A 72089-nucleotide genomic window follows, 5' to 3' on the forward strand; every position below is an offset into this window, starting at 1 on the left:
TACTGCACTGAAATAGATTTGATCGATACGCTCTGACAACTTGTCAAAAATCAAATTTAGAGAAATAACTTCTAAATTTCCCCAATCTCCTGCCATCGACAAGAAAATTTTAATATGAGAAAAAAAGAAGGTTTTTTTCTTTAAAGAGGAAGAGACAGAAGAAGATTAAAGCAATGAGAAATTAAGTGTAGAGAGTTGTTGCAATTTGGTATATTTATATTAAGGATTTTAATTTAAAGCCAAATCTTTTTTGCTACAATTTAAATGTTGTTTTATTTGTATAAATAAAAAGATTTTGGAATTGAAATACGTTGGATTAGTGATTTAACAAATAAATTAGGAATGACATAATCAATTACTATTTAAAATTATTTATGAATTGATTGATTGCTTTTGTTTTTAAATTAGTCATAATGAATTGCATCTTTCTATGAAATCCAGTGAATATATTTTTCAATTGGTATTATTGGCTTAATAAATTTAGTAATGTTTTATTGACTAAATTTTTTTATATAAATTAACACACACTTTAATTTGAAATGATGCAATTAGATTGACGTTATTTTCTTTAATTAATAGATTACTAAATTGAAGTTCATAAATTGCGATTGTTATTTGCCATGATTGTGTGTGTTAATATTAATAAATATACTAATATATTTTGAGAATATATTTTATTTTGTGAAACTTTAATTTAGTTTAGACAATTAATTGATTTGTCATCAGATAATTAGATAAATGATTTAGATTTTATATCTAAATTTAACAATTTGGAATTTTTTGTATATGAAATAAAATCTAAAATTTCATTTATACCGAAACTTTCCTTATATAGTTGATTCAATTTTTTAATATTTTTAAATTATATTCTTGATATTTGATATATGAGATTTGAGTTATTTTATGAAGTCTATGTGTATTTGTTTTAATAAAATATGGGAATCATATACTATTTTGAATATGTATTCATAAGATTGAAGCTTAAAATATTTATTTTTGCAAAAATCTATTTTATTGTAATACATCAAGTTTGGTAAGGGTTGAGCGTGTGATAATCTGAGAGTGAAGCTTGACCTAGTGCCATAAGTGTATTTCTGTGACGAGGCTTTGGCATAAAGAGGGTGGTTTTTGGTAATTTTACTTCCAGGATCATTGCAAATAAACAATCATTAATTTTGATGTCTATAATTTAGTGATTGATTTCTTCACAATAAACAATGTGATTTCAAATGCTAACTCTAACAATGTGGTGCTTCTTCCTAAAACATCCAAGGCTGATAATTTGAACCAATTTAGACCAATTGCTATGGGTGATTCCAAATTTAAGATTATATCTAAAGTTTCTAGTAGATAGAATAACTCATCTGCTTTCTATAACACCCTAAATTTCTCCGCATATAAAATAAAAAACAAATCAAGGGTATAACATTTAGTCACATTAGGATGTCACTCATATTATTTCAAAATCTGTTCAGTAACACATAAAATTTAAAATAAAACGTTCAACACGTGTCATCGCATGTTCACCTTCACATAGGGTATCATCACAACGAAATTTATCAATAAGCATGCATCATAAATCAAATAAGTCTCTTAAAAATGCTTTTATCAAACTGAAAAAAACAAGTGCGGTAAAAGTCTCCGCGAAATCAACATAAGCAATCAACCATCGAGAGTATAACCTCCAACTCTCTAGTTAACATAAACAGAAATAAAATTATCGTTCGTCCTGCCTTGTGTTAGAGACAAGAGCACATAATCTAAAAATGCAAAACCAAAAAAAAAAAAAAAGAACAAACTCACGCCATCCTTCACCTCTAACCAGCTACTCAGTTACCTGCTTATTTGTACTCCAAAGAGGAGCATAGACCACAACAATAACAAAGAGGTGAGAATACATTCAAACAATAAATGGTGCATAAACAATCAAAGTAGATTTTACCACATATCAATTAACACATATGTCAACTATGCATCACAATAACAAGTACATAATTCACTCACATCACGATCATATGCATTTATTTATGCAATGCGGCTCACAATACATCAAAAACTCATATGCATGCGGTACCGACTCAACTTTTGATTCTCCATACGAACCAAGTTCCAATCAACTGCGAATCTAGAGCCCCTCACCAAGCTCCAAGCCCTAACACTGAGCTTGGGACAAGTCACAAAATCTTACACCGAACCTGTGAACTCGCCTCTTTCACAATAACAATGACATATGATGCATGTCATACTAGTCAATGCAACTCAACAACAAATTACAACGTTTAAGGTCCACACCGGCCGAAAACAACATGCATTAATAACAAATAATTGATTTGTTGACATAAAAGCTTAGTTATTCTTCGTCTGAGACAGAAACATGAGTCCTTCTTCAAGGCGTAACAACCTTTCTTCAAATACATGCGAGTTTTATTGTTGAACAGTATTGGACATATTGTTCAAGAGCTCGTTGACACCTTGAAATCAAAGCTTTGCTTGCAACAGATGGAGACCATACAAGACTTCTAATTGTGCGACTAGTGGTGGAATCTAATAACGAATCAGAGGCAAATGGACAAATCCATCTATTTGAGGAGATTGGACCAGATCTGGATGCAATAAAATCATCATTTTTGGATTTGTGACATTTTGCTGAGGAGGTGGATGCAGAGGTGGGTGATTGGTTGCTGCTAGAGCAGTAGCGGTAGCTTCACATGCACTAGTGGATCGAGTTGCTTTGGATCTAATAGTCACTTGGAATTATAAGAACTATAGATATATAGAACTGAGAAATCAAAGTCGAAATGAGGCTCAATTAGATCGAACGAGATAGATCTTTGAGTTTGATTTTGAATGTTTTTGACTAGATGATTTGACAAGATTACGAATTGAGGAATTAGAGAGCGAACGAGAAATTATGGAAAACACATGAGTTAAAAGTTGATTCCCACTTGCGGCACCGGTGTTCTGGAACCAAAAATGGAGTAAGAATCAAAAGTGATGGTTGATTTGAACTTCTGATGCGATGGAAAGAGAGGCCTACAAGGTATGGACTCCAACGCTCAAATTAGTATGTGAGGAAGAAGAGTGAATCAAAATTGTGTTTGAAACTTGATGCCTCAATTTAGCGCCTACTCTCTCTTTATATATATATATATATATATATATATATATATATATATATATATATATATATATATATATATATATATATATATATATATATATATATATATATATATATATATATATCAAAATTATGTGAAGGGTCGTTGAATGCACTTGCAATTCTGATCTTTGTTATCGTCATGAGGAGAATTCTCATGTACTAAGAAGATTCTAAAAGGGTTATTGTTCCATCATAGTGGTCAGCCAGGGTCGATATAACCGACCCAAAACAAAATTAGAAATTTTTTTAGTACATCATAATGTTGTGCTTATACCAACAATGTGAATCATCTTCATCTTAATTCAACAGCTGACAAGGAGTTGTAATGGGAAAATGAATTGTAATGGAAGTTAAACAAAAATCGTGTCACATTAACATCATCTTCATTCAACATTAAAATGTTACAACCTCTCATAATTCTTCAACAATGGACAAAGAATTATTCTAATTAACTACTTCATTATATTACACATAACTAATCCAATTAACAGCAAAAGCGTGATGGACAAGCTAAATTTTATTTTAATTTTCATTTCCTCCTCTTTGATCTTAGCATCATTCAATTCCAGTCTTTCTTCATTTAATTTTCGGTGCACGGAAGAAATTACATCCTTCGCTATTGGAGACATTTCTTCATCATACTAGAATAAATAGTTACACCTCTTATGATCCTGTAGCTGAGATTCCAGAACAAAATGAGGGACTTGAAGAAAGATGGAAAAACATAGAATACGGAAAAATCTATCCAAACAGTACCTTAAACATCCCACAACCATAGAATCGGTGACTTGGATTCAAATCGGTCCATGATGTCATCAATGGAGATTCCAATCCACATTTGCACTCATCTTGAAAAGAATGCGAAGGCTTTCGATAACTTAATTTGAAGTATTGAAACATGATGACTTGCTACTGTGTAGTATAAATAAGAAAAAAATGATAAGGATTATTACAACAACAAATATAATCTTTTTAAAATTTCGGAAAGAGGAAGAAGAAGATGACCTACGATGATGAAAAAGATGGAAGAGTACTATTTCACATTCTAATTATATTAATAAATTAATTAATTAATTTGACATCATATTTAAAATAAATAAATAAATGTTTTTTTATCTTATGACATGACAACATTAAAAACACATAAATAAAAATAACTAAAAAACTTTTTTTTCTGGTTACAAAATTATCAAAAAATCAATATAGGTAGAGTGGCTTTTTAAATAAATTTGTTCACGGACATCAACTTGTTTGTTTTTACCACCCTTTGTAAATAAAAGTAGCAGATGACCCGACAAGCTTACCTGTCTCTATCTGCAGCATACCGCCCCCTCTTCCTCAATTCTTTTTCTGTGCCTTTTCATTTTCAAACAAAACAAACTTAACAAACTCTGCACGAATAGCATCGCCAAAAACAAACAATCCCAACCAAGACAACACCAACGTCGATGTTCCGACCCCACATTCTTCTCGCCCAAACCCAACTAAGGTTTTTCTTTCTCCTTTCACAATTCGTCTTCTCACTTTTTTTCTCTTTCTCTTCCTCCGTTATTATCTATCATCACGTCTCACACGTGAACCCTGAATCCCTGATTAACAATAAAAAATAATTAACGATCTGAAACGATATCGTTTGGATCCATGCAGGTGGTGGAGGAGATGAATGATTGAATGATTGAAGGAATAATGGCGTCGAATGAGAATGTGCCGGTTCGCGAGTTTTGCGCAAATGGAAGCTGCATGAACACAAAGGAAGTTGAAGCCAAGCTTGATGAAGGAAATATTCAAGACGCAGAAACTGCATTGCAAGAAGGTTTATCTCTTAGTTCCGAGGTATTTATTTATTTATTCTACCTTTTCTCAATTCCATTATTTATCTTCCTCCAAAAAAAATAATCTCAAATATTCTTGTATGGTTTCTTAATTGAGGTTCTGGTTGCATTATGATGCTTGATAATATTGTATACAAATGCGGTTGTGTGAATTTGATGCGGTACAGTGCAGTTTGTTGTCCGTTTGTCTTCTGTTTCATTCTGTATAAACTTTTTGGAATTGATTTGAAGAACCACTTTTGGTGATATCAATCAACCATGTCATGAGGTTATATTCATGTTTACTAATGAATTATAACAGGAAGCAAGAGCTCTACTCGGAAAATTTGAGTATCAAAGAGGTAATGTCGAGGGCGCGCTTCGTGTGTTTGAAGGGATCGATCTTACAGAAGCCATACAGCGACTGCAAACTACCCTTTCGGAAAAGCCACCTATCAAGAAAGGTTCTTCTCGCGCGGAGTCACCTTCTTCGGTATCTCAGCATGCTGCTAGTATGGTGCTTGAAGCCATCTACTTAAAAGCCAAGTCTCTACAAAAACTAGGGAAATTTAATGGTATTGAATATTGTATTATTAACTATTGAAACTTGAAAGTTGTTTCTTTGTCTCTGAATGAAATCAACGCTGAAATACGTATTTCGTGGGCTTATGCAGAAGCTGCTAATGAATGCAAAGAAGTTCTAGATGCTGTTGAGAAGATATTCGGTCAGGGTATACCCGATACTCAAGTGGACAATAGATTGCAGGAGATTGTAAGCTGTGCTGTAGAGCTTCTTCCAGAGCTTTGGAAACAGGCCGGTTGCTATCACGAGGCGATAACAGCTTACAGGCACGCCCTTCTCAGTCAATGGAATCTTGATAATGATTGCTGTGCGAGAATTCAGAAAGCGTTTGCAGTATTTTTGCTTTACAGTGGGGTGGAGGCAAGTCCGCCTAGTTTTTCCGTTCAGATTGAAGGGTCTTTTGTGCCAAAAAATAATCTGGAAGAGGCGATTCTTCTTCTTATGATTCTTTTAAGGAAGTTTAGCCTAGGCAAGATAAAATGGGATCCTTCGATTATGGAACACCTAACTTTCGCACTTTCAGCATGTGGCGAGACATCTATTTTGGCGAAACAATATGAAGATTTGATGCCTGGTGTATATCATCGTATTGACCGTTGGAATTCTTTAGCTCTATGTTTTAGTGCGGATGGACAAAATAAAAGTGCTTTGAATCTGCTAAGGAAGTCTTTGCATAAACATGAGCGACCGAACGATGTGATATCGTTATTATTGGCTGCAAGGATTTGCAGTGAGGGTTCTCATCTTGCTGCAGAGGGAGCAGGGTATGCACAGAGGGCAATCGAGAATGCTCGGGGCTTAAACGAGCATTTGAAAGGCGTTGGTCTTCGGATGCTTGGACTTTGCCTTGGAAAGCAAGCTAAGGTTGCTGCATCCGATTTCGAGAGGTCTATGCTTCAGTCAAAAGCTTTGCAGTCATTAGAAGAGGCACTTATATTAGAGCAAAACAATTTCGATCTAATCTTTGAATTGGCTATTCAATATGCCGTGCACCGAAACTTGGCTGTTGCTTTACGTTATGCCAAGGAGTTCTTCGACAAAACTGGTGGCTCCAAATTGAAAGGTTGGAGATTACTTTCTCTGGTTTTGTCTGCACAGAAAAGATTTTCAGAGGCTGAAATGGTGACTGATGCTGCTATAGATGAGACCGCAAAATGGGAGCAGGGGCCTCTACTCAGGTTAAAAGCCAAGCTGAAGATCGCTGAACTACGACCAATGGATGCTATTGAGATTTACCGGTACCTTCTCGCATTGGTTCAAGCCCAGAAGAAATCCGCTGGAGCTCAAAAACTTAGTTCACAGGTAAGATTCCCCTATCTTCTGTTCTTCCTGCAATTATCATGTTTTATATTTCGTAGTAATTTGCGATGATATTGCCAATTTCAAAACAAACATTACTTTTAATAACTCTTTGTAGGATGCGGAGGATCAAATAAACGAGTTTGATGTTTGGCACGGTCTAGCAAATTTATATGTAAGCCTTTCGCATTGGAAGGATGCTGAAATCTGTTTGCAAAAGGCTAGAGAGTTGAAGCAATACTCTGCGGCAACAATACAAACCGAAGGCAAGAACGGAACCTTTATGCTTTTATATGTGTTATACTTTAGCATGTTCGATATACATTTACCAATATCAATATGATTGTAGCAGGTGTCGTGTTTGACGGCCGTGGACAATACAACGAAGCCCTTGCGGCTGCTGCTAATTCTGTCCCAATTGAACCAAACCATGTTCCAAGCAAGATCTTGATGGCTTCTTTGATACTTAAAAATGGTTCCAAAGCATTACCTGTTTGTAGGAGCTTACTTTCTGATGCACTAAGAGTAGAACCAACTAACCGCAGTGCTTGGTATTACCTCGGATTAACTCACAGGGATGATGGTCGAATAGGTGATGCTGCTGATTGCTTCCAAGCAGCTTCAATGCTTGAAGAATCTGATCCCGTTGAAAGCTTTAGCTCTATGCTTTGAATGGAATCATTCATCCTAAATTCTTAACTCCTCGGTTACATTTAGTGTATGTTTGGATTGACGTTGTCAGCATGATTTTGTGAAACTTAATGTGATTCCAAACATGAACTAAGTGTATCATTTACTTTGTATCAGAAACTAGACTATAAGTAAAAAAATTGAATTAAAATAGTATTTAGGAAATAAAAATATGAGAAAGAGGTTTGGCTTGTTCATGTGGTAGGGTGGATGAATTGTAAAGAAATTCATTTGTTTTTTGACCTGGTTCAGATCCTTCTCAGCCTTGTAAATATAGTATGATCCTTTGTAGAAAGAGAGTAAAATGTAAAGATTCATTTTTCTTTTTCTTATTTACCTAGATCTATGACAGTTTGAATATACTAATACCTCATAATAATACTTTGGTCATTTCAATACCTTTAATGATAGATATACCATTTTCTCATAAATTACTCTCTTTTCTCTTTCAACTCGTTGTTTCTCCAAGTTTTAAAAAGATTTATGTGGGTGATTGTTTTGGTACTTCATAACTTACTCTTAATCATTCTCAAAGTTTGAAAAATGTTTTGAATATACTAATACCTCATAATACACTTTAGTCATTTCAATACATTTAAGGATAGGTATACCATTTTCTCATTAATTACTCTCTTTGATCTTTCATTTCATTATTTCTCAAGGTTTGAAAATAATTTTTATGTATGAAATTGCTTCAGTACTTCAAGACTCACTCTTGATCTTTTACATATAAATCGATTGTTGAAAATGGGTTAAGATCCTCTCCATTTTTCTCTCTCTCCATTTACTCCATTATTATAGTTTTATGTATAAACAACACGCATATCGAAGACATGTGACATATATTTAATGATTATTTAATTTTATACACCTAAAACTATAGTAATGGAATTTTCCATTTCTTTTAGGAAATGGAGAGGATCCATACCCGTTGAAAATATAACAAGTGTGAGTGTGGGGAAATAGTCTCACATTATGGTGACTTTAACATTTATAAGTAGGAGAACCTATTCACCTATCACCTATCACCTTAAGGTTTTAGGTAGACATGTAGTGTGTCTCTCATAAAGGTGTGTTGCTCAAAGGAAAGTCTCACAAAGTAAGAATGCTCCTCGCTCAACCCTCCCTCGATTGTCGCGCTAACAAATGGTATCACGAGCCTGGTTTCGAGAAAGGGACCAGCTTACTTGTCTCGAAAGTATCTCCACATGGTCTCGTGGGTAAGAACGTCCTGTTGAAGAGAGACAACGGTAGTTCAAGTGTATGTGGACGAGCTTCAACGGTTGTACAACATGGTGGACTCACACTTGAGGAGGAGTGTTGAGAATATAACAAGTGCGAGTGAGGGGAAATAGTCTCATATTGGATATCATTTTGTGGTGACTATTTCCACATTAAATAAGAATGTGGTGACTTGAGCATTTATAAGTGGGAGAACCCACTCACCTATTATCTTAAGATTTTGGTTGAATAAGTAGTGAGTCTCTCACAAAGGTGTGTTGCTCAAAGGAAAGTCCCACAAAATAAAAAACTAAAGGCTTAATTACACTTTTGGTCCCCCTATTTTCAACTCTCTGAAGTATTAGTCCCTCCATTTTAAAAGTCAGGTTTCTGGTCCCCAAACTTTGCTTCACTTGGGATTTTCAAGGTCTCCCTCCACTTGGTTGCCTCATTAATGATGTGGCACATACCAAACGCAACCAGGTCACCTTTTTACATTTTTTTCTTCCAAAAATCTATTTTTTTATTAAGTTTTAATTTTCTTATTTATTTACAATTCATTTAATTACATAATTGGTTGATTTGTTATTAATTAAAATAGAAATTGGGAATAGGTTACGAACCCTAATCATTCTTCACAAATTTGTTCATTCTCTTCTCCACTGCTAGGGCACAAAGATGAAGACGAAGTTGTACTGAAGAAATCGCCTCACACGAGTTTGAAGATGATGAACGGTCAAGTCAAGTATTGTTTGAGGTTCGTAACCTATTCTGTAATACGCTAATGCATTCCAATCATGTTTCTATTTGTCTGTTTAGGGTTTTACCATGTTTACGAGTGTTGTGTATGGTCCACCATGTTTTTATGTGTTTGTTTATGGTTTTACCATGATTATGAGTGTTGTGTATGGTCCACCATGTTTTTATGTGTTTGTTTATGATTTTACCATGTTTGTGAGTGTTGTGTGTGGTCCACAAAGTTTATTTTTGTCTGTTTGAGGACCACAATTCGTTTAAATAGAAATTCTTTATTCCTTCTCAGGCCAAGTCAGGACATTAAAGTTAGGTTAAGACTCCACCATGGGGGTAGATTTGTAACTGAACCTGTAAAGTTGTACGTTGGTGGGGAGGTAACTGAAATGGACTGGAGGTGGGATGTAGACTTTATGTCTTACATGGATTTGGAGGCACTGATTAAAAGCCATGTTTATGTGGATATAAATAGTCTGTGGTATAGAAATCCTGTATTAAGCTTTACTCGTGGTCTCAAGCCATTAAACAATGACAATGACGTGCTTCAGTTTGCCCAAGATGTTGTAGGACACGAAGTGATTGATGTTTATGTTGACCACAAAGTGTCTTCACCCCCTGAGATTGTTGATCCAAGTGAAGTATATGTTGATGATGATGTAGAGATAATTGGTGGGAATGATTTCAATGAGAAGGAGAAAGAATGTGAAGCTGAACAAGTCCATCCTGATCAGAATGAGAATGAATGTGAAGCTGAACAAGTCCACCCTGAAGGGACACAATAAGAGGACATGTAAGGGAAAAAGAGCAGGTGATAGGGCAATACCAAAAGGAGGTAACAAGGCTAAGAAAGCAAAGACTACCAAGCAATCAAAGACTACAAAGAAAGCAAAAAATACCAAGAAGGCAAAGGAAACTCCAGTTGAAATTGGGCAGGGGTCTCAGGCACCACAAGCAACATAAGATTAAACTAACTTTGGAATGACTTTTTGTAATATGGTCATCTTTTGAACCATTATATTTTGGTCTGTTTAGATATTTAGGTCTGTTTAGATATGTTTGGTCAACTTTTGAACCATATAACTATTTTGGTATGTTTAGTTCTGTTTGGTCAACTTATGAACCATTATGAACAAGTTCTATTATGTAAAATGCTTATGGTTATGAACAAGTTCTATTTGGTATGTTTAGATCTATTATGAACAAGTTATGAACAATTTCTGTCATGACCAAGTTATGTAACAAATTCTGTGAACTAGTTATTGTTAAAATTAATATGTTGTAACCACCACTGGCTTTAGTAAGAATTATGAGAGAATTGCAACCATCAAATTCTAATTATTGTCTTTATTTAGAGTTATGTTAGAGTTGTAACATTAAGATTGGGAGAACCAAGAGTCCTCATCTTAATTATCATCTTATTGTATTCTATGTCAGTTTTGATTCAAGCCTATATAAAGTCTTTGTAATGTTAAGAAAGATATAGCAGTTGGTGGTGAATTCAATAAAATAGTATTTTTAAAGCATATCTTCCACCAGTGGAAGTATAGTGAGAAAAGTGTCCTGTGCAGTTTTAAAACATATCTTCCACCAGTGGAAGTATAGTGCAAAAAGTGACTAAATCCAGTTTTCCTCTGCAGAATCCTGCAACACCATAATTTATCACATACCACCTCTAGAATACCACCAACACTTATATTATGGTTTTGTAACAAATTCTGTGATCAATAGGGGTGTGCATGGATCAATAACCAAACCAAATTGAACCATATATATGGTTTGGTTTGGATCTTAAAACTATTTTACTAAAACCGGTTTAATTTTTTAAAACCGGTTTACATATGGTTTGGTTTGGTTCTAAACCGGTTTTTCACAAAAACCAGTTTTAACAAAAAAACCGGTTTTAAACCGGTTCTCTCAAAACCAGTTTTTTTTTCTTTTAAAAAACCAGTTTTAAAACCAGTTTTATAAAAAAACCAGTTTTAAAACCAGTTTTTAAAAATAACCAATTTAAAAACTAGTTTTTAAAAATAACCAGTTTAAAAACCAGTTTTTAAAAATAACCAATTTAAAAACCAGTTTTTAAAAATAACCAATTTAAAAACCAGTTTTTAAAAATAACCAGTTTAAAAACCAATTTTATATCATTTTCAAATAGCATTAAAACTAAACATAAAAAGACCATTATAAGAGCAAATACTTGTGACTTATAAGAGCAAATTCTGTTTAACATGTAAAGAGACATAAGTTCTACAAAATTAAGATTAAAACTAGTATTATTCTAATCCTAATATGGTTCACAAAAGATCTAGTAGTTACATGAAGTTTAATTAAACCGACACACCAAATATTATATAGCAAAAAAAAAAAAAAAAGACACTCCAAAATGGACATGTTAAGTCCTCTTGTTTGTTGGTTGTCTTGGTCTCAAGAAGCTCTGAGCACTTTCTTCTTCCACGCTAATGCCAAATTCTTCCTCAACTCTCATCACAATCTCAACCTGCACAAAATTTAAAATGGCAATATACATTCATAATCTTGATTACTCGTATACATTCTAGGAAACATAGCAATCTAGCTTTATTTAAAGTTGGGGACAGCCACACATGTTTCACCTAAAGTTTAGATACTTCATAAAGATTTCAAGTTATCCAATATAAGGAAGAAGTTTTGTTCATACAATAAATTTTCAAGCAAACATTCAAATGAGAGAGTGCATGTAATTTATTTTATATTGGACAATCATTTAGTCATAACTTGAGACATAAGTCACCGAAAAAATCATTATGATCATTCCAAATCAAATAAAATATTTACTACTTTTGCTACTTTCTTTTCCCTCCTTTCTTTTCCCTTCTTTTCCCTCACTTAACTTAGAAATAAGAAGCAATAAAAGATTATCAGAACCACATAAATAAATATTAAACACTTCCTAAACCTCCACTTAACATAAAATCCAAAATGATAAACACAGCTTAACAATTGGACCCACCAAAAAGCCATTGTCTGGTTATAATCATGTGAATTTAACTAGTTCCAAGTAGAGTCAAATATGTAATGAAAGGCCAATTCATACTGTATTAGACTTTACTATATTTGTTAGAAAAGTTTTACAGATTTGAAATTAAGAATTCAATAGGCTATTGAAGCTACCACCTAATCTACATCTACAATTTCGTTCATTTTCAAATTCATACCAGTGTCTAAGTTGGTGCTAAGTTTGTATTCCAAAGAAATCTAACATGGTTTTCAAATTTGTACCACATAGATACAAAATTCTTGCGACTGTAATGATTATAACAACAAAATCAACAACAAAAACGCAAAAATCAACAGAAAATAAGACGTTCTGGCTATTCTACAACCGTGACTTCTGGCTATTCATTTCAGGATTCAGACAGAACTTTCAGGTAATGCTATACAAGAACACTATGCTTAGTTTTATAATATCAATCTAGTTTTCATATATTCACCAAACAGGATCAACCAATTTTACAACACGACCAGTTCAACACACAACTCATATTTGGAGTTTATAATATGTTTACCTCAGTATCAATGAAAGATGTAGAGTGAAAATGTTGGTAGAGCTTTCTTTTGAACCTGAAATTTCATCGATTTTGCGGTTAATTAGATAAACCCATAACTAAAAAGCTTCTACTTTGTGAAAACCAAAACTTCTAAGTAGAATTTAATTTGAACCTGATTGTGAGAAGAAAGCTTGTGGAGACGTTGTTGAAGGAGGAATTCGTTGGATTCGAAGAACGATTTTGCCGATATCACAACTATTTTGACTAACCCATGGTTGTGATTTGGAGAAGAGACGAAGAATGATGAAGAAGAGACGAAGAAGAGACGAAGAAGATTGGGATTAGGGTTTGGAATAGACGTTCTTGCTGCGTATGTTTCTGCGTATGTTTCTGAAAGTTGGGATGTGGAAACCATTACTTGAACCGGTTTGGAATAATGGGTACCGGTTTTTTTTTTTAATTTGATAAATGGGCCCCCAGTTTATAAACATAACTTTGGGTTGGGTTTTTAAATTTGGATTTATTTGGATTGTAATTCGGTTCATGGTTACCGGTTATTTTGCACACCCCTAGTGATCAAGTTATGTAACAAATTCTGTGATACAGTTATATTATGGTTTTTATTATGTTTAGTTCTAAAATGCTTTTGGTTCAATTACAAAGATTCACCTGTTGAGAATAATTTCAAACCAATTACAAAGATTCAAATTGAGAATAATTTCAAACCAACTTCATTCCAACAACAACTACAATTACATTATAACATCAACATCATGAAGATAAAGTTACATTTTTACTCTAAACAACAACTGAAGCAACAACATAACATAGACCAACAACATGAAGATAAAGTTACAGTACATCACTTCATTATTATTGCAATTACTAAAGCAACTAAAACTAAAATGGTTATTGACCAATTGAACTTCAATTGTTTCTTCATTAATTTCATCTTCGTCCTCATTTCTTCTTCCTTCATGCTTGCATTTTTGGCCCTCTGCTTCTCTTCCTCCAAATTGTGAATTAATGACGAAATCACTTCCTTTTCTCTTGTGTTCATTTCTTCATCCAACCAGATAAAATTATTGCACTTTTTGAACCCTTGAAGCTGAATCAATGGAGAATACATAAGCTTCACTGCTAATATTCAAGACTGAGCACTACAAAGATTAAAAATTGATAAATTCCATACCTTGTACATACCACAACCATAGAAGCGACGACCCGGGTTGGTATCAATCCACGACGTCATCAACGGCACATCGAGCCCACAATGGCACTTATCCCTCAAAGACCGGATCTTGTAGCTTCCATGAGACACCGAATTCTGAGACATTTTGAGAGGCGGAGATGAGGCTGCAGAGATATTGGAAGAAGAATGAGTAGAAGGAGAGTGAAGAGAGACGATGAGAGTGAAGAGAGACGAAGTTGGGACGAAGCTTCAGAGATTTGAAGAAGACTGGGTGAATTCGGGATGAACATGTGCCCTAGCTTTTTAATTAATAACAAATCAACCAATAATGTAATTAATTGGATTGTAAATAAATAAGAAAATTAAAACTTAATAAAAAAATAGAATTCTGGAAAAAAATGTAAAATGGTGACCTGGCTGCGTTTGGTATGTGCCACATCATAAATGAGGCAGCCAAGTGGAGGGGGCCTTGAAAATCCCGAGCAAAGTTTGGGGACTAGAAACCTGGCTTTTAAAATGGAGGGACTAATACTTCAGAAAGTTGAAAATAGGGGGACCAAAAGTGTAATTAAGCCAAAACTAAAAAATAAAGGGGGTTACTAAAGTACTTCAATCATGGTTATATTTGCAATCACTATTCGAGGATCACTGTTAATGCCCAATAAACATATCTAAAAGGAATGAAACTCCATAGAATCCAAAGCTCGAGGTAGAAAATCGTTTATGCATGGGGAAATATACTTTTGTAGGCCCATTCCCACCCTCTTACAACAAGAATTATATATTGGCAACCATTGATTATGAATTCTAAATGAGTACAGGCAGTTTCCAGTCATATGAATGATGCACAAACAATGATATAATTCTTAAAGAAAAAATATCTTCTCACGTGGATTCTTAGAGTTTGAGGGTCCATTTTTTAAAGTGGCCTTGTAGAGGAATGGCTTAGTTATCATCTCATGCTATCAACCATTGCAAGGCTTGAGCCTTTGGACATTGACTTTAATTATATAACCTTCTTTCTCATTCACTAACTCTATAGCTCCATGTTGAAAAACCTTTACATTTTGAATGATCTTTAGCATCTGGACATCATCTTTCCATGAAACAATTTTAATCTAAACTTAAACAAAATAATCCACTGCCTTTCTTAAAAATCTCTTTTAAGTTTTTTGATTATGTAATTTTTTTTTTGTTTTTTATATATTTAAATTTTGGCATTTTCATATGCAAAAATTCTAAATTCATTCAACTCATGAAGTGGAAGAATTCGAGACTTTTCTATTTGTGAAAGATCAAAATTAAGAGGATTTGTGGCCCATAGAGCTTTGTGCTCAAGCCAAGGGGGTAAATGTCGTGCTTTATAATAAAATATTTGACACAGAAACATACTTAGTGACGTTTTGATAGCAATGTAATATACCCACAAAACATCATCCTATTTAGTTTCCCAATATCTCCTTGAAGCATTGTATGTCTTATTTAGGAACTGGAAATTTGTCTGTTCGAAATTTTCACTTGGCCAATTGTCCGAGGGTGATAAGGTGTGGAAACCTTATGGTTGATGTGATACTTCCTCAGCAATTCATCCATCTTGCAATTGAGAAAATACATACCTTCGTTACTAATCAAAGCTATGAGCACACCAAAACGTGATAAAAAGTTTTTCTTTAAGAACTTCTTTCTTTGCTAATAGTTAAAATCAAGTGCTATAGCTCCACCAATCATATAGTTTGCAAATTCTTCGAACCGTGGTGCAATTCTAATAGCCAGACTGTGTTCAACAGAAAAGAGATCTCATATCGGCAGAATCTTATTAGTTTCTTATATTTGGTCATGTATGAAAAAGTGATATACATCAGTGTTTTTAAACCCCTTAAAGTCTAAAAGTGAATGATCGATAAAGAAGTTTAGTTGGCGCAAGAAAACAATGCGCCTTATTTGAACACATTGTGTTTTAGTAACGAGGAAACATAATGCGCATTGTTGAAACAAAATGCATTTTCAAGAAGTAATATGTTTCATTGGGGTGTGATGGGTTCGTTTGAATTGGGCCAAGCGAGCTTTGAATTTTTCATTTTTTATTTTGAGGACAAAATTCTCTAATGTCTAAGCTCTATTTCTTAGTTGTACCTAACTTATGATTTTTTTTAATTTTCGTCATCACAATTTATTTTTTTAATTTTTTTTCGAAAACTTGTATTTTGTTACGAAGATATGCAATAGTTATTCTAAAAATTTGAACAAGTGTGAATTAGAAATAAAACTAATGAGGAAATAAAAATAATAAACAACAATAAAGTACATTAGAGATTTTAATAAAATGTGGGGTAATAAGAGAATGAAGTGGGTATGAAAAAAATCACTCCAATCCAAGAAAATAAGCAAAATCCAACGCATATTTAAGAAAAGGCCTTGGTCAAAAAAAAAAAGCCCAGTAGTAACTAGGGTTTTGTAAAAAGATGCAACTACATTCACTATATATACATTGGCAAACCTGGAGAATTATATCACAAACCATTCAAAAAAACTATCAATCCATTCCTCTTGCACCGTCGGTGGCTTATTTTCTTTCTGTTCTTTATTTCAGTTTTTCCGTTCTTCATTTTACTTTTTGTTATTTATTTGAATTTATGCTTTTTGTGTAGTTTAGTGAATCTTGATTTTATGAATGACAGTAATTAATAGCGGAAATTGCAGTATTGAAAATCTTAAACAAGTTTTCCCTTGAATTTTCTCTGAATCTAGTAAACAATATTTACGAAATGTGCACGCTGAATCATAGGTCTCTCTTATTAAATAGAGCGATCTTGATCTACAGTGCATAGATTGAGAGCTGTTTAATCAGCAAGCAGCCAGACAACTGCTGAGATGGATCCACAGATTAACGGCCTACTAATGCTGTTTGTCTACTAATTCCGTCTTACATTTTGGGATGCTAATGTTATTTTGATAAAACTTTAGTTTAAAGAATTTTGCTGTAGAAAAGGTATCGTTTATTGTTATTTTTTGTTTTTTTTAAAATATATTCTAAATAAATATTAATTTGTTTTAAATATTAATTTGTTTTATTTCTTTTATTAATTACTTATAAATGTTTAATTGACCTAAAAATTGCAATTTATTTTATTTGCCATTTGTTGTTATTTTTTGTTATATATTGTAAATAAATATAAATTTGTTTTATTTCTTTTATTAATTAATTATAAATGTTTAATTGTTTAAATTTATTTCATTATATAAAAACTGTCAGTTGTTTTCACTTTTCTATTTATTATGAGGTTGATGTGATGTATATTTAATTAAAATTTTACAATTATTTAACTTAAATTGTAAAATAAATTATTTTTGTCTATTAATTTATTTTATTTAAAAAATTGAAAATTTGTTAAAGCCCAAAACATCTAACGGGTTAAAGCTAACGTGTTAAAGCCCAAAACATCTAACCGGTTAAAGTTCAAATCTAATGGGTTAAAGCCCAAAATAACATCTCATCTAATGGGTTAAAGTCCAAATCTAATGGGTTAAAGCCCAAAATAACATCTCATCTAATGGGTTAAAGTCCAAATCTAATGGGTTAAAGTCCAAAATACTTGTTAAAGTTCTTGAATTAACTTTTACCCTTTCTATATTATTGTATTAAAATTTATTATCATAATTTTATAATTCAAAATTAAATTTTGCTAAAACTATATCCAAACAACGTTAATAGAAAACAATTATTTCCATATCATTGTATGAAATCATGAATCAATTCTTCAAAACTCATTTTTATTAAAATCAGTTATATTAAATTCAATATCAATTCTGTCTACCGTCAATCTAAACACAAACTTAACATAATTCAATTTGTCTAAATTCAATTTTTTTCATTTTTTATTAAAATTTATTCTACGAAACTCTATTCTCTCAAAATCAATTCTATTAACCGCTAATCCAAACACAACCCAAAGACATCAATCATAAATTTCCATCATTTTAACAATTCTTCATTTTTGTATTAAAACAATAAGTTTTGTGCAAATCATTTTAAATTTTCTCTAAATATTACATTATCTCATTAAAATGACTAATCTAAAACACACTCTTGGAGACTTCATTAATAGATTGACGAAGGTAGCTATTGAAGCAGGAGATACAAATTATGGTTGGACTCTATGTTCTAGAAGAAGTTTTGTTTGGACAACGTGGTAAGCTTGAGTTTGAGTGACATTCTCACTTGAGAACCTCAAGAAATGGTGCACCTGGAAGTTAGGGAGAATCAACGTTGCGAGGATGAAGATAAAGACAATCACAAGGGACCGTGTGGTAAATTTAATGAGTTAACCCCACTGAATACTTTGAGAGTAAGAATTCTACAAAAATCCTCTAACCCTAAGTTTGAAGAGGCCTGAGTGAAGCATCCTTATATGGTGAAAGAGTTGACATAGATTGATAAATCTAAATTCTGTAGATTTCAAAAGAGTCACAAGCACAACAATGACAAATGTCTTCATCTGAAGGATGAAATATAAGAGTTGATTAAAATGTGAAGGGTTGCTAGACACGTAAAGGATGACGGACAAAAAGATGACTACATGATACACAAAAATGTTCCTTAAAAATCTAGGAGGCAGCACGAGTCCTAAAAAAAGAAAACACTTTCCTTGTCAAGATGAGACACATCCCAGAAAAACAATTGAGACCGCTGAAGGCACAGATAAAGGGAAAGATATTCGCGAAGAAGGAGACGAGGTTCGGAGGGGGAAAATAACTATTTATAACATATGTCATTTAGGGAGATTGCTGAAGGTACATGAAGAAGAAGACGAGGATCGCAGGGGAAAACAACAATTTATAACATCTGTCATTTAAGGCTATCACTACATTGCTTCCTTTACTGTAGGCTTCCTGCGCCTGAAGGGACCTTCCAAAGGTGAACCATGAAAAGAGAGATTGCATAATTAATGGTGGCAGATGAGAAGGGGGACACACCGACAAATGAGAAGCCCAATCGACACATTTTGGGGATCAAAGATAATGAGAACGTTGGTTACATTTGCAATGAGATCTCTCTACCGGTGATTATGGCCACCATGGCCAATTTCGATGTCTCTAGGATTCTTATTGATGGATGAAGTTCATGTGACTCATGTATGTCCATTTTTTTGAAACGTCGGGCTCAAAGAAGGAGAAGTTATCATCCTACACATATATTGATTTGCAAGCATTCAACAGTTCTGTGACGCACCTTTGGAGTTCCATAGAGCTTATGGTGACTTTTGATAAAGGAAGAGATGTCACTACATTGGACGTTCAATTCTTGTTGGTCTCTTGCAAAAATGTCTTCAATTGAATCATGAGGAGACCTTTCTAAGCAACCATTGACATCGTTGCTTCTATGTGTTTTGCAAGTTAATGTCTTTTAAAGGTTTTGATGATGATAACTGAAAAAGAATTAAAATATGACAAGCCTCATCAATCAAGAATCTAGCACAAGACAAAGTGTTCATAGTTCTATTTGAAAGAGTTAAACAAAGTTACATCAAGTAATGTAAAGAAAGTAGAGTTGTGAAGTTGTGAAAGTTCACTTGATCTCGGGCTTAGTGTTTTACCTTGTAGTTTGATCAGTTAAATGTAAATGAAGCAAGAGTAAGTCTTGAAGTTGTGAAAATATTTACTGCTTCATCATGAATGCTATGATACTTCATATTCAAGTTGAAGGTAGATGTGATATCGCCCAAAGGTGCTATGAAAGGTCTCCCTAGGATGCAATTGTAAACACTTTTGTATGAAACTATAAGGAATTGAATATACACTGTTCTGGCATCTCTCCCTTCTCTAAAGGTAACCATAAGTTCAACCAAGCCCCAATGGAGATTTATTGATTCGTTGAAGCCTTGCAATCAGTACCCATGAAGGGTGATAGCCTTGCAACCACTGGAACTTCCTCCATCATTAAGGATCCTTAAAACATCAAATTTGACAATGATGGACGTTATCACTAAAGAGAATATTTTATTGGAGATACGCTCTACATTTTCATTGTCTCTAAAACCAAGTAGTCATTAAAGATTTTCTCCTAGAAACAAATCCACATTTGTATCCACCAACAATAATTTTGCAATCTTTTCTTTCAAGGTTCCCTTGGGCGAATTCTTTGGGTATGAGAATCCTTTGGTGGTGGACGCAATGAAATGATAACCTCCAAAGATGAAGGCTATGATGGGTTGACTTTCTTTCCTATTGTTATCTTCTTTGTTGTTTATCTCCCTTTACTAATGCCTTCAGTGACTTCAACTATCTTCTTGAGAGAAGTTTCAGCCCATCGGAGAGAACACTTTTTACGTAGAGATTCACTCTGTACAATAGGTTTCTATGGAGAATCCATCTATCTTTTATAGTCCCCCTTCCATGCATCTTTATTGGTGTATCTACCAAGACTTCGCTTATTAATCAAGTCTTATATTGCTTCCTTCAGTTGAATGCACTCATCACTTTTGTGCCAATTCCTTTTTTATGAAACTTATATAATTTTGATTTATCACCCATCACTTATATAATTTTAATTTTGAATGCACTCATCACTTTTCTTCTAAGTCCTTGAAACAGATCATGGCAACTCTATTAAAGTTTAGCACAATTTTTTTGCATTTCATCACACTTTTAGCTTGGTGGTAATCAAGTATATCTACATGCTCGACATGCTAATCAGAATCCTCATTACTATCTTAGGTTTCCAGCTTTGGAGGCTTCGCCAAAGACTTAAGGATTTTTGGATCCCAAAGACGTGTAGCGGATGCGGTGGTCGGCAAATACCCATCTTCACTCTTGAACTCTTGCCGATTCTGAGATCTAAGGATATCATAACTGACAAAAATGGAGAACAGACGTGAAATCGCAGAAAACTTAGGAATCAGAAGTCGGTTTCCTCTTAATTCAGTGACCCGAGGAAGTAAGAACTAGTCAACCAGAGATCTGAATTTGAATCGCAAGAATCAAGATTTGGAACTTTTGAGTTTGCTTGATGATGTTCGTGAAGAAAATACGATTTTTGTAGAAATCGTAATAATCAGAAGTCGATTCCTACATACAACGCTACTGTTCCATTCGAGAAATGAAGAGAGTTTGATAACTATTGATCTTGAATGATGGCTTTGATCTCCGTTATGATGATGCAGGATGGACCTTCATGGTTAGCACTCCAACGCTCAAGTCAGTTCAAGATTCAATATGAGTATAATGAAATTAGAGATCGGAGATTGTTTACCTTCTCATAGTGTGTAAGTTGTTTCTATATTTAGGGGCAAGTATAGTGGGCTTGAGATGAATTGGACCTCGGTCAGTTGAGTTTTTGGCCGGTCCAGAACAATACTCATAAACAATCAATTGACGCATTACGATCAAAGCTTGAAGGTCTTGAATTTGTGGAGACTCTTCGGACGCAAGAGTGAATTGGTGATGTGTTATTTGAGGGATGTGAATCATTGAATAGATATCAGTCTCAATGTTGATTTAGAACCGACCATTGAAGAATACAACATGAACAACATTTACGAGATGGTTAAGGTGATTGGAACAGTAATAAAAAATGGTTATGGTGGCACATTAGAAAAGAGTGAAGAAATAATGAGAATCAGAAGACGATTCCCAGAAACGGGGTCACTATTCCGTAATGGAACAGAACATGGGTGAAAGGTTAAATATGGCTGTCATGGAAATGCTTCTAGTACGGTTGTTGCGCTCTTCAATGATCAAAAGGGGGTACTTGCAAAGTTAGAAACTCAGTGTTTAAATGTTTAAGTAAGTATTTAAAATAGATGGAACTATTGTAAATATGAGTGAGGAAACACCTAAGTCACACTTATATAAGGGAGACAGTTAGAACAATTCCTAGTTGATCTGACGTGGAGTGTGTAGAACCATCATATTTGATCAACGGTTGAGATAGAGAGGGAGGTTATGCTCTTGTATGGTGATCCAAAGTGAAGGTTTTATTTGACCTTTGGCCAACTCTAAATACTTATATTCACAAAAAATAGTAATGGTAGATAGTTGACACTGGCTCAATAGAGCCTAAAAACAATTGATTAAGTAAAGGACTTAGTAAAAATTAGTAAATAAAACTTTAGACTTTAAGTTTTTTTACATCTATCTTTTTTTTTGGTTGGAATGGAGGGCTAAAGGCCCAACAAAATAAAATTACAACGGGTTAACCTCGGAATCGAAACACCTAAAGTGTCTCTAAAACTCAAATGAGAAATAAACATCGGAAAGTCTTTCTTAAACAAAATTACACCACCACTCGTTGCTCCAAACTTTGCTAATACATCCGAACAGAAGTTGGCTTTCCGATAACAATGCGAAACTCTCACACCTCCAATGCACCGCATTAGAAATTAGAAAGATTATCTCCTTAACTAATGCTATGCTGTCCATATTAGTTGCTATGCTCGTATTGATCATGACTGCAACCATATCTTTATAATAAGAGAAAGAGAAGTAATATTTGAGATAGTAAAATTAAGATTAAATCTAAATAATACTAAAAACACATTTTTTTAATTTTTCTTTCACATAAATTTTAGTACAATGTAAATATCAATTAAAAAGAAAGTGGTGGAACATGTGTTAGACAACGTGTTAAACATTGCATTTAAGTTTAATGATCTTGTGAAAAATTATAAATTCTTAAAAGAAATAGAAATTTACAATTGAACAATTTTTATCTGCCAAAAAATATTTAATTTTGACTGTTATTTACCTACTTGCAAATGTAGTTAATTAATAAACTTCTGTTGAACATATTTTGTATCATTGACAAATCTAATTAAGCATAAAACGTTGACAAATACTGAAAGGCCCTCAAATCTTTGTTTCCATTCAAACATAAAATGCTGCCGACTAACTAAGTCTTAAGCAAATATTTGATTAATGAATATCATAATTAGTCTTTATCACTTAAAAGTGTATGTTTGTATTTTTAAGTAAAAGATCATAATATTCCATTGAATTATACCATTTCTTGATTTGAAATCAAATATTTAAACTATTAAATATATAGCCAAAGTCAAAGTGATGGACCCATATACTGATTTTTGCTGGAACTACGCCTGCATGATTGATAATATATGTCATAATATATGTTTCTTTCTCTTTGACCTTCAATCTACTAAACTTGAACTGAAAAAATTAACATAATTGTTGTCATTGTGACATAAATAAATAAATAACTAGTTGACTTTATCTTATGATTTTCACCACAAGCTTAATTTAATCTTGACTTAGTGCATTCATGTGACAGTAATATAAAGCCACATATAACTTAAATGGTTGTTCATTCCTTTGGCCTAAAAGAAATTTTGAATTTTGGAGGCTACATATATACATAGATGGAGATGGAAGGGAGAGGGTTTTATAGTTCATACAAGAATTCAAGTGAGGAACTTTTCATGAAAACATTGATGGATAACCCTATTGGAGTGCCAATACCAACCATGGACAGCTTTCGAACAGACAGTGAAGAACTCTTCAAAAGATGGCTGACAAATGACCAGGGATGCAGTTCATCAAGTAGAGGACTTCCTAGTAGACTATCACAACGGTGAGTATCACTTCACTACTATATTTTAGGAATGCCCCCGCCCCCCTCAGGCCTATAGTGGAAACTTGATAACCAGACATCTAGAGCGTGGAAATAAATGGTGGATGACTTATAATGAAAAACCCGAGAATATATTTCTTATTTTGACATTTTTTATTCTTTCTAACGGCAGGGTGTCATCTGAACTATCTAATTTGTCCAATCAGCAAAATATGTCTGCATTTTCTGAGGGAAGGATTATGCAATATGATGATCCTAAAGCTAATGATTATTCAACTGTTTTCAATCAATTTTCTATAGGGTAATTGTAGTAGGGTTCACAAAACCTGCTATATCTTTGTTGTGATTTCACTTATAACTAATAACTAGTTCAATGTTAATACTTTGGTTTTTGACAACTTTTTGCCAGAGAACCTATTGATGAATTTCTGCAATCTAGTAACTTGTTTCTTGCCAAGGTTTGTTTACACCAAACTCTTTGCTGAATCTCAAACTTAGATTCAATAAAACTTTCACAATGATTGATTTGATTTTCTTTACTAATGCAGGCTTGGTTTCTTACTGATCAACGAATGACTAGAAGCCGGTCTTCTGAATTGAGGTATCAAAGTTTGGTTTGTGATTTAAAACTATTCAAAAGAAATTTTCAATCACTTATTTGGTAGTTTTTATTTGAAGGCAAAGGTATTCTGAAATGCGCAATGATCAAGTAGCACAAGGAATAGAATCTGTGCACATGTTGGCTACTCAAAATGACGCAAACACTACACAACAACAAGAAGTTTCAAATTTAAACAGTTTTGATCACCTTAACCAAAAGGGCGCATTCGCATCTCTGTCGAATTCGTCTTCATCAACGTTCTATACACATCAATTAAACGATAACACGGATAAAGTCTCTTCGTATGTAAACATGCTAAAAAATTCATTAGAATCTAAGCGACACAATGGCCGAATAGAGAAACAAGAAGTGGAAGATAACTCAAATGGACTATTTAGTCTTCAACAAGATTCTTTCTTCCAAACTAGTTTTGGTGAAGGGAATGAAAACTGGATTCATCAAAATCCTATATATGCTCAAGAAAACTCTACTATTCAAGTTAAGGATCATGAAGCCATGCAATTGCAAACACTTGAAGCATCTATAAACCTAATTGACTTGGATGGTTTGGTAAATCAAACAAATCCAATATATTTGAGCTCAGCTTCTCCAAGTGAATCATCAGCGGCTGCACCAATCGTCTCCACCGGTTTAGATGGACGCGACGATCCATGCATATCAAGCCAAACTCTTGGTGAAAGCTCATGGAATAAAGTTGGAGGAAGTACAAGTTTCAGAGAACATATGAAAAATAATCTAAAAGATGATAGAAAGGTATAAACTAATCTTAAAAATGTATCTAACTATTTTCTTTGTATTTAACTATCTGTAACAATTTTTTATATTTTGGCTAAGTTCAATTTCTCTATGTGGCTAAATTATGCAGAAGAGAAGCCTAGAAAGATATGGATCTGTTACATCAGCTATTTCAGGTAGAGGAAGTTGAATAATTTTTTTTTTTTATTATGCTTAAGTTTTTTGTTTGTTTGATTATCACAGTTTGATAGTGTCTCCATCACTAACCAATTTATTGGTTATGCAGAGGACAAAGATAATGCTACAAAAAAACGAAGGGTGGAGCGTTCACGAAAGTATGTTATCATAGAAAAATATTCTATTCTTCTCTTAACATACATGGTCATCTTAAGTTTTTAGAGGTCATGTGTAAGTTAGTTATGATTCAACCGTGACAAATTTCGGATTCTATATAGTAGTCCGATTTAAACGTCCTCAAAGACGACTCTGCAAACAATCTATTGCACATTTTACAATGATTCTCAATAGTCAAGATGTATGTCTTAATGACCTACTTGTAATGCAGAATGGCGGAGGCAAAGGAAAAGAACTTGATATCATCAATTCCACCAGATATGCAAGTTGTCTTGAAGAGATGTGAAGATCTTGAGAAGGAAATTCGATCACTAAAACTTAATTTATCCTTCATGAATAGGTAATACAAATTATGTCACATTAATTGACAACTAAGCATTTTGAATTTTAATATAGAATCTCTTGGAAGATTGTTTGCTATCCTCTCTTGATCAAGAATTTGTGTGTGTTAATCTTGATTTACTTGTTAAATATAAGACTTTATAATTAAGATATGGACTAAGATCATATACTATAAAATTTCAGGAAGGATTCTGAACAAACGAAGCTGATAGAGGATCTTCAGAAACAAAATGAAGATTTGGCTGATGAAAAGGAGTGTCTCTGGAAGAGATTGAAAGAGTTACATTAGAAATTGGAAAAGTCTAATGTTTTTTTTTAAAATTTAAATATCATGTCATATTAATTTAACTTTTTTTTTTCAAAGGTTTTATAATTGTGCAATTTTTTTTTTCCGATAAGCACTTGTATTAAACGCACAAGGGGTGCAACCCAATACAAAAGAAACGAAACGAGACAAGGCAACCTAAAAGGAAAGCCAAGAAAGAGCTAACCTACACACCAACAAACACACAAGGATTGACAAGCCAAACCTCTTTCGTGCTATTTCCCCTACCTCTAACAAGAATAGAGAACCAATCCCAACCAAAATTCTTAATGACAGTCAAAATTTCGGTAGGATTCCAAACACAATTTTTGAAGACCACCTTATTTCTACCTAACCAAATGCACCAACAAACCAAAAGCCAAAAGAAAGCAATGAAGGGAGGTTTTACAACCTCACACAAAAAAATACGAATGTATTCCACCACCTTAAGCCCCAAATCCGCCCCTTGCAAACCAAGCATCACCCTTCCATCCTCCTCCATGCTCGAGCCCAACCAAGCCAACACCTCCTTCCAAATATTTCTCGTGTGCATACAACCAAGAAAAAGATGACTCATCGATTCCTCCTCTAAACCACACAAAGGACATAAATTGTTGGTGATAATCCTATCCATACCCCGAAAGCAAAGCGCCATACGCGTAAGAAGAGCATTAACCACAAATCTCCAACCAAACACCTTTACCTTACTAGGAACACTAGCTTTCCATAAACAGTTTAATTCAAAAATACTTGCCTCATCCAAAACTACATTCGGACATCTCAAAGCATAAATCCATCGAAAACTAACCGAAAACCCATCAACATGCCTCCACCAAATCCACTTGTCCTTCACTCCCGGATTTGGCGAAACCCCCTCCAAGATAGACAACAATTCATTCCGATCACAAGCTACCTCCTCCTCTAAAAAATCATCCATTAACCCCAAATTCCACCGTAACACATTATCCACCCAAACACCCATATTGGCAACAAAAGAAACATAGGACGAAGAAGAAGAAGAAGAAGATATAGGATTAGAAGGAGAACACAAACCGTAAAGGTGAGGGAAAATCACCTTAAAAGGCGTATGGCCCATCCAAGCATGATCCCAAAAACGAATAGATTCTCCATCCCCTAATCTCCAAGAAATGCAATCCGAAAACCAAGGTCTATCGTTAACTTCAAACCCGTAAACATTACGAACATCCCTCCACCAAAGCGACGCTTTCAATAGGATCCTATTGGGAATTATTCCGCAAAGAGCCTCCATACCCTCACCATACCTAAACTCCAAAAATTTGAACCAAACCGACTCTCTATTCGATAAAAATCTCCATCCCCATTTACTCATCAAAGAGAGATTAAAAATCTCTATATTCCTCACCCCTAACCCACCTTCCTTATGCGGCCGACAAATCTTCTCCCAACTAACCCAACACACCTTCCGAACTCCCTCCTTTTTTCCCCATAAAAAGTCCCGTTGAATTTTGACTATCTCATCAAGAACACATTTCGGAGCTTTATAAAAAGAGAGCATGAAGATAGGAATACTATTAAGAACCGAATTGAGTAAAGAGACTTTACCACCTAACGAAAGATGCTTCCCATTCCAACCATTCAGCCTCTTTTTTAACTTAGAGAATAAAAAAGACCAAAATTCCTTTCGCCGATGATTACCACCAACCGGGATACCTAAGAAGACAAAAGGGAGCTTTCCAACTTGACACCCCAGAAACGATGAAGCCGCTACGAGAACCTGTTCTTCCAACTGCACACCATAGATTTTGCTTTTGTTCAAATTAATACACAACCCCGAAACCAATTCAAACCCACGCAACAACGCTTTAACACACCACAAATTCTCATTCGAACCATCACAAATAAGAACCGTGTCATCCGCAAATTGAAGCATCTCAAAGGAAATATCAGAAGACACCTGAAAGCCCTTAAAAGAACCATCAGAAACCGCATTACGCATCATACCTGCTAAACCTTCTGCAACTAACAAGAAAAGAAATGGAGAAAGAGGATCCCCTTGGCGTAATCCTCTTGAAGCCTCAAACTCCACCGTCGGTGAGCCATTAACCAAAATGGAAATAGAACTAGAAAACACTGTTCCTTCCATCCAAGATAACCACTTAGAACCAAAACCCATACGCACCATAACATATCTAAGAAAACCCCAAGAAACACAATCATACGCCTTCTCAAAATCAACCTTCAACACCATACATTTCTTTTTCAACCTTCAACACTTATAATTGTGCAATTAGTTTCTCATCATTTTCTTCGAGTTCTAAATCCATATTTATCTATATCTAGTGATCTTAGAACGATTAAAGTGTATAATAAATGTAATTTGCCGATAGAATCACTTTTAATATAAGCTTCATGAATCACAAATAAGTATTGTTCTTCAAATATTAAATATATAATTTCAAACAAATTTTTATTTGTTCTACTTATCTTATTAATTAAAAGGCAAATTCTTATGTATCCATGATAATTAAAATTGTCAAATTTACATGTCAAAACTAAGAATAATTTTGTAATTATATATTTATTTATTTTATTTTATTATTTACACCACTAACCAATCATGTGGTTTTATTATTAATTTTTATTTTATTATAAATTAACCTCAATGCTCAAATTAAAATATTTATTATCATATCCAATTTAATTCACATCTTAAAAGACGTTTATTAATGCAATATTTCTTAATTATAATCAATTCAAAGTAATTATAAATCTATAATTCTTCTATTTTATTATATATTCCTATTTTATTATAAATCTATAATTCATCTAGTATTGTAATATTTAGTATAAGATGAAATTTTCAGACATTTATATAAAAATGAACTAATATTTGATTTTGACAAACCTAGTAAAGTTCTCGCCCTACTACTCACGAAGAAGGTCCTATATAAACGCTGAAAGGGAATTCACACCAAATAGGTGAACCTTCATCTATACTAAGGACACATGATCACACTCTTTGTCATATCTCTCAACGTTGATATCTAATCGAACTATCATCTACACAAGACGTCGGATCACACGTCAGCGAGTCTAACCACTTATACAATATAAAGGTCAAATCGCGTTATTTTAGGTATTCAATTCATTCTCATTCTCATACTACATTTCACTTAGTGACTGACTTATGTGTTGAATTGCTAACCTTGTAGGTCCATCCTTTTTTCTTCGTACCGAAAATTTGCTCCATCTCTTCATGACCCCATTACATCATTCCACTATTCACATCATTCTACTACTCGTCTATGGTTCTTAGACCGAACACTAACAATTAACCACTATCAATTTATCATTCGAAAAAATAAAAAAAAAATTTAAAAGGATATAAATTTTTATTTGTTTGTGATTTTTATCAATATATCTTAAAATTTTAGCTCACTTAACTACTAATAAAATATGTTAGTAAAGAAAAAGATTATCATTAAAATTGACATAGCTAATTAACATTTTAAAAAATGTACTTAATTTTAAAAAACAATTTAAAATAAGAGGAAGTATTAAATATTGTATGAGTATCATCAAATACTATTGTTCCCGAGTCCCAACACAATAATACCAAGCAAACAAAGTCAAGAAAAACCGTGCAAATAATAAAATATAAAAGGCCGACATCCTTTTTATAAAATTATATACTCAAAGTCAGAAACAGTAGAAATACTAGTATTAGTAATATGCAGAAGAAACAAATGCATTTTTTTTTTTCTGACAAAGGTTAATGGCTCTCACGTTTAATGTCAAGTCTCATTAGTTGCATTAAAAAATATAAAATATATTTAAACTAAAATAATAGATTTGATTTACACAAAATTTATTTTAATTTATAATACCAAAAAAAAAATTATTTTAATTTATCTAATAACATGTTAAGATACAATTTAATAAATATGATAATCCATGATGTATTTTTCAAAAACACAAAAGCAAAAAGAATGGGTGACCAAAGAAAAAGAGGAAATATTGAAGTTAAAGGCAACGAAAGAGAACAACTAATTACTTACCCACACTTGGCTACATACTATGGTTTAGTTGAAGCTAGTTATTAAAGTTGTTAAAATCAGAAATTTGACCTATTATTGCATGCCATTTCTTCCTTTTCTAACTTCTTCATACACTCAAATACTACACTACTATTTCACTCTTCTCCATTCTCGTAAAAACTCTTTCTCTGTATTTCCGTTTTCTTTCTTTCTTTCTTTCTTTCTTTCTTTCTTTTTCAATCACTCAGGAAACAAACAAACAAAAGGTAACTAACTAACTCTCTTTTTCCGATTCTTTTCTTTTCTCTCTCAGATCTGGTTTCTCTCTTTTTTTCTATTCCTAACGCTTCTTTATTTCGATCTGTCGTCGGAATTTCTGTTTAGGTAAACAACTTTATTAACTGTTTATCACTTAATTAATCGCTTATTTTTTAAGCTATTTGAGTGTATTGTCTTTTTTTTAATACAGATAATCGATTATTTCACCTGAGGATGACGAATAATGAAGGAAAAGTGGTAGATAGGAGCAGGATTGTTCCTGTGTCGGTCATATTTGTGGTGCTATGTGGACTTTCTTTCTATATGGGTGTACTATTTGGTTCTGAGAATGATAGATTTGCAACGCTTATCAGTCAGAGATCCATTGATTTCCGGAAGGAATCATCGTCATCATCCATAAGTTCTTTGAAAATTAACTATACGAGTTTTCCTGAATGCGGTATTGATTATCAAGATTTCACTCCATGTACAGACCCGAGGGTAATATCACTATAGTTTTCAATTTTGTTATTTCATAGGATTAGTAGAAGAAAGTTTTCATAATGATTAAGTTTGTATTTGGATTGGCGAGCTTATCTATTGGCATAAGTGTTCACAAGACTATTTAGGAGCTCTGTAGCACTGACACCTCTGAAAAAAGTTAGTTGTGTCCTTGTCCGAAACCGTTTAACACTTGTGATTATGTTTAATTTATTATTTTTTTCAAATTATTACCGGTGAAGACGTGTAAGTGTTGCTGTTTGTGTTTCCCGTGGCTGTGCTTGATAGTCTAGGAGTGCATATGATAACATTTTATGACATGATAGCTTATAATTTATGCAAAAATAGTCTGCCTTTTATTTTATTTTTTAAATAGGAATAGCTTATATGTAAGTGTTCATATAATAAGCGTTTATGCTATAAGCTTTCGATTTTAGTTGTTTTTCTAATTAGGGTCTAACTGTCTAAGTATGGTTAATTTTACAGAGATGGAAGAAGTATGGATCATATCGATACATTATGTTGGAGCGTCATTGCCCTCCGATTTTTGAGAGGAAAGAATGCCTGGTTCCTCCCCCAGATGGATACAAACCTCCAATTAGATGGCCAAAGAGTAGAGATGAATGTTGGTACAGGTATAATATATATGCCTTACGAGTTATGACAAATCAAAATATAAGACTGACATAATTCAAGTTTCGTGCAATTGATATTTGGCTACTTCATTATGTTTGTTGTTATATGGAATTTCAGGAATGTTCCGTATGACTGGATTCTTGAGCAGAAGTCCAATCAACATTGGTTGAGAAAGGAGGGGGAGAAATTCTTCTTTCCCGGCGGGGGTACTATGTTCCCGAATGGTGTTGGTAAATATGTTGATTTAATGGAAGATCTGATCCCAGAGATGAAAGATGGGACAATTCGAACTGCCATTGATACTGGTTGTGGGGTGAGTCTTACATCTCTCTATGTTTTAATCAGCGTTGTCAATTGCATATCGCAGAAAATAGCGGTTTGTTCCAATTCTGCAACAGTATAGCGCCACTTCAACTGCTATATGACAAAACTTTATACTACTAAATTACATATTGCAGAACAATAGCTGTTTGTTTATATTCCTCTGCATATAGTGCTATAGCCGCTATTTGACAGGATCAGTTTTGATGTACGAAATAGCCTAGCAAATTACAGTTCTCCTTCTTTAACAACCATGTTCTAGTTCAACTATATGTGCTGTTGCTTGTAGCTGTGCTTTCTTAACAGCAATGGAAATAAGTTTCAAAACTGACTAATTTTGTGATTGAAAAACACAGTTAATTTCAGTTACAATTTTCAATCACATGATAGGAAAAAGAGATGCTTTGATTAATCCACATCACTCTTGTTCATTTTAGGTTGCCAGCTGGGGCGGTGACTTGCTGGATCGTGGGATTCTTACTGTTTCTCTTGCTCCTAGAGATAACCATCAAGCTCAGGTTCAATTTGCTTTGGAACGTGGTCTCCCTGCAATTCTTGGTGTCCTTGCTTTACACAGGCTTCCATTCCCGTCAAACTCCTTTGATATAGCTCATTGCTCCAGATGTCTCATTCCATGGACAGACTTTGGTACTTCTATGGATTTTGCAATTTTAGATCAATCAAACATAATTTATTGTTTTTATACCCATGATCATGTACTTTACTGGTCTTGAAGCTTCTTAAACTTTGAAATTCAAATTGCAATATTTTACTAGGCGGAGTTTATCTTCTCGAAATACACCGGATTCTTCGTCCTGGAGGATTTTGGGTCTTGTCCGGTCCACCAATAAACTACGAGCGCAGATGGCGTGGATGGGACACAACAATCGAAGAACAAAAATCTAACTACGAGAAATTGACGGACTTGCTGACTTCATTGTGTTTTAGATTGTATAATAAAAAAGGCGACATTGCCGTATGGCAGAAGTCTCTTGATAGTGTTTGCTATAAAAACCGGACCAAAGATACTTATCCGCCCAAATGTGATGACAGCCTCGAAGCAGATTCAGCATGGTATACTCCAATTCGTACTTGTTTTTTGGTTCCGGATCCAAAATTTAAGAAATTAGGTCTGAAATCGATTTCGAAATGGCCTGAGCGATTGCATGCTACACCTGAACGCATTTCAATGGTTCATAGTGGGAGTGCATTAACATTCAAAAATGACAATAGTAAGTGGAAGAAACACATTACGCACTACAAGAAGTTAATACCTGAGCTTGGGACTGACAAGATAAGAAATGTCATGGATATGAATACACTATATGGAAGTTTTGCTGCTGCCTTGATTGATGATCCTGTATGGGTTATGAATGTGGTCTCATCTTATGCTCCCAATACGCTCCCTGTGATTTATGATCGAGGCCTAATTGGAACGTTCCATGACTGGTAAATTTGAAATAGGAATTAAGGCATGGAGTTTTTATTTATGAATATACTTTGGTCTTATAAATGATCTTTTGTTGATATGTTATTTTGATAGGTGCGAAGCATTTTCGACGTATCCTCGGACATATGACCTGCTTCATGTTGCAGGACTCTTCACTGCAGAAAGCCACAGGTGAAATTATAATGAGTTGTTTGTTGGTATTAGAACACACCAATATTTAGTTTAAATATACTTTTGGTTTTTGCAAATATTTAATTTTTTTTCTTGCTTCAAATTCGTGTAAAAATATCTTTGTTTTTAGTCATTTTAAATATATCATTTTTTTGCTTTTGGTCTTTGTTTTTTTGTTTTAGTCTCTGGCAAAAAATTTCATGTCGAAATTGGTCATTATAATATGTAGAATATTTGTTTGTTTGTCCCTCAAAGTAACTATGAAACAAATAGCATCACTAGCTCAGTTTGCCAAGCACAAATTTGTTCATACTGAAATTTGTAGTTGTAATGTTCATTTTAACAATGATTGTTACTTAACAGGTGTGAAATGAAGTATGTATTGCTGGAAATGGATCGAATTTTACGACCTGATGGGTATGCTATCATACGCGAGTCGAGTTACTTTTTTGACGCCATTACAACCATTGCCAAGGGTATACGATGGGAGTGTCGTAAAGAAGATACCGAGCAGGGGGGTGACGCGGAGAAGATATTGATATGCAAGAAAAAGCTATGGTATTCATCTATCAAAGTTTCAAGATGACAAACTAAGGCCAGTAATAGATTGATTCATATATTACGAAATATATATATTCATGCATGAATCAATATAGTTTATAGAAAACATTGGGAACCCAATAATATGATTTATTACCATAGAGTTTTCACATATATAGGTAGAGAGGGTGCGAGGAGTTAGACAGATTTTTACGTCATTAATGTAGCTGAATTGCCTCGTTTTGTCCCTCTTTTTGGAACCAAAGAAATAGTTCAATATCAGTTGAATGCAGGTGAGGGAATGAAAGTTTTAAGTCCCATAGAAAGAGTGTGATTTCCCTTTGAGTGGTGCCATTTAAATAGCAGTGATATTAGAAATAGTTTTGCTGAGAAATCACTTGTATTAATGTTGATCATGTTAAAGTACGTGCTTATCTCTTGTGCTTAGTATTGTTTGTCAAAGATTGTTTTATAGTAAGTTGGTATATGTTGTAGTACTGTCATAATGGATGAAATCAAATGGTTAAAATAATAAAATGTAACTGAACTGAGTGTATTGAGGGAAGGATACAAGTTTTCTAGAGACCATAAAATGATAATCTTGGGAGCTACTTGGTTAGCCACACTAGGGCCACATGTGGCTGATTATGCATCATTATGTCTCAACTTTGTATTAGCAACTTTGTTGTACGTCGCCAACAGTCTGTCTTCAACACACTTTCTGGTTTACCACCTAAAAAACAACAAGAGTACAAAACCATGCAATCACTGTGGTAGAGGGGTCCAAGTCACTTAAAGTATTCACATGGCCAAAATGAACAAATGAAAAAAAAAGGTAAACAAAATGCTGCAAGCATCATCAAATCTAGTACGTCTTTTTCAGATACCATTTTGCTTGTAAAAATGAAAGATTGGCACGTGGAGAAATTGGACAGAGTATTGAGCTCTTAATTCAATAACTGTCAAGGGTAGTTTCTTTATACCAAGTACCAACTATAGATGTAGATGAACTACTTGATGGCTTTTTGGCGTAAATATTTTTCTAATACTAAGATTTGGTTTCTATCAAATAAAAGATGCCTTTAGAACTCAACATGATATGTCTGATTATGCCATGATGTCCAGTTGTGCCATTTGTCATCCTAATATAACTTGGTATTTTTAAAATAATAAGCTATTAATGTTTGAAAATTTGTCTCATTATTAGATGTTAAATTGATTTATATATAACGCTTACATCAAATTAAATCAATAGACATAATCAATAGAAATAATAAGAGTATAATATATTTGGAAGAGTCCTAAACAAGGAAGACTTTAGGGTCTCCGTATATCGTGATATTGTCCGAGCGATATCCTCAAAAAACGTAGGGTTCACCCTTAGGACATGTGACATATATAATACCATTATCTCCCATTAATCATACGAGAAGAAGTTGTACCATGACTAAGTGGAAAATAGGTAGTCAGCCGTCTCCCCTAATCTTGAGGGAGCGATTACTGCCTCTAAGAGTTTTCTAAATCTTAGGTCTAAAAGGCTCCTATAAGTATTTCTCTCCTAATGGGAGAAAAAGACAGATCACAATTCACACATAATACTCACAACACAATATTGATACACAGAGCCTCTCACCTCACGTGAACACGTCTTCTAAAACCACCATAACATTACCATATATGACTTCTCGCCATTGTGGGCAAGTCCTAACTGTAACACCTTAATTTTCTCCGAATAATTTTAAATAAAAATTAGAGTAAATTAAAAACTTCACCCAATTAGGATGTCGCATTTAACAACAATACAAAACCTGCTCATTTTTAATAACAGGTAACACATACAATTATTTAATTTAATAGTAACAACAATTAATAAACTTCTCAAGTTTGCCTCCATTTTACTGCAGTGAAAAATATCAACAATTATTATAATACTTATTCAAATAGTACATGTTATAAAATAAATATAAAGTTGCAACTTAAGAGATATCACAAAATCTCTAATAACAAAGCATAACAATTCAAGCATCCGACCTCCATTGTTACATATTATAGCAAAACAATAAAGAATGGCACCCTCTTTTACTTATATCCTCACCTACCTTCAATGCCTCAGTAAGAATGGAACATTCTAGGGCAACCGCATCATCGCCACGTCTCTCAAACAACCCAGACTCTTTGCCAATCTCTCGTAATCAGCATAATATTATGACAGATCGAAAAAATATCAACGACATGGTCATCCTTGGTCTGCTCATTCTCCATGATCTCCTTATAAGCAGACCTAGGTGGACGTCTGGGAGCGTCTGGTGTCATGATATGGTGTGACACTGAATAAAACCAAGTAATGTAACCCTCTGCATAATGCCAATGACTTGTGACTGACATACTCTGATACTCCTCCAATATTAGATGGCTCTCGTAATCCATCAGTATGTCATCAAGTTCTCAGCGGACGATGTTGATAGGAGCATCCACGAAGGGGGATCTCGAAATTATCCGCACAATTAAACTGACACATGCATCGCTCTAGTAGATACTTGTACATCATATTACTCCCATATGCTAGCCATCTAGAATAAAATGAAATGAGATCGAAGAGAACAATGTCCCGGTGAGTGGCCTATGGTGTCCAATCGATGTCATCATGCTGAGTCCTGTCAATATACATACAAAATGGTCACACAACAACATTCCCTATACGCGGGCAATACAGGAAAGCATGTCGGGTAGTCCTCAGTATACTCTAGCACACGACCAAAACCGTGTATACGGTAAAAGTTTGCCTTACTTTAAAAACAAAGTTTAATTCAGAAATTCTTATGCGAATGCACTCTAAAACACATTTGGAGATACATCTTCGAATTAAAGTTTGACAAAGTGAGGGGTGCTCAACAATTAGCGGATACTTTATATGAAAATGGTGTATATGAAAATACATCTCCGAATTTAGAAGGTATTTTTAACTCTTCACCAGAAATTTGAGAGAACACTAATGGTGTGTTTGTTTCAAACTACAAAATAAGATTTCTGAAAAATATGATATTGGAAATGCAATAATCTCATGTTTGTTTCAAGTTTTTGAAAAGACTTAAATAGTATGTGGTCTCTGTAAATTAGTGTGTTTTTGTTTTTAGTCCCTAATCTGGATTTTATTTTAAAACAGTTCTTGAATGTTAATTTTTTTGTTTTGTTTTAGTCCTTAAATTTAAAATCTACAGTTTTCTTACGGATTTAAAATATGTTGGTTTCCTGTGATTTTTCCTGTGGATTTTAACTTGAAGGCTAAAACCAATTTTTTTTAACCTTCATGGACCATTTCCCAAAATAATTATGATTAGGGACTAAAAACAAAAACACGCTAACTTACAGGGACCAACATACTATTTAGCAAGTATTTTTTATTCCCAGGAACTTATTTTACACAATATTTCTACCTTATTTATTCTCATGTTAAAGGGTGGGAACCCAACATTTCCATAGAAATAAAGTCCAACTAACTCTAACTTCTCACTAGCACTCACATTTAATTTAATTTTTATTTTTTTATAATTTTTTAATTAAATTAAATTTGAAAACATTTCTTGAAAATCTAACTTTTGACTAAATTACATACATAGAAATATTATTCTCATGAATAATAGTCTCGAAAATATGATTCTAAGGAATGTAATTCCATAACTTAAACAAACACACCTAAGAAAATCTCTAATGGAAGAAATATTTTTGATTGCTTGTGTCATATTTTGTGGGTCCAAAGTGTCACATTGCAAGTATAATATAAGAAAATTATATGTTCTGAAAAACACCATTTTAATCTTTTGTCCTTGTCCTCCACCTCCTCATTTTGGGAACATTTTATGTGCAAAATTTATTTTTTCAACTAAAGTGTACTTTTTGTTCTAAATTAAAATTTTGCAATTAAATTGTATTTTTGGTTCTAAATTATACTTTTGGTTCTAAATTGTACTTTTGCAACTAAATTCTACTATTTTGTGTCCAAAACTTATTTTTTACATGTGTAAAATAATTATACACTTTCGTTGCATGATTATTATTCTAAAATATATATTATTAGTAAATTTGTATACGGAAAATAATAATATTTGTGTACGACGTAAAGTATATTTGATACATGTATTTTTATAAACGGTGTTATTTTTATACACAGGAAAAAATCTATTATTGATTTAAATATTTTTATATACGAAAATTTACTATTGATCCAAATATTTTTGTAAATGATACATAAAATAAATAATATTTGTATACGGAAAAAAATATATATTACTATTGATCTACATATTTTTATATACGAAAGATGATATTTATAATCCAAATATTTATGATCCTAAAATGATATACGGGAAAAAATCTATTATTGATCAAAAATATTTTTATATACGAAAACAAAATTTTATTATTGATCCAATTATTTTTGTAAATGATACCAAAACATAAATAATATCTGTATACTGAAAAAAAATTATTATTGAACTAAATATTTTTACATACAAAAAATGGTATTTATGATCACAAAACTTTGATTCGAAAATGGTATACGGAAAAAAAATCTATTATTGATCTAAATAATTTTATATACGAAAATTTACTATTAATTCAGATATTTTTGTAAATGATAACTAAACATAAATAATTTTTGTATACATAATTTTTTTTATTATTGATCTAAATATTTTTAGATTGAAGACCAATTTTGGTCTCTCACAAAAATTACACCACTCAAATTAGTCCGTCACAAAAAAGGACCTGATTTTATCCCTTATAAAATTTAACAGGACTATATTATTCCTTCTATTAATATTTTTCAAACTAATTTTTTTATATTTTTAAGCCGTGACTGTACTGCCATGTTAGATTTCATTTGTTATTTTTTATTTTTTATTTTTTAAATACTAAATTAATTTTTAATTTTAATTTCATTTTTAAACAATTCTAATTTAATAATATAAAAAAACCAAAATTGTTTTTTTATAAAGAATCGAACTCAAGACTTTTAAACAACTTTACCACTAGGCCAATATTCATGCATGACAAATAATTTCTGTAATTTATAGTAATATTAAATATTTTTGAATTTAAAACAAAAATTATAAAATTTGTACCAATGGGATCTCGAACTTAAATCTGTTAAATGATAATCACTGTACAACTAGACAAGTTAAGTTCTAAATTATTTACTTAAGTATTCATCATTAAGAACATTAACAATAGAAATTGATCATTTGTCTTGTATAGTGATTTGGTACAAATTTTGTAATTTTTATTTTAAATTCAAAAATTATTTAATATTACTATAAATTATGGAAATTATTTGTCATGAATGAATATTATCCTAGTGTTAAAGACTTAAGATGTTGTTTAAAGTCTTGGATTTGATTATTTATAAGAAACAATTTTAGCATTTTTGATATTATTACATTATAATTGTTTAAAAATGAAATTAAAATTTAAAATTAATTTAGTATTTAAAAAATGAAAAAAAAATGCGACATGGCAGTCTAGTCACAGTTTAAAAGTAGAAAAAAATCCGATTTGAAAAATTATATTAATAGAAGGACTAATATGGTCAGGTTAAATTTTATAAGGGATTAAATCTAGTTTTTTTTTGTGAGAGACTAATTTGAATTGTGTAATTTTTGTGAGGACCAGGTCCTCACTCATATTCATTTAAATATTTATAATTCAAAAATCGGACAAAAATCTAATATTAATTTAAATATTTTTATATATAAAATTTATTATTAATTTAAATATTTTTTTAACTTTTTATTTAAATAAATATATTATGTTAATAAATGTGCGTTAAAAAAAACTTCGTCCATGCAAATATTAAAAAAAAAAAACACAACGACGCCGTGCTATCCATCTCGTCTTCTCCAACGCGTTAGGGTTTTCAGAGCGTTGCAGTTTCCCTTCATTTCCAACGAAATCCTCGCACCACCGACCGTCAATTCCCTGAAATTTCAACTTCCCCGTACTCATAATCAACTCTTTCTTCACCGAAACCCCCTTAAACCTTAAAATAAAATGATAAATTTATTCATATCGGAGCCCAATCAAAACGACAACGCAGAAGACGAATCACTGAAACTGAGAATCAAACTATTGAACGAATTAGAAACCGTTATTTGGCCGGCGATAATCTCCGCAGGTCGCGCAGAAGCTCGAATGTGGCTCTGCAAAACCCTAGCTGGATTCAACCACGTCACGCCTCGCGAACAGCGTGCACTTTTCATCAAATTTCTAAAAGTTCCAAACAAGAACCACAATCTCGCGTCTCAGCTTCTCAATTTGATGATCGATTTATCGCCGCAAAAGCTTGGTTCTGTTTTAGCACGTAATTCTCGGTTTCTCGAGAGTTTCTTCAACCGTGAGTGTTTTTTAGTTGATTCTATGCTTTACACTATTGCTTTGTTAGTGAATTTTGATTGTTTATGGTAAATTGGTAATTTTGTGCAGGTAACCCTAAGCGTGTTTTGCAATGGTTTTCTTTCTGTGGATTGGAACAGGGGAAAGGATTGAGGGCTTTGTCGAAGTTTGCTTTTAAAAACAGGGACATTTGTTGGGAAGAGTTGGAGTGGAAGGGAAAGCATGGACAGTCACCTGCAATGGTTGCTACAAAGCCTCATTACTTTCTTGATTTGGACGTTCAGAGGACGGTCGAGAATTTTCTAGACAATGTGCCTGAATTTTGGTCGTCTTTTGAGTTTTCCGAGTCGGTGAAAGACGGTGATATTTTTCTTATTGATAGGCTGTTTTTTGTTAGTTATTTTAAGGATTTGATGTATAGAGAGGATTCATGTGATGTGTGGGAAGTTATAGAAGATTTCTTAGAAGAGCAGTCTTTCTCTTGTTTGTGTGAGCATCTTCTCATTAGTTTTGAAGAGAAGGATTTGTGTTACTTTGTGGAGTTGCTTTGTAAATGTCTTGACCCGAGAGTTGAATTTCAATGTGTGGATGATGTCTCTCGGTTGTTTGTGGTGGTTCTTTTGAAGTGTGGGGTTTCTGGATCTATTGACTTGATGCTGTTGTTAAATGCTGTCATTGCTCAGGGGAGGCAGCTTCTAAGACTTTTGCGGGACGAAGATGCCAAGGAGTCATTGGTGAAAGTCAATGAAATTGTGTCGAAGATATCTGCAATTCCCAGTGATGGTAATAGTTTGACCCTGATTTTTAAGAATAGGTGTAAGATGGCAACTGTGGAAGTGGTGAAGTGTCTTGGACTTCAGTCTTGGGTTCTTTACTATAGGTTGTCGCAAGAGTGCCGGACTCCTGAGTCCTGGGAGTCTGTTTTTGTGTATAATCAAATTGGTTTCCGCAACTCCGATAAACATGTACTGATAGATGAAGATGGACTGTTGACAGAAGAAGATTGTTCTAGCTTTGATCTCATTTCTTCTGGTAAAGTTAAGAAAAAGAAGAAACAAAAAGCTAGAAAGAAGAGGAGAAGGACATATGATTGTGATGATGGTAATGATGATGAACTTCTAGATTTTGATTATGGCACCCGGAACTTGGATTATCTTTCAAATACTAAAAGTTGGTTGCTTTCAACTGATAAGTACTCTTCAGCATGGAATAATGTAAGTTCTTTATCTTGGAATAAACTATTAAGCAAATAAAACTCAAGTGGATGGTATGTTATTTGTAGCATTTGCAGTTAGGAATCCTCAACTTTGAACATTAAAATCTGCACTTAATTAGATTTGCCTGTTCCCACAAAATGAGATTTACATTACCACTGACCTGAAAATTAAAACAATTGGATGCACCTTATTTGTCTGTTTCTTTATTTTGTCATCTTGCTTGACCTTGTAATGTGTGTGGACCTATGTTAGTAGTCTGGAGCGGCAGTGCGGCACAATTGACATGTGTATTCCATGATCCTAGTTTTGGGATCGGCTGCTCTACTCTGCAATCTGGATTGATAACATAGGTATGGACTGATGTTTTTGACGGTGGATGGAGGAAAGCCAAAAGCAAGCTATTTTAAGCCGCCCTCCTTCACAAATTGGCCTTTGTGGTTGTAAAAACTCTGCCACCGCAATTCTCCATGGCCAATATTTGCCAACAATAGTATACTAAGTATAGACACGGATCTACACGATTACTTTGAAATTGAAAATGTTTGTGCCTGAAATGTGTTTTAATTGCTAAATTGGTTGAATAGCTTTGTTGACTTTTAGTCATTTGTGGTAGTACCCATGGAGAGAAAGACCCAAATAGTGAGGTGAGATGTGTTGGCAAGTTATTTAGAGAGTGATAGAAATACATGTGAATATTAACCCTGCCACACAAAATCATATAAGACATCATTAAATGTGGCTGTTCGCAATGAGTCCAAAATAAAGCCTGTAGAGCGTGTAATCAGATCTTAACCTAGGATTATGCATATAAGAGTGAATGAAAGGACTGTTGATATTTGAAAGAGCAATAAGCCAAAAGCCAACTGCTAGTTTCATCCATCCATGCTATTCCGTGGTTGGTCCATAGTTTAAGAAACTATCTTTCATCTCATTAATGATATTGAGCTGAAAAGCCCTTTTACACATTCATCAGATCTCAGCTTGTTCAAATTTATCAAAGCTATTTTTTCAAGATTCTTAAAAACCATTAAGCGACATAATGCAAATTAATTAATAATAAGCATAAAGAGAAGCTCACATAATCACAACTTTCTACAAAACATAGCTTATGTAAGCACAATGAGAAGCTCACATAACTTATAAGCACAATTAGAAGCTCACATAACTTATAAGCACAATGAGTATATGAGGTGTGTGAGATAGAAGAGAGGGTTATGCAGTATCATGTGTGTTAGAACATTAGGACTGGGCAAGGGGTGATTCTTTCTTCCTTTGAGGAGCATTGCTCTGGGATTATAGGGAATTCAATCTCTGTAATAGTTTATCTTTAGTCATTAATAATAATAATACTTTTTTCTTCTCTTAAATTGGGTTCCGTACAATTTGTATAGACCAACCAATTGCTTTTTCTTAGTATACTTTGAATTTTTAATACGATGAACTTTGAATTTAGTTAGAGATTTTGTTATAGATGTTTGATTATTATTTTTATTTAACTGTTTGTTTAATCGATGATTATTTAAATCTTTTTGTTACCAATGCTCAAATATTTATATTTTGAACTTCAGTCAATTTGTGGCCCTCAGTATAATTTTGTGTTATAGTTTTTTAATATTTCAATTTTTCCATTTGGAGGCACGCACACCTTGTAAACTTTGAAGCACAAACATCCCAAACACGGCACCGACACAGACACGGCGACATCGGTAATAACTTGAGAAAATAAATAAAATAAACGTAATCACAAATGTCGGTGTTTGGTGTCTGACACGGACACACCTTTTTTCAGAGGTGTCGGTGCTACATAACTTTGCTGTATAAATATATGAAAATTTATAGTTCTTGGTGAAGGTGGAATAAACTGTACTGAAGCTCTTTTATTATTACTGATTTTATAACTGTTTTTTTTTGTAGGCGGACTTACCTGAGCACCTTCACAAACTGTGTTTGTCTAGGTGGATGATATGGCTTTTTGAAAAATGAGTTCGGAAGTCTGCTTCACAGTATCTACCAAAAAGATGTTATGATATCATCATTTCCACACTGTTGGATGACGAGATCAAGCACTCCTTAGTCGGTGTTTTCGACTCAATTCAAATGTATAAAGCAGGTTGTGGCTCTTGAAGCTACTCGTGGCTATTGTTGGTAATGTGGAAAATTTTATGCCTCATTTCATTTTGAAGATTCTGAAATGCCTGTTTAAGTTGTACGGCAAAGTTGATAAACCTTGGGTTCATTGTGAATATCGCGAAGTGATAAAATCTTTGCTAAACTGCTTCACAGACTGCTACCACCACCTTATGGTTCAAAACATGGGTGTCAATGTGTCACCCTTATGTTCCGAAGTTCCATATTGCAAATTCTCATGGCTTCATACGGGCATTATTCAGAATGCTATGATGAGTGTGTCTAGGCAAGTGACAACACTAAAATTCCATGAGTAGTTTTCAGAGAGCATATTCATCAAGTTGTAAACTTTACATGTGGCAATCTTTGGCCAATCGGAAGTTATTATTTTCTGATAGGAAACAGGGACGCATGCTCTTGTCATTGTAAGTCTTTCTTTTTTGTGTTTTACTCCTTTTATAAAGCAAATAATAGAATTAGAAAATTGACTACTGGGATTAATTTCCAAGCGTCTTGCAGTATAAGAAAGAAACTCAACTAATATCTTCTATAACTCGTCGATTAATATTTTGTTGAACTTGTGATGTATACCATACAAGTTTGTTATACAGATAGTGCACAACTTTTTTTGATGATAACAATTACTTAGCTATGTGTTTAGTCACTATTACACATTTCTTTTTGTCCTTACATTTTGAAATACATCTATAACAATCCAGTTTTTATAATAAGTTTATTGTTTTGAATGTAGCTCTGTTAAACTTCTGTCAAGGTTAGAATGTTCAGATTTTGCTTTATATTTGATACTTAATACTTAATAACTTGCACCTCTGCTGTCTTATTTCTAAATGCTTCACCTGTGTCCACACAAAGATGTTCTCTACTTAGGTGATAAATTTGGGGTTGTTTTAGAATTGTTTTGAAACTAGAGAAGTAAAGTTATTTGAAGTTGATGATAAAGGAAACGATTAGGATTTTGAATTATTATCTGTTAAAATTTTGGAGTCATTTTTATAAAATTTTAAATTTTTGGGCCAAATTTAAAATTTGAAAAATAGAGATTAATTTGCAATTTATTGCAAAATTTTAGGGGTCAATTTTAAAATTTTGGAAAAAATAGGACGGAACGGGACAATCATAGTTGAGGGTGCGACTTAAAATCTTGATCTGCCATAAAAAAATGAGAGCGGATGGGCATGCCCATTATAAATTTAAAAATAAAAAATTTGTTAGCGCCCGCTAAAACCTGGAAAAAAAAAAGGACATAACAGACACATTGAAGAATGCAGATCTAAAATTTTAACCCATTTCGCACTATAGTGTGGGCATGCATCTTTGACCCATTTCGCACTAAAGTGTGGGCAAAATAAACATGTCAATAGATTAGATCTATTTTGCCACTTTAGAATAAGGGAAAAGCCCCAAAGGCACAAGTTAATAGTATGGTTAACATGTTTTTTTGAAATATCTTATCCCTCTTTTTTGCATACCAGTAACATCTCTAATAGTGAAATCTTATCAAGTAACAATAAGTAGCATTAATGGTGAAATCTTATCCAATAAGAATAAGTATTATTTATGAGGTGTTTATTTTATTATTGAAATTTCCATGTTTGTTTAACATTTTCATAAATTATGTTTGAGTACTTTTTATTCTAAGGGAAGTGCTATATAGCACGACAAATATTTTCGTCGAAAGCCAACGATAATATATAATAGTAATATAATAAGTCAACAATAGCATATAATTGGCAGATAGAATAATATACATGGTAAGTAGATAAATAAAACGGTGCCTAGCGTGTTTAAATCCAAAGGCCATAAAAAATCCGTCCATTATCGTGCATGTGATGTTCGTAACAAGAAGCATTATCCTTATTCTAAAGATATATGACTTCATTTTCTAAATCAGCTTAGGATTTGTGAACCTTTTTGTGTAGACTTTGCAGGAATGAAGGAAAGTATTTTTGATTCCTTGAGAAATTATGCAATGGTGAAACAGGTTTGGATGAGAATTTTTCTTTACCCACCTCCCTATGGGGTCACCCCCTGCGAAAACCCAATTTTACCCCGCTTCGGAAATGCATTTCTGAAATATATTTTTTTTTCAAAATTTTTTCAGACTTCGGAACTGCATTTCCGAAAAAATCCCAAAAATTGGGATTTTGACAAATTCAGAGATGCATCTCCGAAACAACAAAAAAAAATCTAAAAAAATCCCAAAAATTAATTTTATGATATTAATTAATTCATATATCATAAATTTGATATAATTTATGAGTAATGAATAATAATAATTATATATTTTGATATAATTTATGAGTTATGAATAATAATAATTATATATTTCTATTCTGATTCATATTTTAAAATTTAAAATAATTTTATTTAAAAAAATTAAAATAATTTTACTTACAAAATGAGTTATAATTTTTTATTTATATATTTATAATAATTATTATATATTTACAAAAAAAATTAAAAAATGAGTGTTTTAATTTATATATTTATATATTTATATAATAATTATAATAATTATTATATATTTATAAAAATTATTATATATTTATATATTTATATAATAATTATTATATATTAATTATAAATATATTTATATATTTATATAATAATTAAAAAAATTAAAAAAATAGTGTTTTAATTTATAATAATTATTATATTATTATATATTTATATAATAATTATTATATATTTATATATTTCACTTATAAAATTAATAATTATTATTATATATTTATATATTTCTATTCTAATTCATAATTAAAAATAAGTTATAAATTTTTATTTAATTTAAAAAAATTAAAAAAAGATTTTGTCTTAATTTTATTTAAAGAATAAATTTTATATTTAATTCTAAATAATCAAAATTTAATTATGAAATTAAAATGTTTTTGATTTATATAAGTTAGTAAAATAATTTTTAACTTTAAAATTGTTTAGGAAATTTTTATTCACCTTGATTTTATTGATTCACCTTCATTTTATACCTATTAATTGTATTGATTCACTTTGATTTTAATTTTTTAATAATTATTGAATTCTTTCGGAAGTGTATATTCGAAACATTCCAAGACCAATTTGGTCTTGGAATATTTCGGATATGCATCTCCGAACACACCCCTTTTCCAAAAAGGGATTTTTCGGAAATGCATCTCCGAAAATTCAAAAAAGGGGTGTTTTCGGAAATGCATCTCCGAAATATAGGGCATTCTGGAAATTTCGCCAGAGGTGGCCAAGAAGGTTAGGAGGTCTGTTAAGAAATTTCCTTGGATGAAGCAAGTGAAGGACACTGTTTGTTAATATTTTTAGCAAACAATCACAATTTTTTATTTACTTGTAGGATCAAATTCGAAAATTCTAAAGGACATTTTATTGTAAACGTTTTGAGAAAATGCGTACGATAGTGCTGTAAGATTTCCTAATGCAAATAACTAAAGAACATGAGCAAATGCTCTTAAATTAACAAAAGAATAAGAAAAAGTAAATTACAAAAAGCAATAAAAAATGTTTAAATTAAAGAAGAGACACAAGTTCATATGCGAACTTTTATCTTCTGATGTGTTTTCATGTGTTTTTGGTTCTCGAACCGCTATAAATCATTACTGCTATTGAAAACATCTTCAAATTACCTAATCATATATGTCAAAATTCCACTTGTCGAATTTGCAAATTGGTGTTGACAACATAACTTGACTATCTACACTTTATATTTATACCCACACTTTATATTTATACCCACCTCGTATTTTACATTCATGTAAAAAAGGCTAAGTCGTAGATCTTAAACTAACAGACGCATATTGGGAGATCTTAAACTAACAGACGCATATTGGGAGGCTTTCTTCAACTTGAACTTGCAGAAATGGTTGGAAAACAATATGAAGAGCATGATGATTAGTAAACAATATGAAGCAGAACTTGAGTATCAATGAGGAGCATGATGATTGGCAAGTAATTTGGGTAACATCCTATCACACGATATGGTATTGGAGATGAGATTTTAATGCAGATGCACCACTATAGCATGAGCACAACTTTGCTAAACAAATTCACTACTCAACAAAGAATTACGAGACTTGTACAATGGTCTCCTCCTAATGATGATTGAATTACAATAGGAGTTAACCTTATGGATGATATTAAATTTTATAGTGAGTGTCCTGTACTCCTGTATGACATTTATATAGCTGATATCTCTGGGATTTCTTCTATGAGGAGTACTATTATGCAATATTTTCTTTCCAGAACTTCGACCCTATTTAATTAAAAAAAAATATTTGACTTGTTTATAATTTTTTTTATTTTCATCTTAGAGGGATGTGAGTCTTACATTCCTATTAAAATATAAAATAACTAATAATAACATTTAACTTTCATGTTATCAAATATATTTTGTTCATATATCAAATATATTAAAAATAAAATTCCTAACATAATGTTAAATGTTTCAAAACATTAACTTTTTAAACATTTAACATTTATAAACTGTTTAAATATTTACATTTAACACTTATAAACTGTTTAAAAATTTCTATGGAGAAGAAAACAAAATGTTTATTCGATGTAAATGTTTTACTAAAGCTTAATTTCTCTCCGTTAACTTTTAACATTATGTTTTAGTCAAAATTAAAAGTTGGTTTAAAAATAGGTTAATAGATGCGATTTTTTTTCTTCAAGCAATACGGATGTGAGAATTTTTAAACTCAATAATTAAGGTAATTATCGACATAAAAGGCGGATAAGTTTATGAAATTATGAAGGTTAATTTTTTAAAACAAAATATTAATTTTGGTCCCTTAAGTTTACCTCGAGGTCCATTTTGGTCCCGTAAGTTTAAAAAGTTTTAAATTGATCATTTAATTGTTCACAAAGGTCCACGTTTATCCTTTTCATCCGCCGCATTAGTCAAAATCAATGGATTCTAACATGTGGCAGACACGTGTTTTATTTATTTGCCACCTGGAATATAACCTTTGAAGCGTAAAAAAGAAAAGGGGATGGAAATAGAAATGCAAAAGTCATTGTTGTGTATTCAAGCAAACCCTAGTGCAGCCTTTGTCGGGTGAACTTGCTGTGAGCGAAGCAGATTCAAGGTAAAAGCGAAGACAACACTGCTTAGTAGAGGTAAGTTATATCTCTACGTTTTTTAAAATATTTGATTTTGGTAGTTAGGGTTCTTTGAAATCCATCTTTCTGAAATCCATCTTTATTCTTCGCTTCTATTTAGGGTATAGTCTGAAATGGATGAATTTTTTAACCTTACAATCCACCACAGTGGTGAATTTGTTGATGAGGATCTTAGTGTGTACGAAAGGGGTGAGGTTTCCAAATTGAGAGTAAAAGTTGATAAGTGAATCTATTTTGAGTTGTTAGGCGCTATAAAGGAACTAGGTTACGAGGCCATAGAGAAGATATATTATAGAGATCCTATTACTGGGATGAATGTGTTAGTTTATGACAAAGGTGCCTTAGAGTTATTAATATCAAACCCATGAGTCTAGGGCCAAGCCATTGATAACCATGGTGGAAGAAATAAGGACATACATGGTGGAGAGATGGGCTACAAATAGGTTGAGGTTTCAAAAATATGCAGATGTTGAAGTGTTACAAAACATTAGAAGGAAAATTGAGAAAACAAGTTCATACACAAACTTGTGGCTTGTTAGCTAAATACCTTTAATCCCAATACTTTGTTTGTCTGTTTTTACTTTGATGACTTTGAATTTTTTGATGACTTTGTATTTTTTTTTATGACTTGTTTGACTGTGTTAAGATGTCTGATGGGCATATCTTTGAAGTGAGCCATCTAGAAAACTCATTAGAAAAATTTACAGTCAACTTGAAAGAAAAGATTTGTTCATGCAGAAGATGAGAGCTGACAGGCCTATCATGTGTTCATTAACTTTTAGCCATGAAGACTAGGAACCATAAGGTTGATGAAACAAGTTCCTACACAAGCATCCCAACAAGTTCCTACTCAAGCATCCCAACAACAATCACAACAAGCATCCAAGGAAGTGACTCAAAAATCCAAGCAAGTAACTCAAAAATCCAAGCAAGTGACTCAAAAATCTAAGAAGTTACCAGTCAAAAAGGCAACTACACATTTCATACCACCTGGTCCAACAACTAGGTTGAATGCAGCCAAAATTGATGTTGGTCCAACAACAATAAGGACAACACCTACTAAGAGATCCACACCAAATTGAAAATTTTAGTTTTATGTTAGAACTGTTGTTTAGTTATGTTAAGTTGCAAGTTCTTAAGGTCTATTAAACCTATAATATAATGTCTGAATATTGGCGAAAATATAAGTTTGTTTTGTTTTGTTTAATTAAGTTGCAAGTTCCAAGCTGTAATGTAAGATCTTTTGAATCTATAATGTAATGTCTGAATATTGGTGGTTCACACCACATTATTAATGGATCAGACTTAAGTGCTTTGTTCTATTTGAGTCTATATGTTTGAGTATAAACCAACTGATAAATAATAGTGTAAACCTACTGTGAATGAAAGCAAACATATTCAGTTGAAAACAAACATACACAATACTTTAAGGCAAACACATAATGAAATGGAAACATATTAATTCATAACAAACATTTGAAACTAATACAATTGTTACAATTGTTGCAACATTCTAAATACCAACACATTCTAAAACAAAATGTTACAGCTGACTCAAACTGATACAATTGTTACAACATTTTAAATAAGACCACGACTAAAACAATACAAAACATTCTCTTCCAAATTTTTCCAAATTCATCATCTTCTTCATTTGAATTTGCAAGTCCCTTATTTGTTTCTTCAGTCCATCATTTGTTGACTTTAAAGACTCCACCTCCATTTTTGTTGTATTAAGATTATTTTGAAGCGTCTCCAACCTACTCTTTTAATTTCTCATAAACCGGTATTTCTCATCCACCACGTCATAGAACCATTGAAAATATCCACGTCCAGTTTGTGTGGCATCCTGTGTAATTCACATTGCATCCCAATCAGAATAAACAAAAATGAAGAAGCAATTTAATTTCCTTTTTACCTTATAATAATGACAATTTCAAAATTATTTCTCAAAGTTCGTGACAGCTCAAGGTCTTCGAAGAATAACCATGTCTCCACTGTCACATATGAATTTTCATCGCAAATTGGCATCCAAACGACCACCTTTCTTTACATCGGATTCATATGTACATTGTCCAAAGTTCGTTGATGATGACGACTTCATTTTCCATAAACAATTTCACACTTGAAAGCTCTAAAATTTAAGAACCCTAAAATTTGGGAAAAATGGAACGAAGAAGGTATTGTCATCCACCTCACCTGCCATATAGACCAAAACTAATGTCCGTTTCATTCAAATTTGACGGAAATATCACTGTAACCCTTTTTAAACAATTAAATGATTAATTTAAAACTTTTTAAAAAAATGGACCTCAAAGTAAATTTAAGAGAAAAAAAGATATTTTGACAATTTTTTAATATGCACGTGTTTACAATGCATTTAGTTTTTCAAAAGATGAAATAAACCTCGTAAAATAAACATAAAAGTGTACGAGCTCACTCAAATTTACCTTAAATTTGTGGATTCCTCCACGTTAAAACGGTATTGAAAATGAATTTATCAGAAATAAATCGAATTTACAAGTGAATTGATTAATTTTTTAAGATTCAAAAGCATAAACTCGCGTGTTTTGTTATGTCGATATCCTTAACGTGAGAAGCTCTATTATGGACTCCACAAAGAAATATATTTCTATTTGGTCCATCATTACTCTGCTTTTTATATAAAAGCGACGCATCTATTTGTAAGATATTCGTAGCATGTTAGCATGTTCTCCATTTTCTAGAAACTCAATCCTTAATATTCAATCAAACATCATGAATTTGATTTTGTTGGTTGGAGACTACTGTTTACCACAATATTTTATCCGATTCTTAATGTTGATTGGACCTGATTTTAGAACTTCAATTAAGCAATAAATATGAAAAATTGAACATGTGCATGACTATTTTGTTTTCCAATCACCTCTTTTATGTATTTTAAATTGTGACTTTTTCTTTAGGTCCGTTTGGTGCGCATGATTAAAGACAAGATATAACTGTTTGAAAAATAAGAGTAATCTTCTTCGGAGACGGATGAACGAAATTCCCTAACCGCTCTTAGATGAAGGCAGACCAACTATGCAAGAGAGAACCCTATAGAAACCGACTCAGAGTTCTCGGCAGATCTCAGGGACGCTTAATGAATGGCCTTTCCACTCGAAGCTCTTCAATATAAAGATTAAGTTCCAAGTCTCATTTTTCCTCACGTCGTGATGAGCTCGAGGAATTCTCTATTGTGACTCAAGTAGATGAATCCCAAACTTCCAGCTATCCCGGTGTAGGCATACCCTGACTAACAAAAATAGTAGAGGTCCCCAATTGTCGGAACTCTTCTTGTGGTATGAATATTGGTAACTCTGGCCAAAGAAATGGTAGCATGAGAAGTCGTCATCATTTTCTACATTGTTTTCTCACGTTGTATCTTATCTGCAGGGAAAACATATAGGGTTTAGAGAAAATCATCAAAGAGTGTGTGGAAAAGGAAAGATCCTACTAGTTTCTCACCAAAAATGTCATTCCCGGCCTCTTTCGGACATGCTTCCACCAGTACACATGTCTCTAAAAGCCATTTCATATATTTCTTCAATATTGTGTCAGGAGGAGTTACACCCTCGACATAACCTAGAGCCTCGTAGAAAAACACCAACTTCCTTTTTAGGAAAACGTCTTCTTGGGTTAAATCATCCATCTTATAATTGTAAGATCCTCATTTCGCCAAGAAGTAGCTTTGCCACCAAAACTTAGAGAATATATTCGAGCACTGGTAAGGCAACCTAGGATTTATTGAGCATATGGTGGAATGTGACTTCTCATTGAGAGAGGTAACCAGAAAAAATCGATGCTTGAAATGCTTCACACTGTCTAATTAAACATCAAATATCTTGATACACTGCCATATAGATATTAAGCATTGGTCCTTGGTTGAAGCAGTCGAGCTACACTGAGCTTTGAAAAGGTGGAGAAAAAGTGTATCAGTTGGCACACTTCCCTTGTATTCACACTAGTATTGAAAGACTTTAACGTAAATCCTTCTTACTATCAGGGACAGTTTTTGGTACGTACAACCTGGCCCGTTGCACAAGGCCTAAAAAAAACCGGGATTTTAAGTTTTAAGTTATAGTGCTTATAAATTATAAACTTTAAATAATATATATATATATATATATATATATATATATATATATATATATATATATATATATATATATATATATATATATATATATATATATATTAACGGTTGATAAGATTGACAAAGCAAATACTACAACCCAGTAGACAAGCAGTTGTTGTTCAAATAAATGTTGCGAGTTTGATTCTGATTGTAGGCAATTTGAACATAATTTTATTTTCTTAACTTTATTAACCAAATAACTATCTTCTTTTCAAACCAATTTTTATTTTTTCATTTTATTAACCAAATAATTGTCTCCTTTTAAAACCAATTTCTATAATTTTATTTTAATAACTAAGTTTTAAATAATAAAATATATTGTCTTAATCCTTACAATTTTATTTTATTTTTCTATTAAAAATTTTAGATATTATTTATAAGTCATAACGAAATTAAAAGTTTATCATATAACAAACTCATTTCGTATCAAATTCTTATGATAAAATATAACACATTATTATTTGTGATTTGATACCTTTTTCTTCTTTTTATTATAAAAAGATATATTTTTAAAATCTATTCTATACTAATATATAAAAAATAGCAATATTCATATTATTTTTAATTGAATTATTATAATTAAATAGAAAATAAGTTAATAAATTAAATTATTAGGTTTAAAAGTTTTTTGAATCATTATAAGGTAGTATTTATAAGTTTTATAATTTTTCTAATTCAACTTCTTTCATGTTACTATATCAACTATAATAAAATCTCGAGACTCTTAGCACAATTTTTCAAAATTTTAAGATAATTTTGGATGGTCTTAGTGGTAAGATTTTAAATTTTTGACTTTAGCATATTTACTAGCAAGGACATCACTTACCTAAATTCCAACATGCTTTATCAAGTGTCATTTTCAATCGAAGTGTTTAAGACATAAAAATAAAGTTTGACATGACATTAAGACAAAAAAAAACATTTTTTAGATGTTTCAAAGCTTTTATTAAACGCCAACTTATAAAATTAAATAGGGCCTCCAAATTATCTAAGACGTCCCTGCTCACTGGGTGCAGTTGCAAAGGTGCAATTAGCAGGTGATTAAGAACATCGATCTCAAAATCATTAAAAGAAAGATGGAAATATATTAAGGATAACAAACACTCATCAAGAGGGATGACACACCCGTCATACTTGCTACACACCCTCTTATCTTCCTCAAGAATAAGTATTTCTTAGTTGGACATATACCCTACCTCGGCGAAAGCTCAATCCAAACTGTCTTAAGAGGGTAATGTAGAAGCGATGTTCAACGTCTCTTAGTCTACACACATTTAGGAATTAAACCCATTTTGCTTACAAAGCATAGTAGGTTGAATGACCATTATGAAGAATCATGTCAGCACAAAAAGGGAAATATAAAGAAACAACACTCTAGTTTCAGAGATGCCAAAAAGTTCACTGCCTAGAAACCCTAACAGATAAGTAAGCAATATCAAGAAAAAGGATGTTACTTTATCTTATAAGAATGGGGTGGTTGCCTATGTGTATCAAATGCCACCGAACGAAGATCATAGATGAGCTTAACCAAGAGATCAGTGCATAAGAGCTCGTGAGAAAAACGAAGTTGGCAAGACAAAGAAGAAAATATTTTGCAAGTCGTGAGAAAAATGATGCTTCAGGAACCTTTTATACGTCTCTCAACCACAGAGGAATGTACGATCCACTGCACACTACCAATGGTTCGGATTTTATCGAAATATGCACAAAATACTCAAGTACCCTAAGGAAGATGGATCATGATTACCAATTAGCTTAGAGAGACACGCCAATCGCTCTCCGCAAAACATTGTCTATAACAAGAAAGACATTTAATGCACCTGTTCCCGACAATAGTGACGTCCCATCAAGGCTTTTCACCTTTCAAGAAGAATTAGATGAGTTGAGGTGTATACGACAAACTTTCGTCCTACAAAGCTGGGACAATAGCTTAGGAGGCAAATGTTTTAGGCCACTCATGAGGCACAAAACGGACACAACCTAGAAACGAAGAAATGGAAGCGAACACTATCCTCGCCTGAAGTAGACAACTACTCCCACTAAAGCATTGCCAACCGTCCAGGACAATTAGACGACTGTCCACACAACACACCACACTCCTCACAAACCGTTTTAACCGCTCCTGCTATATAAGAGAGAAATCACATCATTCTTAAGTATTCAAATTCATTCTCACTCTCACATTCATTTTTTAACTGACTTGGACGTTGTATGGCTAATTTTAAAGGCCAATCTCCTCTCCATCGTGCGAGAAACATGTTTCATCGTACCAACATTCTACTTCACTGTACACCATACAATTATGATTCTAAAACAAATCACAAATGATTATTTTGAAACTCAAATATATTTGTTTTCCCATTGTTTTTGTTAAATCGACCATCATCAAATCATCCTCTCACTCATGAGATCAATGATGACCGCGAAATCGTACTCCTAAAAGGACAACCATAAAATAAATGGTCCATTATATAAGTGTCCAATAACTTGATGGTCCTCAACACTGATATATATTGTTGTCCTCCACAAGTCTAATCTTGCACTCTTCCTTCACGCTATTTCGGTGGTCCTCCTTATTTTTTGTTCAGTCATAATAGGCACTAACAAATAGATATTTTTAAGATTGAACTCTATACGTCGAATTCACTCATATCCTTGGCGCCGTACCAACTAAACCAACACCCAAATAAAATGAAAACAACTTGCACAAAGCCAACAACAACGTTTGTAGAATGAATTCACTTGTGATTTTGACAAGTCCATGTCATGTCCCCATGTTTTGAGGAGGAAATTACTAGTGCTCGTTCGAATGCGCACAAGCTATCATGCATAAAGTCAACCACTCAATTTCTACAACCATCAACCAAAAAGTACATTATCATCATCATCAATAGCCACAAAAACATATAATAATCTCACATTCTAAATAAACAAAAATTCCACTTATATATTGGAAAATATTTAAATGATGATACCTTTGAATGATTTTCATGTCGATTAGTTTTTTTACCAACAAAGTTTCCCGTATAGGGAGTTTTCTATATTTATTTTACTACCACTGTCTCTAAATTATTTTTTAAAATGCTACACATTGAAAAATATTTCAAAAATACCACAATTTTATCAAAAATAGAACTAAATAATAGATAAAAGTATAAAACGATCAAATTGGTGGAAGGAAGAGCTAAAGTTGAGTCCTTCTATCCTGTATTGTAATTCAACATTTTTATATGTTTTTATATATATATATATATATATATATATATATATATATATATATATATATATATATATATATATATATATATATATATATATATATATATATATATATATATATATATATATATATATATTATTTAGCTAGACATGTTATTCATTACAGACATGCAGAAACTATACAGAAGAGTAAGTTCAAACATGGCAATCAACAATAAAATAAATAAGCATGTAAATAAAAACCTGGAATTGAATTAATACTGGAATAGTCTTCAAGTACCAAAATTCTTCAGTACAAGAACATAATTCTTCTTCGATTACACTTGAAATCCAAAGTTAAAAAGTCCTAAATCTACGGTGCAATAGCCTTTCAATGTGAGAAACTATTGCTTATGGAAAGTAGTAAAAAGGGCCTGGAAATTAAAGGTGCAGAAGAATTGAAAATAACAGTAAGACTTGAACTTGCAGAGAAAACTCAAAACAATAAAATTTGACGAAAGGGAGAGAGCTTGAAATTGGTAACTAATTCTCTCTTACAGTGACTTGCCAAGACCCACCCTTGCTAGAATGTAGGAGCATAAAGTCTTTAGGTTGAGATGTGGTCAAGTGCTGAGCTGGGCTTCGTTTCTGGTACGTTTGTGGGCTTTACTGGTTTAGCAGATAAACCAATTGTGTCGTTTGTGACATGTTGTGATGTGGGGCACAACTTACTCTCTGTGTCGGTCGACATGGCCTCTGTGCCGCTCGGCACACCTTCTGCTAAATAGAAGAAGTGCATGCATGTGCCATCTTTCTTCTCATTCCTTTGTGCAAGCTAGGATCAAAGTAAAAACCTGAAAACATAGCAAAAATACCAACGTGAAGCAATAAAATCGATAGAAACGGAGAATAAATTCATGTTAATTAGGCCTAATATGTGATACGATTTCGTGTTATCAGTTGTTCTATAACAAATGTGTTCATCATATAAAGACACTTGCAAATACTAGTTACCAACCCTCATACCAATTCTCATATAAAAATCACAGTCAGTAATACACTTAACAACTGTAACACCCCCAATTCTATACTTAACAAATAAGGCATACATTTGCATAAATCAGAGTAAAGAAGCATGCATCTCACGAGGGCGTTACACATATTTCAAAATAAAATAACATGCAATGGTCATTTCCGAATAACACGGGATTTAAAGCAACATGCGAAAACACAGCGGAATAATTATCTCCTCAAATAAATGGTAAAATCGGATGATTCCCATACATCATCTACCATGTCTCAATATTTCATCTCATGGCCATTCATCAACCAAATAACATATTCAAATACGAAATACAATATGAGTAAACAAATATCTCATAACAACGAGTTGTAAAAATATAAACCCAAATCCCATGTGTTACATATGACCAGAGCACAAGTGACTACTTAGTCACGATACCTTACAAGAGATCTAAATCTCTAAGCTAAGCCTCATTCGAAGCATCGCTATCCACGAAACCTGCACGTTACCAACAAAGGGCAACATTCAAACAGAAGAGTGAGAATTCAAGTTATAATAAATAAGCATGAAATAGGAAATGCATAACAAACATATACAATCCCAAGAATTCTCCAAATAGCATAAACATGTATCACATCTAACACATCAAGGTTCACATGTTATGGCATACGACATAGCTCATCACATAAGTCATGTATAACATACTTATTCATCACCATCCAAATAATACACAAGTATACGCAATTCAAGTATACATGATACCCACATCTATACAATTACACAAGTGTTTCCATATACAATTCATGTATAATAACCATCAACACGCCACAATTATGTACACATCACAACAAATGTACATATTCGCATCACATCATCAAATTCCACATATATGCATATTCATCAATGTATACACATATTCACATTCTCATCACATATGCTTCAATTACATATATCATCTCATCATCACATCAACAATTCATATCAATGAATATATCAACCCACATATATGCATATCATCATCAATAATCATCCACACAATCATTTCACACAAATCACACAATATAAACATTCACACTGACACGTGCGACTCAAGTGTGACTCAATGCGATATGCATGTGGATCTCGTCCATTATCATTTCCGGTCACGCCGATTGTCTTTCCTCTATAGACTAGATAACCACCTCAAAGCTCCATACGGCGTTAAGCTTTCAAATCCCATTCAGCACTAGGTGTGGGACAAGCAAATAACCTCCACGAGATTACTCAACATTGCCTCTTCCATAGACTTATGCTAGTGTAAGTGTGCAACCAAACAAGACTCATGCATATAAGACCACCATATCTTACCATACATAAGCAAACAAATAATTACCAACATAGAATTATTTCACCAATTGCACAACATACAATCAACATGACTTCACCACATCAAGGCAACACAACATCGTCATCAAAACAGTCCCAAACTATACACAAACATGAATCAATACAAGAACATGTCATGTAATTTACCATTCCATCACCAACATACATAATCAAAATTATCATGTAATCGTCATCACAAAGCACATCCAATTATACCTCACACATATTAATTAACCAATTAATAACACATAATGAGCATATAGAAGTAATAGGTATGCAAGTCAAGTCTCAAACAAACAAGAAAATAATTCTGGACACAATTCGCGCCGCCACGCAATGGTCGCGCCGCGAAACACAAGTCAGTAGCAAATTATTCAAAAATCCACTCAGTTCGCGCCGCCATCATTGTTCGCGCCGCAAACACAGGTCAGAAGTGAATTTCTGCGCGAAGTCAGCATAGTTCCCTTTCTCATTCCATCATCCAATTCACATTTCAGTTCAATTTTGCACACAAATTTCACATACATATCACACATATAACTCATATGTATCATTAGATTCATCAAAACTTCATTAATCATGCAAATATATGAATTTCACCCAAATCCCAAAAGTTAGGTTTTCACATTCTTTTCATCAAACATGTTATAAATCAAAACCTACCCATGGAATCAAGTAAGGAATCATTATTACATGTCATTTCTACCAATTCTAAGCATAAACAACATCAAACAACACATATCTCATGAAATTATGAAAATACCCAAATAATATAATTATTATATCACATAATAACTAAATAAATAATTATTAAAAAACACCAAATAATATAATTACTAATATAATTAATAAAAATACTAATAGAAAAATCGGGTTGTTACAACAATCATCCTTTTTCCATCATTCTTAGCTAAATAAGCATTTTTCTCCAATATGGCATAGTCCTTTTAGATTCATTTACCACATTCATCCTTAACTCAAACTTGGTTCTTTCACCAACCTTATAGGTTGGAAATCTCTCATACTCTTCATGATCTTCACTCTCAGGTGGTGTTTGAAGTTGGTCAGAATCCTCCCCATGGTAAAAGTCATTCACACATGGCTTAGTTGTATCTTTAGGTAATACAGTTGTCCAATCTAATGCATGGTCATTATCCTCAACATCATTAACTTCATCATCCATTTCAAATTCATTGTCCACTTCAAATTCATCACCCAGTTCAACATCATTATCCACACCATCTTCATCATCCAGTTCAACATCCTTATCCACACCATCTTCACCATTCACTTTAACATCCTTGTTCACACCATCTTCATCATTCACTTCAACATCCTTGTCTACACAATCTTCATCATTCACTTCAACATCCTTGTCCACTTCAACATTATCAACCACTTCAACATCATCATCATTATAAATTATGTCATGCCCTATTTCTTCCTCGTCTATAATGTCAGGTTCACTAATGCTATGATCAACATACAAATCTACTATGTCATAACCATCATCATTGTCAACAGTTAAGTGTTCTAAGGCAATGAGTAATGCTCATCATAGGGTTCAAATACCAAATACACTTAATATCTCTATATCTATCTTTCTTAATAAATTCCAACAATTCAATATAGGACAAGTAGTCAACATCCCATTTCTAGTTTATTTCTTAAGCAAACCCACCAACATACAATCTCACAGGGGTGTTAACCAGTCTATCTCTGTGAAGAATTCTAAACCTAATTTTTTGACACATAGATGGCCTAGAATAGACACATTAAAGTCGGAATGGGACCACAGACAAGACATTAAAAATGCACAACTGTGGGACCACAAAACCTAAAATATAAAACATCAGAAACCCTAAAACACAAAGGGACCACCATGCACATTAAAATAAGCATACAACCGTGGGAGACAGATTAATACGTACCTGAGACAAAATTTCACTTCTTCATTGCTTTTCTCGGTGGCAGTGGGAATCTCCATGGCTAATCTTGAAGCTTGATGAAGAACGTTTATATAAGAACCGTTGCTCAATTTTTGAGTTTTGAGAATATAGGATTGATCACAACAAGGAAAATGGATGAATTTTTTAAGGTTCTTCAGACTGAAAAATGATTCACCTTAGGTTTGAGATGAACATTGGTGGGTTTACTTAATAATGTTTAAGCGTAAAAAATGTTTCCATATTTATTTTGTTAACTTATTAAAATAAAATCTGATAGAAAATGTTATTTAATGACATGGCACCAAGGTTTTCAAATTTGGTCTAACTTTTCATTTCCACGTCATAAGTGAGACTGCTACATAGCCAAATTTGAAAGGGGACCAAAAAAACTCTAAAATTAATTAAAATTATGGACCTAATACCTGGTTTTCTTTAAAGAGGGACTACTAAGTTAGAAAATACAAAGAAGGGGGACCAAAACTGCATTTAAGCCTTATTTTTAATATCTGGGCATTTATTAACCAACTTCATCACTTTATTAACCAATTTTTTATATTTAATTAACTAAATTTGTTTTACTATTAAAAGTCATTGTTCATGCATTGTTCACGGGTACTATAGTATTCACGACCAATGTTCATAAATATTTTTTTATTTAAAAAAATACGGTTCACCATATAAATACGGTGAACAGTGCATACAGTGTAGGTATGGTGTCAAGATAGCATTGCCACTACTACAAAACGCGTAAACAACAACACCATGGTCATTGCGGATCTTCACTACACCGTGATGACATCTCTAAAATAAGGCGCTATCATATTATTTTTATTTTTTGATTAAAAATTAATTGTATATAACAACGGTTGAGCAGCCAACAGTGGTAAAAACCATCAAGCTTTCATGGGTTCGAACCTTAGCGCCATCATATATATTATTCCTTTAATGTTAAGACGCGTCTTTTTCTTTTTATTTATTTTTATATAAAAACTTAAAGGGATATGACTACGGTTGGTAAGTTCCACCGCTGTGATATATTTATAATAAATAAATACCTATCAATATGGTTGGTAGATAGCCGTTTTGAAATAATTTACCCATATATGAGTGAATTAACTCTCACTTATTGACAGTAGCGTCGTTTCCTTCACAATGAAGCACTAGCACCCATTTTTTCTCTTCTTCTTCGCCATTAGCCGTGAATCTTGTGCTTCATACGTTAATGTATTCTTCTTCTTACATATTATTGTTAGATAGTTCCCCATTATCTCGTTTGTTGCATGTTATTTTTGTTGATTAATTATTCTCATTTTTTCAGATTCGTCTTCACTACGTTAACAAAGACCATACTTTGGCTATGGTACATATTATTTATGTAGCTATGGAAAAAAGTACAAGAAGCATGAAACTATGATGGAAACTTCATCCATCTTATACTTCTTCTTCATAGCTTCACAAACAAAATATTTTTCATACTATGTTGATAAATAAGTTTGCGTTTTCACATGTTGATAATATTCATGGTTATTGTAGAACTCAACAAGAACAACACATTTTAGTTAATGAAGAAACAACAACGGCAACATACTTCATCTAGTTTGAGATACAATGAAAAGAAATATAAGAAGTATGAAGTTGTTGTGTAAACTTCTTCCTCATTATATTTCTTTTTCATTGCTTCATATTCTAGATGAACTTTAGAATTGATTCCTGTTCCACGATTTGTTTCAATAAAAGGTGTGTCCTGGAAACTTATAATATATTTTTTCATTGCTCACAAATTTATAATATTTTGTTGTGTTGTATGATGTTGTTTGAGTTTATTATATTCTATGTAGATTATTTGTTTCACTAACCCTCACTTAAAATACATTCATTTAAATTGACATAGATACGATAATATGAAAATTAAATCATATTTGAAAACCAACTTATATCAATCATTGTTTGCAAATTGCATGCGTCTCATCGTTCATTTGATGTTCTTTAACATATAGATTATGGTATAATGACCTGGCTCCTCAGATGCATCGTTATCTTCGATTATAGTTAAATTTCGTTAACTACAATTTATTAGATGATAAGTGATGATGATGGAAATTTAACTATAATCGAAGATAACAATGTATATAAGGAGTTAGACCAATAAACCATAATATATATGTAAAAGAGCATGAAATGCACAATGAGACGCATGCAATCCGAAAAAACAATGGTTTGTTTAAGATGGCTTTCAAGAATAGCTTAATTTTTATATTATAGACTTCTTCATCAATTTGAAAGCTTGTATTTTTTTAGTGAGGTGTTTGGAAAACAAACAATCTACATATTATATAATAAACTCTGGGCACTTTTCACAACGGTTATATATTGTGATCATGATCAAAGATCATTTATGATTTACATAATTTGTGTTGATGGGTTTCGAACCCAGTACCTATGTGTAGGTATCACAACGGTTTATAAGTATAACCGTTGTGATAAGTGGCGCGCGTCATTCCTTTCAATAACGGTTTTTCAGACCGTGATAGAAACAACAAACTTACAACCACCCCCTACTTAACAACGGTATGACTTGCGTGATGGTACCCCTTTTCCAATCGTTGTGAAAGGGGTTTTTCGTAGTAGTGTGCGGGAAAAAAAACACTAGGGAAGCTCACCATCATACAACAAGGGAACATAGAGAAAAACACCAATCAACCAAACAACAAAGAACAACAACGCATCAAAGACGCCAAAAAATTACTCTCAATAAACTTCAGAATTATTACACCAATCGATCCAAATAATGTTTCTTCTATAAATAATAGAGTCTAAGAAGTATGTATTATCATTATACATTTCTTAGAATATTTCTAATGATTGTATGAACTATTGTGTTTTATGATAAAGATAATGAATTAAGTATTTTGATAGCTCCACATTATAATTTTAAGGCTTAAATACATTTTTGGTCCCCGTAAGTTAGCGAGTTTTTTATTTTGGTCCTTGTAAGTTTTTTTTCTGGTCTGAGTCCCTATATCTTACTTTTTGGTTGCAGTTTAGTCCCTAAAGCCAAAATTTGCAGGAATTTTCCTGCAAATTTTTCTGCGGATTTTGATTTTAGAGACTAAAACGAACGCGAAAGTGAAATATAGAGACTCAGACTGAAAAAAAATTTACAGTGACAAAAATCAAAAACTCGCAAACTTACAAAAACCAAAAATATATTTAAGCCTAATTTTAAACAATTGATGTTATACTTAACCAATTGGTTCTGGAAATTGGGTAATTGTGCTAAAAAGATAATAAAACTAGAATATCGTTTCTCATACATAATACAAATAATAATTTAAAGGGTATTATACTATATGACTATAGCCACCTATTAAGAGAGATATAGATGTAAATCTTATATTTAGTATCGTTACATGTAAATCTTTTGGGTAGTGGTGTAGAAGTCATCTAAGTATTCTAATTCTATGTCCATGTATTTTTATTTTATGTTTATTATAATTGTTGAAACTAAATGTGTTAATTAATGTATAATTCACAGTTTAACTTTTAAAAAAATAACATGGTGAGTAATAAATTTTAGGTAAAACTCCGGTACCCTTAAGTTTAGATGGGTATTGGTTCCCTTAACTAATCAAATGCTATAATTTTATGTCATGTGACTTATTTATTTTAATTTATTTTAAAATAAATTAACATTTAATAACAGTTTACACTAAAGGTACCGGTACCCAACTTAAATTCATGGGTACCAAAGAATTTATCTAAATTTTATTAGTATTAGTTAAAAATGACTAAAAATAATCACACTTAAATACAATTGCTTGCACCATTTGGCAATTTATGCGAATATGATCGGTAAAACGACAAGTTGATTACGAGATGAATTACAAGATGTATGCAATTCAAAAACCATTGATTGACCTAAGTTGATTTTCAAATATAACTTAATTTTTATATTATTATTTTCCAAATCAATTTAAATGAATGCATGTTCAATAAAGGATTAGTGAAACAAACAATCTACATATAATATAACAAACTCAACTGGATGTTCTGTCAATCTAAATAAGAAATTAATACGACAAGATTCATAAAAAAACATTGTTAAGTCGCAAAAAGGGTTTTTCTTGTGACTTAACAATGTTTTGTTCTTGTTCTGAGAAACATTTATCTACAAAAACAGAAAAATAACAGCATACAGCAACACACAACAACATACAACAACTAACATTTATCAACAAAACAACAACAACATACAACAACAAATAGACTTGAGTTAATTTTTGAACCACACCTACAGTATGTGCTTTATTGAGTTAATTTTGTTTCATTCACCTCCCATACAAGTTAAAAAACACCATGACAAATGTAAACATGTTTGGAAACAAAAACTCTAGAACCAAATTTGAAAACATAAACTCTTGAATCTGCTTTGAAAATATAAACAGCTTTTAAAAAACACCATGTCAAGTGTAAACCCTGTGTAATACCAAATGAAATGAATAGTTCGAGGAATGACGTACCTTGAAAGTTCTTCAATGGTGATGAAAATTATAACCTATACAAAGAAAAATGGAAGAAAGCCTATGGAGAAGAAGAAGAAAGATAATGAATAAAGAGGATTGAACTAGGTACCTTTTAGTATGAAGAAGAAGAATGGCGATTTCTGCATATGGAATATGGAAGAAGAAGAAGAGAGAGAGAATATTAGGGTTTTGCTTTGAGAGAGATGATGCCTATTCTGTCAAGAAGTGAGAGTTAAATTCGCTTATATATATGGTAAATATTTCAACACTGATGTATTATTAGAACTCTAATGAAATGTAATGCCTTTTACAATAGTTTATTTTACTAACAATCTTTGTAAAAAAAATAAAAAATTGTTGGTACTGGGATTCGAACTCTGTCACTCCATGTACATTTACCTATACGGTTGCTTATAATGACCGCAATCAAATGTCTTTTGGTAAATATAAAAAAAAAAAAACCAAAAATGAGGTACTATCACGGCTAACGAGACGAACATTGTAATATTGAGTTACCAAAGATATATTTTGTAGTAGTGATAACTTATTTTACTAACTTATAACTTAATTTTCAAATGTTATTTCAAATAAGATTTTAGCTTATAACTTGTAGCTTATCATCTTTTCTATCACTTTTACCTTTATTATTTTAACTAAAACCCGTTTTTATCCTTCATAATTGATTTTAATTTATAATAAAATAATTATGTATTAAATGCAAAGAATATCAAATAGTTATATCATTTTATATTTATCAGCTAGTTGAATGACTAATTTTACCAAACATTTTAATTAGGTTATCAGGTTGCAATCATCAATCATCTGTTATTAGTTATAAGCTATCAATCATCGATTATCAATTAATTACTATTTTTATCGAAGAGCGGTTTAATAGTTATTATGGATTACAAAAATTCAGCTGAAATCCTTTAAGAGAACTTTGTATACAAATGTGTTATTACATGGACGGGAGAGTATTTAATAGTGCCACTAAAAGAATTTGAGTATCCTTCCCTCATACCATTCCAAAACTCACCTCTAGCTAGCTCCTCTCTCTTAAGTCTCTTATCCCACAATACAACTAAAATGGAGAACACAAAATCCTCAGATCAAGTTGTTCTCTTCCTTGACCAACAACAAAACCCTAAACCTTCCACAATGGACACTGAAACTCACCACAACAACAACACCACCGAACCTCATCAAGACAAACCCAAACACCCCTCTAGAGTCAAAACTCTTACCCGTCTAACCTTCTCCAAACCCAAATCCAGAATCTTTGAATACAACCATACACCTCGCAACAAACTACCTACCTTCGAAGAAGAAGAAAACACTCAACTACCTTCCTACAAAGTCTCTTCCGACGAAGAAGACGACTACGAATGGAAGGAACAAGAATCAGACGATGACGACGACAACGAAGAAGATCCAAAGTTAAACAAAAAGAAAAAGTTTAGAGTGAAGTGGAGGCTAGTTTTTGAATGGATACTATTTCTAAACATATTAACATGCTTGGTTTGTTCTCTCGTAATAAAAAAAATCAAAAACATGCATTTACTAGGGTTAGAAGTTTGGAGATGGTGCTTAATGGCAATGGTAACGTTTAGTGGCCGTTTATTTTCAAGTTGGTTAGTTAGTTTCACCGTTCTCATCATAGAAAGAAACTTCATGCTAAGAGAAAAAGTTTTATACTTCATCTACGGTTTAAGAAACAGCATTCGTAATTGTTTATGGCTAGGTCTTGTTTTATTGTCCTATTGGAGTGTAGTTTTCGATGATGTCCAAAAGAAAAACCATAAGTTCCTCAACAAGATGTTCCAAGCACTTGTTGCTGTTCTAGTAGGTGCAACAATATGGTTAGTGAAAATTGTCTTGGTGAAAATGCTAGCTTCATCTTTTCATGTGACAACATATTTTGATAGGATGAAAGAGAGTGTTTTTCATCATTATGTGTTGGACGCGTTGTCGGGTCCGGCGATGGAGTACGGGGAGGAGATATCGAAAGAGCATCATTTGACGGGGTCGAAGACGATGCCGGTGGGGGCGGGGAGGTGGAAGAAGATGAAGAGATTTGGGTCAAGGAGGATTGATATGGAAAAGCTGAGGAAACTTAGTATGGAGAGTAGTGGGTCGGTTTGGAGTGTTAAGAGGCTTGTTAACTATGTTAGGTCTTCTGGTTTGTCGACTATTTCTAGGACTGTTGATGATTTTGGGAATAAAGAGAGTGAGATTAGTAGTGAATGGGAAGCTAGAAGTTGTGCTCAGAAGATTTTTAACAATGTTGCTAAACCTGGTGCCAAGTAAGTTTTTGCTATTAACTTTGCTACAAATTGTTGCAAAAATGTTAAATTTAACATGTTTTCTAATGAGAATTCTTGTTCAAAATGTTGAGTGGTTACTTTTAACACTAAAAAATTTGTATAATTATTCTTTTAATTATTGATTTATTAATTTAAAAAACTTATTTACATTAACACATAAATATAAATAAATATTAATGTTAAAGATTAAGACTGTGTTTAGATTGATGGAACACGATGGAACAGAGCAGAATGAAATGAAATAATATTACGTTTCATTGTTTGGATTGGTAAAAAGAGGGTGGAATGGAGTGAAATATGATGAAATATATTCCATCTTATTTTATCCAATTTCCTATTTTTTGTTTCATTCAATTTGGGGTGTATGAGACATTTAAAAAAAGAACCAAACAATGGAGTGGGGTTTATATTTCATTCCACTCCGTTTCATTCCGCTCCACTCTGTTGTATTCCATCAATCTAAACATAGCCTAAATCATAAAAAAATAATTTACATTTATTTAACTTAATTATCACGTAAACCACACTCATATAAACATGTTAAAAGGTCCGAGTATATTTAATATATATATATATATATATATATATATATATATATATATATATATATATATATATATATATATATATATATATATATATATATATATATATATATATATATATATATATATATATATATATATATATATATATATATATATACTCTCTAATCCATAAACAATATGGGAAAAGATTAAATTAAGTTAATACACCGAAAGAATTGGGTGTGTGGGATAGTTTAATTTGTATGTGTTAATTGAGTTTAAATGAATGTAAATTTTTAGGACAGGATTCAATATTTAACTGTAACATTTATTTATATTTATACATTAATATAAAAAATATTAATATTTATAATATAAATCATCTAAAAAAACAAACAAAAGAACTAATCATAATAGTGTAAGAAAACATAACACTAAGTGCATAGATGAGCTTGCCAACTAAACTTGCAGCCTCAAAAACACAAACCACCTCATATGCACTATGTATGTCCTTCACTAGCCACTAATGCATTCACAATTCAAGCTATTTTCATAAGAGTTATGATCACCCTATATATCTTTAAGAGCTTGGTTTGGACCACAAGCTTTTGCACAATAATATCATAGCTATACAATGAACTCCAATATTAAAATAACTACTCTTTCAAATCTATTTCACATGCTCCTCCATTTAATTATTTTTTTCAATGCACATTCAGTAGCCTTTTTCCCTGTCCCAATAGCAAAATAGATTCCATCCATATATAGAACAATATTCAATTTTCTACTCAATATGTCCATATCATGGCATTTTAGTGTTCATTGGTATTGCTTTATGACCAAATTTTTAACCTAGTCCAACCCTACCATCCAATTACTTGGGGTTTATACCACCACCATGATAAAACTTTGTCTATATAGTGCATGTGTCAGTACCCTCATTCCTTTGTCATTTAATAAATTTTCACTAAAATTGTAAACCCCATTTCCTTGTGGTCCAATTCTACGAGCATCATCAATATTCTATATTTTCTAACTTCTTTTTATTTTGTCATTCATCGTCCGATGTAGAACTCTTAACACTCATAATTAATAATTATTTATAAATTAATCAAATTAATCAAGTGAGTGATAGTTAATAAATTTCAATTATAAATAAATTATTTGTTAAAATCCAATTTCGAAACTTAGCTGCAATAATTTATTTAAGGTATATTGAAGAGGTGGATCTCATGAGATATTTGAAGAGGGTTGAGATACATACCATATTTCCACTCTTTGAAGGAGCTCTTGAAACTGGAAAAATTAGCAGATCTTCCTTTAGAAATTGGGTGGTAAGTCTTGCCTTCAAAACAAAATTAATTTATTATTATTATTATTGATAATTAATTAGTTCTTAGTGAATTTTTAATCAGATTCGAGCTTATTATGAAAGAAAAGCCCTAGCACAATCACTCAATGATACAAAAACAGCAGTGCAACAACTTCACAAATTAGCAAGTGCAGTTGTGAGTGTGATAATAATAATAGTGACACTTTTGGTGATGGAAGTGGCTACAATCAAGATAATACTATTTTGTATCACACAAACAGTTTTAATAGGAGTTGCTTTTCAAGGCACTTGCAAAACTGTCTTGGAAGCTATTATCTTTGTCTTCATCATGCACCCTTTCGACATAGGAGACCGTTGTGTCATCGATGGTATTCAGGTACGTAATTTTTAAGAATCATTGAATGATTAATGTATCTGAGCATTAGATAGATCTGATACTCAATTAACTTGCACTCTACTTAATTACAGATGATTGTGGAAGAGATGAATATATTGACGACTGTGTTTCTTCGATATGACAATGAGAAAATTTACTACCCTAATGCGGTCTTACTCACTAAGCCTATAAGCAATTTTTATCGAAGTCCCGAGATGCGTGATTCAATCGATTTCACCATTGATGTTACAACTCCTATAGAGACTATCATTGCACTCAAGAAATCAATACAAATGTAAGTTTTTTCTTTATTTATTCTACTTCTAAATTATATGAAAACTTCAATTTTTTATGCACACTTTTTGCTACCAATTAGGTACATTGAAAGCAAGCCAAAGTATTGGAATCCAAAGCACACTGTGATGGCAAAACAAATAGATCAAGTGGACAAGTTAAAGCTGTGTTTAAGTGTGCAACACACCATTAACCATCAAAACTATGGTGAGAGAAGCATTAGGATATCAGAACTTCTCATGGAAATGAAAAAGATGTTTGAGATTCATCGTATCAAGTACCATCTTCTTCCTCAAGAAATTCATCTCACTCAAATGAATATTGGAGATGGGAGAGCTTTGTTTCATTCATGAAGCAAAGTTCTTTTGTTTTCTTTTTAGAATGGATTACTATGATAATTATCAAACCAAAAAGTTATTAGTTTGCAATAAATTATGGGGGCATTTGTTATTATTTTATGAATAGAATCGGTTTGCCAAATTTTAGCTCATGTTTTATTTTAATGTGGTGTGTTTGCCTTTATATAATTTTAGAGTAACTTTTGTTACAATTACCTAATTTAATAATTTTGTAAGATTTGATTTTATCTATGGAATTACTTAATATTGTCATATTATTTCTTTTGAAAAGTTTATATGAATTCAATAAATATAATTTATCACTACAAGAAAACATCTCTCCAACAACGTGACATAGTGAGGTGAAAATCTCGTGGCAAAAAAGAATAGGACCGTTGTGGCGTGACAATCACGTCACAACTTAAAAAGTAAAATTAAAAAAAATGAATATGTCAGGCTTGAACAGGTTTGCACATGAGGGGAAATTTAAAATTTCAAAAATTAAGTTGTGATGTGAAAATCACGTCGCCTCGTTAAATTCAAAAATTAAAAAATATTTAGGAGGAAAGTTGACTGACTAAGGAGTTGATGGGGGGCAGTTTATTGACACATTTATTAGTGTCATGTTATTCACGTCACAGAAATATAACCATTGGGAAGTTGCAACGTGAATTTTATTTCGCTAGCTTGCGACGTGAAATTCACGTCACAAGTTTCTCTATATATTCCAAACTTTTCTCTCTCACGCTCATAACATTGTTTCATTTGTCCTCTTCTACCTTTCTCCTCCACCATTTTTCCTCTTCACTTCCGTCCACCTCCTCCAACATTTTTCCTCTTCTTCCTCAATATTAATCTTCCAACTTTCAATTTTCATCTTCAAATAAATTTTCATTTTTATTTTTTCGTTTTTTATTTGTTAAATATTATGTTAATTTTTTATTGTATAACATTGTTAATTTTTTTCTTAAAGATTCAAGATATATGAAGACTCAAGGTTCAAGATTCAAAAAAAAAAATTTATCTTCATTAACGTATTTAAGCAATTTATTTTATTTACTTTTTTTCAAATTTAAAATATTGAGTTGTTGGATGTTGTTATTATAAACTAATTATGTAGTAGTTATTTTAAGTTTGTAATATATTAAAAAATATATATTTATACAAATATATATTTTAATGATATTAGGTTTTATGAAATTTTTATATATTTATGTTATCAAAACAATAAATATATAGTTTAATCCAAAAATATTTTTTAATATACATTTAAATTAGTGACGTGAATTACACGTTGCAAGTTTGCCGTATGATAATCACGTCACAACTCTATGTCATTTTTTGCTTTATCTGACCTACAACAGACAAAAGAAAATAATCATTTCAGTAGGTTGTGTCATGAATATCACGTCATAACTTTTGCGATGTGAAATTCACATGGCAACAGAGTTGCCACACGAGCTCCTGCCACGTGAAAATTCTTGTCACTAATTACGTGTAGTGATGTGATTTTTAACGTTGTGACGTGAAGATCACGTCGCAACTGAGAGTTTTTTTTGTAGTGTATGTTATAATAAGCTAAATATTAAAAATGTATCAATAAATATTTATTTATCATCTTATAAAAAAAATCTGGAAAACAATAAGACTTAATATTTTTTGTCCCATATTTTAATTTTTGAGGTTTATTTTGGTTGCTTGATTTTAAAAAGGTTTAATTATATTGAT

General features: G+C 32.4%; 7 protein-coding genes, 1 long non-coding RNA gene and 1 other non-coding gene across 12 annotated transcripts in view; 6 read left to right on the forward strand and 3 right to left on the reverse strand.

Annotated features, from left to right (window-relative positions):
• LOC131624448 (putative F-box protein At1g65770) overlaps nucleotides 1-96 on the reverse strand; it is a 1167-nt gene extending 1071 nt beyond the window's left edge. Inside the window, exon 1 of the mRNA XM_058895383.1 lies at nucleotides 1-96. This exon is cut by the window's left edge and continues 1071 nt beyond it. Coding sequence (XP_058751366.1) covers nucleotides 1-96 — 96 coding nt within the window.
• Nucleotides 97-4436: 4340 nt separating this feature from the next.
• Nucleotides 4437-7929, forward strand: LOC131624459 (protein NPG1-like). The gene is made up of 6 exons (XM_058895394.1): nucleotides 4437-4652; nucleotides 4811-4996; nucleotides 5297-5549; nucleotides 5649-6859; nucleotides 6975-7122; nucleotides 7209-7929. The coding sequence occupies exons 2-6, from the start codon at nucleotides 4835-4837 to the stop codon at nucleotides 7526-7528; spliced, it is 2094 nt and encodes a 697-aa protein (XP_058751377.1). The 5' UTR covers nucleotides 4437-4652; nucleotides 4811-4834; the 3' UTR covers nucleotides 7529-7929.
• A 4026-nt stretch (nucleotides 7930-11955) lies between these two features.
• Nucleotides 11956-13509, reverse strand: LOC131624460 (uncharacterized). The gene is made up of 3 exons (XR_009290602.1): nucleotides 13220-13509; nucleotides 13066-13120; nucleotides 11956-12017 (listed from the first exon to the last, which is right to left on the reverse strand). It is a non-coding gene; the product is annotated as an uncharacterized LOC131624460 (long non-coding RNA).
• A 400-nt stretch (nucleotides 13510-13909) lies between these two features.
• On the reverse strand, nucleotides 13910-14383 carry LOC131624449 (uncharacterized). Its single transcript, XM_058895384.1, has 2 exons — nucleotides 14240-14383; nucleotides 13910-14155 (listed from the first exon to the last, which is right to left on the reverse strand). The coding sequence occupies exons 1-2, from the start codon at nucleotides 14381-14383 to the stop codon at nucleotides 13910-13912; spliced, it is 390 nt and encodes a 129-aa protein (XP_058751367.1).
• Nucleotides 14384-17006: 2623 nt separating this feature from the next.
• On the forward strand, nucleotides 17007-17170 carry LOC131624502 (small nucleolar RNA snoR143). The gene has a single exon (XR_009290610.1). It is a non-coding gene; the product is annotated as a small nucleolar RNA snoR143 (small nucleolar RNA).
• A 6437-nt stretch (nucleotides 17171-23607) lies between these two features.
• Nucleotides 23608-26164, forward strand: LOC131624461 (protein CYCLOPS-like). Its single transcript, XM_058895395.1, has 9 exons — nucleotides 23608-23822; nucleotides 23995-24123; nucleotides 24232-24280; nucleotides 24371-24423; nucleotides 24501-25197; nucleotides 25310-25355; nucleotides 25466-25514; nucleotides 25745-25873; nucleotides 26059-26164. Exons 1-9 carry the CDS (start codon nucleotides 23611-23613, stop codon nucleotides 26162-26164), a joined length of 1470 nt encoding a protein of 489 aa, XP_058751378.1. The 5' UTR covers nucleotides 23608-23610.
• Nucleotides 26165-30257: 4093 nt separating this feature from the next.
• LOC131624476 (probable methyltransferase PMT21) lies at nucleotides 30258-34522 on the forward strand. Of its 2 annotated transcripts, none has more exons than XM_058895416.1 (8): nucleotides 30258-30464; nucleotides 30668-30957; nucleotides 31444-31592; nucleotides 31711-31906; nucleotides 32352-32562; nucleotides 32691-33363; nucleotides 33458-33535; nucleotides 33899-34522. In XM_058895416.1, exons 1-8 carry the CDS (start codon nucleotides 30299-30301, stop codon nucleotides 34119-34121), a joined length of 1986 nt encoding a protein of 661 aa, XP_058751399.1. In that variant the 5' UTR covers nucleotides 30258-30298; the 3' UTR covers nucleotides 34122-34522. The 2 variants fall into 2 exon arrangements, with proteins under 2 accessions (XP_058751399.1, XP_058751400.1); XM_058895417.1 differs by having other exon boundaries at nucleotides 30447-30582.
• A 5402-nt stretch (nucleotides 34523-39924) lies between these two features.
• Nucleotides 39925-48042, forward strand: LOC131624477 (uncharacterized). 3 transcript variants are annotated; one of them, XR_009290607.1, is made up of 4 exons: nucleotides 39925-40466; nucleotides 40556-41679; nucleotides 43597-44234; nucleotides 47621-48042. XR_009290607.1 is itself a non-coding variant. In XM_058895418.1 (3 exons), exons 1-3 carry the CDS (start codon nucleotides 40124-40126, stop codon nucleotides 43663-43665), a joined length of 1536 nt encoding a protein of 511 aa, XP_058751401.1. In that variant the 5' UTR covers nucleotides 39925-40123; the 3' UTR covers nucleotides 43666-45679. The 3 variants fall into 3 exon arrangements, 1 of the variants encoding a protein (XP_058751401.1); XR_009290608.1 differs by lacking the exon at nucleotides 47621-48042 and adding an exon at nucleotides 45750-45766; XM_058895418.1 differs by lacking the exon at nucleotides 47621-48042 and having other exon boundaries at nucleotides 43597-45679.
• An 18094-nt stretch (nucleotides 48043-66136) lies between these two features.
• Nucleotides 66137-70476, forward strand: LOC131624463 (mechanosensitive ion channel protein 10-like). The gene is made up of 5 exons (XM_058895396.1): nucleotides 66137-67472; nucleotides 69231-69354; nucleotides 69436-69729; nucleotides 69822-70024; nucleotides 70106-70476. Exons 1-5 carry the CDS (start codon nucleotides 66256-66258, stop codon nucleotides 70374-70376), a joined length of 2109 nt encoding a protein of 702 aa, XP_058751379.1. The 5' UTR covers nucleotides 66137-66255; the 3' UTR covers nucleotides 70377-70476.
• Nucleotides 70477-72089: the final 1613 nt, after the last annotated feature.

Source organism: Vicia villosa, unplaced genomic scaffold, assembly GCF_029867415.1.
Source record: "Vicia villosa cultivar HV-30 ecotype Madison, WI unplaced genomic scaffold, Vvil1.0 ctg.000131F_1_1_1, whole genome shotgun sequence".
Taxonomy (NCBI): Eukaryota; Viridiplantae; Streptophyta; class Magnoliopsida; order Fabales; family Fabaceae; genus Vicia; species Vicia villosa.

Coding starts and splice junctions, on each gene's coding strand:
- LOC131624459 (XM_058895394.1), top strand. CDS start 4,835: ATGATTGAAGGAATAATGGCGTCGAATGAGAATGTGCCGGTTCGCGAG. Junction 5,550..5,648: donor AAAACTAGGGAAATTTAATG/GTATTGAATATT, acceptor GGGCTTATGCAG/AAGCTGCTAATGAATGCAAA. Junction 6,860..6,974: donor CTCAAAAACTTAGTTCACAG/GTAAGATTCCCC, acceptor AACTCTTTGTAG/GATGCGGAGGATCAAATAAA.
- LOC131624449 (XM_058895384.1), bottom strand. CDS start 14,383: ATGTCTCAGAATTCGGTGTCTCATGGAAGCTACAAGATCCGGTCTTTG. Junction 14,156..14,239: donor ATGGTTGTGGTATGTACAAG/GTATGGAATTTA, acceptor CCATTGATTCAG/CTTCAAGGGTTCAAAAAGTG.
- LOC131624461 (XM_058895395.1), top strand. CDS start 23,611: ATGGAGATGGAAGGGAGAGGGTTTTATAGTTCATACAAGAATTCAAGT. Junction 23,823..23,994: donor CCTAGTAGACTATCACAACG/GTGAGTATCACT, acceptor TTCTAACGGCAG/GGTGTCATCTGAACTATCTA. Junction 25,515..25,744: donor AGGGTGGAGCGTTCACGAAA/GTATGTTATCAT, acceptor CTTGTAATGCAG/AATGGCGGAGGCAAAGGAAA.
- LOC131624476 (XM_058895416.1), top strand. CDS start 30,299: ATGCCATTTCTTCCTTTTCTAACTTCTTCATACACTCAAATACTACAC. Junction 31,593..31,710: donor AGAGATGAATGTTGGTACAG/GTATAATATATA, acceptor ATGGAATTTCAG/GAATGTTCCGTATGACTGGA. Junction 32,563..32,690: donor CATTCCATGGACAGACTTTG/GTACTTCTATGG, acceptor ATATTTTACTAG/GCGGAGTTTATCTTCTCGAA.
- LOC131624477 (XM_058895418.1), top strand. CDS start 40,124: ATGATAAATTTATTCATATCGGAGCCCAATCAAAACGACAACGCAGAA. Junction 40,467..40,555: donor TCTCGAGAGTTTCTTCAACC/GTGAGTGTTTTT, acceptor AATTTTGTGCAG/GTAACCCTAAGCGTGTTTTG. Junction 41,680..43,596: donor ACTCTTCAGCATGGAATAAT/GTAAGTTCTTTA, acceptor TTTTTTTTGTAG/GCGGACTTACCTGAGCACCT.
- LOC131624463 (XM_058895396.1), top strand. CDS start 66,256: ATGGAGAACACAAAATCCTCAGATCAAGTTGTTCTCTTCCTTGACCAA. Junction 67,473..69,230: donor GTTGCTAAACCTGGTGCCAA/GTAAGTTTTTGC, acceptor AATTTATTTAAG/GTATATTGAAGAGGTGGATC. Junction 69,355..69,435: donor CTTCCTTTAGAAATTGGGTG/GTAAGTCTTGCC, acceptor ATTTTTAATCAG/ATTCGAGCTTATTATGAAAG.